We start from the raw sequence: 72,089 nt of genomic DNA, 5'->3' as shown, positions 1-72,089 counted from the left end.
CTTTTGTCGAGAACGAAGATTGGGACACTTTTGTTGGCAACAATGAAGAGGGCATAGAACAAATGTTGCGCGATGGGGAGGGGGACTTCACCATTGAAAGACAACATCAAAAGTACCAGCGCATGATAGAGGACTCTAAAACACCAGTTTACCCGAACTGTAAAGATGAGCATAGCAAGTTGCATGTGGTGCTGACACTAATGCAAATGAAGGCTAGCAATGGTTGGGCCGATAAGGGTTTCAATGAATTGTTAGAATTCTTGAGGGAATTGCTTCCAGAGGGGAACGTGTTGCCCGAAAACACGTACCATGCCAAGCAGGTTGTCTGCCCGTTGGGATTGGAAGTAGAGAAAATACAGGCATGTGGAAACGACTGCATGTTGTTCTGCGGCGAGGATGCAAACTTGGAAACGTGTCGCGTTTGCAATGCACCACGGTACAAGAGCAACGTTGATGATATCGAGAGCGATGGCGTAGGGGTGAAGAGAAAGAAGTAAAGACCCCCCGTTAAGGTGGCTTGGTATTTCCCTATAGTCCCCCGTTTGAAGCGATTGTTTGCTAACAAAGCGAATACCGAGCTGATGCGATGGCATGCTGAACAGCGCAAGAAAGATGGAATGCTTAGACACCTTGCTGATGGCATGCAATGGAGGAGATTCGATTCGAAATACAAGGAATTCAGAGATGAAGTGAGAAATATAAGGTTCGGGTTGAGCACGGATGGGATGAATCCTTTCGGCAACACGAGAAGTACTCATAGCACTTGGCCTGTGACTCTCTGTATCTACAACTTTTCACCTTGGATGTGCATGAAGCGGAAGTACCTTATGATGCCTCTACTGATTAGTGGGCCGAATCAACCAGGCAACGATATCGATGTGTACCTCAAACCATTGGTGGAAGATCTTCTTGTACTATGGAAAGATGGCATACGGGTATGGGATGAGTACAGACGCGAGAATTTCACCCTGCGCGCGATGCTGTTCGTGACGATTTCAGATTGGCCTGCTCTTGGTAACCTATCAGGGCAGACTGTAAAAGGGTACAATGGATGTGTTTAGTGCTTGGAGGAAACGGAGGGGCGGTGGCTACAAAACAGCCGAAAAATGATCTTCATGGGTCACCGTAGGTTCCTCCGTCCGGATCACCCATATCGCAAGAATAAAAGAGCTTTTGACGGGACAATGGATCTTCGTCAAGCTCCGAAGATTCGTAGTGGAGAATAGGTATTTAAGATGGTTAATACACTTAGAGTTGTACTTGGAAAGGGGCCAGGCAGTACAAAAATGCAGGCTGGGCAAAATGCTCTCATATGGAAAAAGATGTCAATATTTTGGTTGTTGCCTTATTGGAAGTATCTTATGGTCCGACACGCAATCGACGTCATGCACGTGGAGAAGAATGTGTTTGATAGCTTGATTGGTATCTTACTAGACATACCTGGCAAAACAAAAGATACACTAAATGCACGGCTGGACCTGGAAGAAATGAACCTCAAGAAGGACCTACACTACATACAATTAGACAACGGCAAAAAGAAACTTCCCACAGCTTGCCACACTATGAGCAAGGAAGAGAAGATCCGCCTGTGTGGTTGCTTGCGTGATGTCAAAGTTCCAAGAGATTACTCCTCCAATATCAGGAACTTTGTAAACATGAAAGATACGAAGTTAGTTGGCATGAAGTCTCATGATTGTCACGTGATGATGACGCAGATGCTTCCAGTTGCAATTCGAGGTATTCTGCCGGATAAGGTCCGAGACCCAATCATTAAGCTGTGTTCGTTCTTCAACGCAATTTCACAGAAGGTCATTGATCTGAACAAACTGGCAAAGCTGTAGGAAGACGTGGTCTATACTATATGTCAGTTTGAGACTATTTTCCCTCCAACATTTTTTGATATAATGCCCCATCTAATTGTTCACATTGTGGGTGAGATAAAGAGCCTTGGCCCCGTGTTTCTACATCAAATGTATCCTTTTGAAAGGTTCATGGGGGTTCTGAAGAAATATGTTTGTAACCGAGGTTGTCCGGAAGGTTGCATTGCCCAAGGGTGGAGTACGGAGGAGGTCATTGAGTTTTGCATTGACTATATGAAACTGAACGCGATTGGTATGCCTATATCTCGCTATGAGGGGAGGCTAAAGGGGAAAGGGATGATAGGTCATACTTCAATCCATATCAAAGATCATTCTTCATTCACTCAAGCACACTTCGCAGTTCTGCAACAGGCAGTTGTAGTGATCTCGTATGTCAAAATGCATGTGAGCATGCTACGCTCCACAAATCCAACGAAGTTAGATGATTGGATAGCAAAAGAGCACAGAGATAATTTCGGTAATTGGTTACGTCAACTCATGATGGGTAAGGATACCGACGATGCTCTGTTGGAATTGCTGGCAAATGGCCCGTCAACTACGATTCGCACATTCCAAGCATACGAGATTAACGGCTATACATTTTATACGCGAGCACAAGACAACAAGAGCACTAACCAAAATAGCGGTGTCTGTACTGATGCCTGTGACCGCGCTGGCAACAGGGAGACCTACTATGGATTCATAGAGGAGATTTGGGAACTTGAATATAGCGAGTTGATGGTCCCTCTGTTTCGGTGCCAATGGGTCAGACTCACAGGGGGAGTCAAGGTCGACAAGTACGGTATGACTACCGTGGACCTCAAACTCGTCGGATATAGAGAATAACAATTCGTGCTTACCAACGATGTTGCACAAGTCTTCTATATAAAGGACCCGGGCCCAGCTAACAAGGAGGAGCATCACATGGTTCTTCAAGGAAAAAGAAAAATCATCGGTGTTGAGAATGTTGTCGACGACGAAGACTTCGAAGATCTACCTCCTTTTGGAGAGAATGTCGAACTGCCTCTCATTGATGACACTGCGGAAGCTACCTACATACGCCGCGACCATAACGAAGCATTAATCGTTCAGTGAAAGCAGCTTTCATGTATTTGGTGAAATTTGTATAATATTTAGGTTAAGCTTTATTTTGTATCAAGGACATGTATGGGTGATGTAATAATATGCTTTAATTTATATTGAGTGCATATTGAATTTTTCTAGAATTATTTTTCAACATAAAACAAATTAAAAGATTTTATAAAATTATTTGCAATTTTCTAGAATTAAAACTAATTTTATATGCAACAAAGCACATTAAAGCATTTATTTTGTCAAACAAAGCACATTATAAGAATTAATTTGCTGGGACAACTTGTATCTGTGCTGGTTATACATAAAACCGGCACTGATACTTCAACTATCAGTGCCGGTTGTAAATATAACCGGCACTGATACTAGTATCAGTGCTGGTTAGAAAATAGAACCGGCACTGATGCGTCTCCTATATTTATCTCCAACACTTAGCCGCATCCTCATTCCTCTATTCACCCTAGCGCTGCCTTCCTCATTCGCTTCAGTCACTCGAGCCCCGACGCGCCGCCACCTCCTCCCGACGCCGATGTGTCCCTGAGCCCTCGCCGCCGTCACCCCCCACGGAGGAGGAGCCACCGCCGCCCTTGACGCCGACGCCGAGGACCACCTCTTTTGCTCGGTTTCGGTTTCGGTTAGCAACCCACCCATTGTCAGTGGATGCACCTTTATTCTTATCAATCCCATGTGTGCTGTTTAATTTTGTTAGTTAATTACCGTGTTTGCTTGACTACTATGATCGTTATCTCTTGATAATGCGCATGATCGAGATCCACTACTACACTAGATATGCAACAATTATCATCATCGTTGACAAATTACTTTAATTATTTCCGGATGACAAAGAGCATTTGTAAAATGGGGATATTTAATAACAAATAATAAATAAAGAAGTAGGGATTAATAGTATGTGATAGGAAGTTTTCTTTGAGAGTTGGGTATGACAAATCATATTTGTGGTGTGATTGTAATATGATCATAAGTTGTATACACGGATAATGGGTAAAATCTAAATGCCATCCCCTCAACCCCATATAAAATGTTCAACTGTGAATTTCTAGAAATATGTTTTGCTGGACATTTAATTTATTGGCTGATGACATAAAATAGAGTTCCTAGTAGAGAAGGCGGCATCAATAAATATTTAATGGATCGGTGCACCGATATATCAGCTGCATATCCTAAGAGGATATTCTATGTCCTATTTTTCTCTCTGTTTATTAGTATAGGAAAAAGTTTCTATTACTAGTTTTCAGAGTGGAGGGACAGGTTTTATCTGGCATATGTGAGTGATAAAAAATAAACTATGAGAAGAGTTGAGGGATCAACTATAGAATTTTTCCATTAGTATACTTATTATGCGCCTCTATAGGTAACCAAATGATACTATTGATGAGTTCGCACAAACAGTTGAATGTGTAGAGTTACCATACTTGCTTGAATCTGGATTCTCTCTTCTTCTTTTTTCGAGATGTTTAGAACGAAACATATATAGATGTCATCCTTGCATAAGGAAAAAACCTAGGCCTTAAAGTGAATGTACTAAAGCACATCAAAGTAGGTATAATGTTCAATGCATCACTCTGGAAGCTACTCGATCCGATATATGTCATGATGCTTATAGGTGAAAAATGCATAGTTCCAGCCTATCTAACCAAATCACGATCTCATATTTAATGAAGCAGTTACAACGGCTGATCTTTCTTCAGGAGGAATCTTTCCTAAAAAGAAATATTTCTTTTGAACCTATAGAAGCGTAGCAGTAGATAGGTTTGCAAAAACCATGATATGCTGTTGGTACTATTGAAAGCTCATGGACAACAGCTTTAGCAACTAGAATTAGATAAAAATCTATTTTTGCTGGAAGACCGCCTTTCAGATTTTTTATAAAATTGCAACTTTAATTTCTGTTGGGTAAAATTTAGGTTACTAATATGGTGTAACTTTGCAGTAGTTCAAAGTATTTTGTGGTTGATACTTACAAGTTAGATTCTGGGTGGAGCAGCTTCTCTCAGTGATGAGCTTTCTTGGTTCAAGAAGGAAGCTACCTCGGTTTTCTCTCTTTACGTCTGTATATATCTGAGGCAACAGTCTTTGGACTAATTTCTCAAAGAGGCAGTAATTAAGAACTATGCTTGTTGTGTTCTTACTACTATATTACCTTGATTTGTTTTTAGTAAAATGTGTTTCTCTAATAGTATATGTATTACTTACTATTTATACTTAATTCTATCTGTTGCATTCTTTATCCTCAAGGTTATATTGTCAAATTTGCTATTTACACTGAATATTTTGATAAAGATCAGATCAATGGAAATATTATCTGCATTTTTTTTATCTCAAACCATGCAATTTTCCAATAATTGGACTAGCTTTGTATATATAGTTTTGTCATTGATTCTAATATGTGCCTTTCATTTGTATATATAGCTTTGAATATAACTTTGTATATATAGTTTTGTCATAAATTATTGGACCTAAGGAAGTTGTCCATTCAATCGGCCAAGGTGCTGGACCGTTAAGATGTTGGTCACCTTGAGAGCGATGATGTGGATTCTAGCGTGGACCCGAACGACGTGGTTCCTTATAACTACGTTGAGGGCGATGATGTTGGCCACATTGAGGGCGATGAGTACTGGTGGTTGCCGAGTGCTGATAGCGATGAGTAGTTTGAATGTATAATGCTTGTGTGGACCTGATTATTATGTGTTTTGTACTCAGGCTATGAATACTTGCATAACTGAAACTGATGTATGTTGTACTTATAGACCTGATCAATATGTTGTACTTTTGCATTTCTGTGTGCCTTATGCCCTTGCATTTTACGTCCCTTTCTCCTCATTTCTTCTATATTCCAGTATAGCATTCGGTTTTAGATTATCTCTAAATAAAGTGCTTCTTGTGTCTAAAATGTTGATGTAGGAATGACACGTACGAAATCCAACCGCCGTGCATGGCCCCGTCCCGTCCCCCCTCCTATACAAGGTCCCTCAAGTCCGGCTCCAGCCTCAATACATGATGAGCCTGCAAAAATGGAGCCTAACCAGACATGGGGCGGTAGCCCGAGGTTGTACTTGAACATGGAACAGTTTGAGTTAGAGACAGCCGCTGAGGCTGCGTAGGGCACGGCCGTAGGTGATGCACCGGAGGGTCAGATCGACCCTGATGCTGATGCTCCGGGTGGTGACGAGATGATTGGAGAAGAGAGGAGTGGACCCCAGCAGGATGCCTAAGGGACGTTTCATCATCGCGGAGGTCAATGCAGTCGGGGAGCCCACGAGACCAAAAGTTATTCTGGGCCCGTACAAGACAGCAATCAGGTGTCTAGTGAGGGACCATGTCGCAGTCACATACAGAACTTGGAGAGGCAGACGGGATGACGTGTGGGTGGTTCCTGAAAACATCAAGGATCTTATGTGGGGCAAGTTGTTGGCAAAGTTTGAGTTCCCTGAAGGATGCAGCATGGCCAAAGCGAAGAGTCGTGCCCTATCAACAATGTCCATCGCGTTCAAGAATTTCAAGGGTAAGCTGTGGAGAAATTATGGTTTGGTGGGCCGGACACCAAAATAGGACCATTATCCGACGGTTCAACCATTCTAGAACGATTTCATAGAGCACAAGCGTTCAGAGGAAGCACAACGACTAAGTGAGATCAACAAAGCCAACTCCCAGAAGAACGTGTACCCCCACAGAACTGGCTCGCGTGGGTACGTGAGGAAATACGACGAGTGGGATGAGATGGAAGAACAGGTAACCCGCAGTGGTGCCACACCTCAGACGGCCCCCCTGGATTGAACGAGCGAAGCACTATCTGTACGCGAGAGGGGTGACCTTGGCGGCAGATGGCAGTCTAAACTTCAAAAGCGACAGAGAACAGGAAGTGATGCAAAGAATTGCAGATGCCCACACCCAGTCTTCCCAAGGCTCTTTCAGGCCGGATAGGGAGAACGACCAGCTAACCTTGTCACTGGGAACCAAGGAGCACCCAGGTCGCACCAGAGGCAAGGGTGTGGTGCCATGGAAAGAGGGATTCCCAGAATCCGTCGAAAGTTATAGGAGTCGGAAGAGAAGGAGAGAAGAGCTGGAAGACCTGCTCGCTGTAGTGGACAAGAACTTGTGCAAGAGCGTCAGATGACAGACGCCAAAATCAGAGAAATCAAAGAATCATTTCAGCAAGGAATCAGGCAGCAGCAAGGCGAAGAAAATGTTGTGAGCCCTGGTGGTCGTCGGAGCAGCTGCGCGTCTACGGGGTTTGGATAAGAAGAATTAGCCCGTTTCCCTATGGACGACATCACAGAAAGCAAGGTGTGCAAGCTTGTCGTGCCCACTATGAACATTACCATCACGGTAGCTATGGGGCAGGTCGACCAATGCGTCGAAGGGGCTCTCTTGAACGATCTCCCGCTACCACGGGGATACGCTAAGGTCCACGTGGACTCCGTGCGAAAGCTGTACCGTAAGCTTGACATGGATTACCCCGGAGAGACGGGTTCCAAGAGGCACGGATCAAACGTGGGTGGCTTCATTTTATGGCACAAGCGCTACATATTGTTTGAAGATGAGACAGACGAGTCGTCTAATGCGGAGTCGGACCCAGCACACAGAAGAGATCCAACTCCTCCACAGTCGGCGCCAGTACCACCATCACCAGGAAGAGATACAACTCCTACACTGTCGCTGCCACTGCCACCGTCATCGAGAAGAGGGCTGACTCCTTCCTCACGCAAGTCGCCAACAAGAGAGTCAACTCCTCCCCCTCCAAAGTCAGCAATAGTGCCACCAAGGGAGCCAACACCTCCCCCTTCGAAGTCAGCACCAGTTCCTCCAAGAGAGCCGACTCCTCCGAAGTCAGCAACAGTGCCACCAAAATTGCCAACTCCTCCGAAGTTGACAACACGCTCTCAGTCTAAGAAGGTGGCAGCACCTGAGAAGTTGCCTTATGAAATAACTGCAGAGGAAAACAGAGCGATAGTGAACGCTGAAGTCGAGAAATTTTTTAAAAAGCGAGAGCCTGAGAAGAAAAAACCACTCACTGAAGAAACAAAAAAGTTTCTCTTGACGCTGAGCAAACCTGTTGTGGCTAAGCGTCAATCAGACTACGAGCGTATCAAAGGAAAGAAATCCTTGAGGCAAGCTTCTATCGATCAGGTACGGGAAGAACAACAACTAGAAAGATTCCTTAAGGATGCCAATATGACAAGAGAGCATTTTTTTAACGAGTCCGTGGCACCCAAAGTAGCCGGGAGATGGCAATTTAAGCTGGGCGAACTATTGGTCGCACCGGACGAGTGGGCCAAACTAACATATCAACGTCGGAAATTTCATGCGTGGTACACGAATGAGTCAAAGGAGGGTAAGGAAAGTTTCGAGGCCAGAGTCAAGGAACAAGATCTCCTCCACAGGGACGGCAATATTTTTATATTCTTCGACGAAATATATCGACTGTACCAGCATGATGCCCTCGACGTGTCTATCTTGAGTTGTTGGACTCTGTAAGTGTTGTATACGTATAATTCACAATATACATTTCTGTACCATTGTATTGAATCTCTTAACTTATTTCTTGTGTAGAATGGAGGTACAAAGATGCAGGAAGGAGTGCATCATGCATGGGGGATTCATCGACCCATATCTTGTTAACCCGACAATGATGAAATCTACCGACCTAAAGAAAATCGAGGACTATGTATTGAAGTGTCTTCTGGAGCTACAATTAAAGAAATACATACTTTTACCCTACCACTGGGGGTACGTGTTTCTACTCTTTTTGAGCAATACATCGTTAGAAATTAGGACCAACTAACCTATAGTGACCTATGTACAGTTTTCACTAAATCCTTCTTGTCATCCAGTCAGATATTAGCAAGATCTTTATTTTCGACTCACAAAATAATCCGAAAGAAACCTACCAACCCGTCATTGACTTGCTACAAAGGTAAAAACCGACCATTTCGTTACTGCTCTTGTAATATTTGATTTAATTGAATCTAAGTCTACTTACGGTAATAATCACACACATACAAAGTGTACCCGTGATACACTAAGAAGAGCATTAGATACAGGCCATACATGAAAGAATGGACAGTCCGACATGGCTTTCCTTGTAGGAAGCAGGGTCCGGGCAATAATTTATATGGTTTTTATGTAATGGAATTCATGCACAGCTTCAACACAGAGGATTCGATCCTGCCGGAAGATCCTGAGGTAGGTGGTATACACATTGATGACTAATTTTTAGGTTCGATACGCCAAAATCATATGTATTGATTTATTCAATTCTTGAAATTGCAGATCCTCGAGCTGTCCAAAGAATGTCTCATGCCTCATAAAATCAACGCACTTCAAGAACAACTTGTTGGGTTTATCAATGACGAAATCATCAATCCAACCGGCGAGTTCCATGAAATTGGATCATCTTTCTCGTTACCTTCAACCCATAAGAAAGGGCAGAGTTCAGACCCATCGGTTCACAAGAAATCTTAAACTCTATAAGATTATTGTAATGAAACTTGATAAGTATGCGGTGTATATATATTGTGACGAGACTTGATGTTTTATAAATAAAATTTATATGTGGTTGTGTATATATGCTGTGATGAAACTTGATATGTATGCGTGTCTATTTCCGGCAACATCCAAAATTTGAAAATGGCACTGTACTGGCAGCAACCGCTACGTTTTTTTTTAAAAGGCGGGAAACACCTATCAATGCCGGTTGGTAACAAACAACCGGCACTGATAGTATATCAGTGCCGGTTGGTAATACTAACCGGCACTGATAGGTGCACTATCAGTGCTAGTTCTAATCTAGAACCGACACTGATAGTGATTAATCAGTGCCGGTTCATAAACCGAAACTGATCACATTTTTGAACGGGTACTGATCACCTATTCTGCAGTAGTGCTGTATCATTTCTCCAAGTAGATCATTTGTCCAATGAAGCCCAAGACAGCTTATTATCCAATCCTGCGAGCTTCAGAAACCACGAAACCACATTAGTGAAAAAGTAAATGGTGCAAAATCTGCATGTGTTGTTTCTTATACTTCTGAAACTATAATTAACTCACTCAAGAATCTGTATAAGAAACCACGCAAGAATGAAGAAATTACATTGTTTCTCATGTACGCATTGATCTATAAGCAAGGTAGGGGAGAGGAGCTGGTAGCTAAAACAAGAGCACTTTTCTTTTTGTGCAAGAGAAGTGGAATGATAAACGGCTGGTTTTCATATTCAAATCTATGCTAGGAAAAGGTCATATTTTTAAGTCAGGATGGTTCAACTGCATAAAATCAGCACTGTACAATTGGCAGTTGATTGCCAGACCTAACAAGAGCAGGAGGTACGTCACAAACTCAGCAAAGCATTGCGGGCTTAATACAATTTACTTTTAATACAATACATATATTGTGGAGGAACCGCCCAAATTGTATCATAATTAATTATTAGGATGATCATTTGCACAATCACGACCACAATGATTAACCAGAATCCAATCCCAGTAGTCCTGCCAAGTGTTTTATACTCAAGATCGAAACACAAGCCTTTACAATATGCTTCATCAAATTAAGATATAACAAAGAGCGAGTAATGAAATTATATTAGTCTTTAAGTTATTATAGATTTTTCATCCATTTACAGAAACGTATGCTAGGAGGACAAAAGCACCACTTCCCCTCCTAGCCGCTTAGAGATACTACGCAGTGGAACATAAAGTCTATTAACAAGTAACAAAATATAGGTGGAGCCTTTTGCCCTAAGGCACCACCCCAAAACGACATCACTAACTCTAACACATCGCCAACGTTGGTAGGTGTGAAGTAACCAAAAACTACCTCTGCTCACCTGCAAAACTCATCAAAGCAACGTAAGTACGAAGGTACTCGCACCATATAATCCATAATTGGTACATATAATAACCCGACTCCAAGGATAACACATCTGGTTGAATTAGCAGGGAATTGGCCACAAGGTTAAGTGAAATTGTATGCAAAGGCAAAATTCGACTCAAGTGTGTGAGCAGCTCACCTAACCACTTATACTCTTCTCTCCTGAGATCAACAACATAAACATATATGTCACTTGAAACATATCAACTCATCACAACCATCACAACTACTTCCCAACATACCATAACATCATTTCACATCGGACTCTATGATTGATGCAAATGGACAGAAGCATGCTCATAACCGAGAGCGTGGTAATTTGAATTGTTCTTACACTCTGTAGGGGGTACTTCTTTACCCACACAGCACGAGACCACCCTCCGTACAACCTGTCATTTGCAAGAGATGATTCATGTGACAACCTTTCATAAATAAGCCTTAAACATTTGACCATACGTCTATAGGTGTGGAGGTCATCAAGAACTACTCCCCGAGCAAACTAGATACCTCTACAAGCCAGCAACCCACAATATCATAGACTCACACGCCAAAAGGCTATAGTAACATAAGGTATTTGGCTCATCCGTCCCATATACGAATATGTGGTAGTACAGATAAGTGCTAAAGCCAACTGCAACAACGGTTGGTGCTTAATCGATGCAAGTGGTGTATAGCATTCGGGTTCCTCTCCCAACCTACCCTTAGAACCACCCACATCTCGTCTCATTCTCACAAACTCTTCATCCCAACATCATTATCATCATAAAAGTAATTAAATCTAATAGCTCACGAATGATGGAACGTTCCACCGCTCGATTTCTACCGATGACCTATGCATTTCTAAGCATCTCGGATAACTTTTAATTTGGACAACGACATGTTATACCAGGGTTACAAGGATAGGAAACATCAATAATCCAAGGTAGGAAAAAGCATCAACATAGGTTTTACCCATATAATTTGACTTTGACTCGCTAAATATGCATATCATACATAAGTGATAACTTATCAATTTAGACATCACACAATCCAAAGTATAAGGTATAATATGATTAGATACTTGCCTTGGTGCTCAGCTTCACAATCAACGGCAAAAAAACTCCGGATCACCCCCGATCACGCCCGCGTCATGCTTCGGTCCTTCATTCTCTAAAGAAGAGCGCATGTAATGCGATGAGCATTAATGAGGTGCAAAGATGTATGCTACAAGATGCATAAGGAGTGAGGATGCAGTACAACAAGGTAAGAATACAAAGGCACGTGAAAGAACAAAGAAGCATCTGATCCAAGCAACATCTGAACTCCTGACTGGAACCCGGAACTTCCGGATTAAGGCCGGAACTTCTGGGTGGTCGGAACTTCTAGGTGTTTCTCCAAATATGGGTTTTCAGGTTGGCTTAACTCGGATTATCCGGAACTTCTGGGTTGAAGGCCTGAACTTCGGACAGGGGTTCTCGGGTGGTTCAACTCAGATTAACCCGGAACTTCCGGTCAAAGGTCGAAAGTTCCGGATAGGGGTTGTCAGGTAGCTTTAACTCGGATTATCTAGAATTTCCAGCTAGAATCTAGAACTTCTAGCTAGAATCCAGAACTTCCCAGTGAACTGGCAAGAGCAAGTTTGCAACGATTTCCCTGCGGTTCTAGGCTCCATCTACCCACAAAAACAAGCATGAGTCACGGGTTGTGAGGACCTGACCAAACAGTATTCGAACTAATCATCAGGCAGATCATTAACATAATCACAACCTCGACGATTAATCAAAATACCGCTCTGGCAATCCCGGCACGTGTTTTGTGCCCAAGGATCGAAACACGTGCCTTCCAACATATTCATCACAACATAGTTTAATAAAGAGCAAGTAATTAAATATTTATATTACAAGTCTTTAGACATGCAATTTTTTCCATAATTTACATCAAAAGGAAACAATAACTATGCAGCGGAAGATAAACCTATACAACAAAAGCCGACGGCGCCATATGCCCTTAGGCACCGTCCCAAAAGTACCGAGTTCGGAGTAGAGTGTGCTACTCCTGCATGCCACCCTGATCGGCAGGCACAAAGTAGCCGAACACCGCCTCTTCCTCACTGACCTATGAACCTACAACAACTTAAAGGCAGCACCCTGAGTACGAAGGTACTAGCAAGTCTTACACAGTATGGGTATATATATTCACAACTCCAAAGATCATGCATTAAGCTGGTAGCAAGAATTAAACATGGTTAAGTTAATTAAGTGGTAAGCATCCTAGACATAGGTGTGAGCAACTAACTTAACCAACTTATATGAAACTGCCATAATCAACAACTGAGCATATATAAATGTAACAGCAAGTATATCAATGTGAACAAGTGCCAACTCCAACCACCATACCTAGACCATAATCACATGCCCAACCATCAACCTCATGCCATCATCCACAAACTACAATGAGAACTCTACGACCGGGTGCAGATAAGCGATAGACATGCTCATAACCGAGAGCACGACAATTCGAACTGTTTATACACCCTGCAGGGGAATGCTCCTGGACCCACACGACACGAGGATCATACGGCTTGTGCCACCCGCTAAAGTGCGCACAAGGGGTACCCATGACAACCTTTCCCAACCAGCCCCAACAGTGTAAGACATGCATCGCTCGGCGCGGCGATACTAAAACTACTTCCGGAGTAAACTAGTACCGCTTACAAGCCCGCCCACTCACACCGTTGATGTTCACGCCCACAAAGCCACAGCTGCGAAGGTATTCAGCTCGCCTTACCATTAGATCGGTATGTGGTGAGTAAGGTAAGTGCTAAAGCCGACTACCCCGACAATCGGCCTTAAACGATGCAAGCGATCTATGGTGCTCGGGTTTCCTCTCCCGACCTGCCCCCTAGACTTTCCATCCAGGCACACAACACCCCTAACACCGCCCACATCTCATCTCATACTCACCACTCACCAACCATACCATCACCAACAACATGTAATTGTAAACAGTAGTAGATCCTATCCTCACGAACAACGGAGAACGCGTAGTTCGACTTCTACCGAAATACCCAAGCATTGCTAAGCATAGCGAAGACCTTTAGACATCGCCATCGCTTCAAGGAACATACATGAACTCGTGACCAAGGTAGAAGAATGCAACGGCATAGGTTCTACCTAAAGGTACCCGACACATGCATACATACATAAGTATAGATAACACTTTAGACTTTCAAGTTAACACAGCGCAATATGATAGATGCTTGCCTTGCTGCTCTAGATTAGAAATATACGGCACGACAGGATCACCTTCAACCTCCGGAATCGATCAATCGGCGGCCACTATAAGACATACACGCGTGCAATGCCATGAGTATGAATAAAGTGCAACAATGCATGCCTCAATATGCACAAGATGAAATGCGATAAAAATATGATTTACAATGCATGAAAACATTTTTCCTAGCTAGAAAAAGTCATAAGAAAACTACCAAAATTGGATTCACCCACTTTGGACTTGTGAAGAATTATCGGTGAATTAATGAAGCTTTAACCTAATTAATTAATCTCAGAAATGTAATTCAACATTTAATGGCTGGGGATATTTTTAATAGATAGAATAGTTTATTATGAAACCAATAAAATTACTTTCATAAGTTTTAGAGTTACAGAGAATTTATTATGAATTTTATAAGTTTCAGCCAACAGAAAACTATGCATATGGGCGGTCAGACCGCCAAGAGTCACGATTAGACCACCAGAAATGCGGTCAGACCGCCTGCGTACAGAGAGTTTTGGCCTCTGATGGTCTGACCGGCCTGAGCTAGCGGTCAGACCACTGTATACAGTCGAGGAAACTTGGTGAGCTCACCGGCAATGATTCCGGCAAAAACTTCGAAAACGGTTTGGACTAAAATAACTCTAGGACGTATGTGAACGTTTCACGCGGATGTTTGGACGACATCTGTGGCCCAAATGTGTAGAACCCATAAAGTAGATCTATAACTGGAAAAATGGGGTTCCGCGGTGAAAAACTAGATGCCGACCGATTCGATCGACGAAAATATGGAAAGAGGGTATTGGGATGTTCACCTTGTCGTTGGCGAACTTTCTAACGGATCACTTCTCCGCCGGAAAGCTCCAAACTCTAGATCCGGCTTCCGAAAGGTGGGCGTGCCTAGGGGAAGAAAACGGTGAATACCGGCTCGAATCATTCGAAACGGCGAAAACCAAATGGATGGATCAGTAGCTCTCGAGCGTGTGGTCACGTGGGTACCACACGTACATCGGCTTCGCTTGCAGTGGCAGGAACCAAGGGGGAAAGGGAGATCTTGAGAGAGAGAGTGAGAGGGAGAGAGTGGGGGCTCCCTGAGGTGTGGCCGGTTGGGAGAGGAGAGAGGAGCACATGGGGGAGTGAGGGAGGAGAGAGAGAGGGTGGGCTGCTGCCCATTTGAGAGAGTGAGTGAGGATATTTCCCTCATGTGGGCCCCACAAGTTAGAGAAAAAGTCTGATTTTGCTTCTAATTCAATTCTCTCTCCATTTTTCTTTTCTCCCATCTCATTAATCCAAATCGAGATGCGGTAGAGCTCCAAAAACTTGTGAAATTTTTATGTCGTGATTTAAATCCCTAGGAGATCTTAATCGTGAATTCGCAATTCAAATTTCAATCTGGCGATCGAAAGCGATCCAGATTCAAATATGAAGCTAATGTTGCATGTTTAATACTAAACATGCAATTACAGATTTTGGGGCATCACACGGGTTCTTTCTCATCAAGAATAAAGTGGTGCTTCACAACTACAAGAACGCAGCTACAAAACCTATCCAATGCCAAACTAATTCATGCATTCCCACCATGAGGATCCTAGGAGACTTACCCCAAGTCCTTGTCGAGGTGGGTGACTGTCGGGTGGGGAAGAAAATGGAGGAAAAAGCTTGGGGAAGAGGGACCAAGCGACTGCTCCTAGTGGCTTCACCAAACAAACTGAGAGAGATTAAGAACAACTTGAATCTTTCATGCATGCGCAAATAGATTGGATGAATGGGAAGTTAAAATGCTAGGGAACGCAATGGTACCACATACATATATACCTTGATTTTAGCTTCTTAAGGGAGGATTTGGGGGAGAAATGGAGGCGGTTTGAGAGGAAGATGCTGCTACCCTTGGCTGTCTCGGTTGGGAGGGAGGGAGAGCGTGGGAGGGAGAGAGAGCGTGAGAGTGAGAGTGAGAGAGAGTGAGGGGGAAGGCTGCTGCTGCTGCTGCTGAAATTTCTCTCTTGCAATTTCTTTTTCTTCTCTCCTCATTTTTCTTCTCTTTTTTTGTTAACCCAAACCATGGTGCTCTAGTACTCCAAAATTTCTACGAACTTTTTGTGCAGCGATTACCAAACGAGATGAACCTATTTTAATTGGACTCACCCACAACACCTATGCAGAACTTAAACTAAAAGAAAACTCCAAGGTCGGGTATTTTCATAGCTCTTAACAAATGTTAAGCCACCATTGGAATTAACAAGCACTCAACAATTAAACAAGATGCTCATGATGCATGATTATGCTTAATGACATCTCTACGAGATTTGGGATGTGACAAACCTCCCTCCTTTACAAGAATCCCGTCCCGAGATTCGGGTGAACTTAGGGGAGAGTATGGTGAATCTAGGAGCTTCATGCCTTGCGCGGTAACGGAAATACATGGATGACATCAGGTGATGTAAGGAATGGAAACTAAGGCAATACTCACATGTTAGAGAATAACTCAGGATAATCGGCACGAAGTCAATCTCCATGTTCCCATGTCGCTTCATCTTTGGAGTGATTACTCTATTGAACCTTGAGAAATTTAAATGAACTACACCATGTCTTCCGTTCGGCTTCATCAAGAATGCAACTAGGATGCTCCCAATAAGAAAGGTTGGGTTGAAGGTCTTGATCACCCATTGTCACAACTTTGGTTGGAACGCGGAGACACTTTTTCAATTATGAGACATGGAAGACATTATACATGGTAGAGAGGGATGGAGGTAGCTCCAGTTGATAAGCCACCTCGCCCCACCGTGCAATAATTCGGAAAGGGCCAACATAATGTGGCGCCAACTTTCCTTTTATTTGAACATGATGCGTTCCTTTGAGAGGAGAGACCTTGAGATAGATGAAGTTTCCAATTTTGAACACAAGCTCACACCGACGATGATCGACATAGCTCTTCTAACAAGATTGAGCTATGAGAAGACACTTGCGAATGGTCAAGACATGTTCCTCTGCCTCTCTAACCAAATTTGGGTCTAGAAAAGCTCTTTCATTAGACTTGGACCAATTCAATGGTGTTCGGCATCTCCTTCCATAGAGAGTTTCAAAAGGTGAGAACTTAATACTGGATTGGTAGCTGTTGTTGTATGAGAACTCTACAAAAGGCAAGCAAATCTCCCATTTCTTTCTATAGGTGAGAGCACAAGTTCGCAACATGTCTTTAAGTATTTGATTTACCCTCTATGTTCGACCATCGGTTTAGGGATGGTAGGCAGTGCTATGGAAGAGCTCAGTTCTTGTCACATCCCAAAAATGATAAGCCATAATTAAGCATCGCTTAACTATTATTACCTGTGTTGTTACATAATTGTCTGACAAGTTTAGTTCGAAGGTGTTTCAAACACCTAGAGATGGTTTAGAGCTCCTTAGAAAAGTCCTAGATCCTTTGGAGAAGAAAGGGAAGGGAAAGTGCGGATACTTAGAAAGATTCAGCACAAAACCCCTCTAATGGTCTGACCGGGATCACTCGTTGTCTGACTGCCAGGTGGTAGCCACGTGGGCCTTCCATGTGTGCTTGGTACGGTCTGACCGGCACCCTACGCGGTCCGACCACCAGCACACAAAGGCTCGACTTAAGGTGGTTGATTGCCTCTCTCACTCTTTCATTCGCTCTCTCTCTCTCTCTCTCTCTCTCTCTCCACCCAACACTAGAAGGGAGAGGGATTTCTTTGTCATCGCGTTCAAGGGCTGGAGATCAGAGGAGGGAGTCTCACGAGCTCTTTCTCCCATGCCAGAGACACGTCATTCACCTCAAGCTCCACCACCACCCCGGGAGCCGATCCGCAAATCAAAGCCTTTCCAAAGCAAACTCATCCGCTAGAAAGCTTCAGTGCACTAAGGTGAGGCTTCCCCTACCATTTTTCCATTGTTTCTGAGCTCAATTCGACCCCTCCCTAGTGTCGTTTAGGCTCAAAACTCAACCTCCCTAGGTCCAATCCATGAGGCATTTTGAGTTTAGCTTAGTGAAGGTAGTCCAAGTCACTTTAGAAACATTCCACTAGTCACATAGAGCATTTAGGTACCCTCCATGGTCGAGAGTCTCATCGGAGCTCTCGCTGGCAACCCCACAAGGGTGCTGCCGGCAAGGCCTAGCGGTCTGACTGCCAGTTGGGAATGAAAGGTCCGAAGTGAGGGCTCTATACAGGGGTCAGATCGCTGTTAGGGCTGGTTTGACCGCCAGATCAACGTCGGTTTGACCGCCAGCCCCCAAAACTCTCTGCTGGCCACTGGTTTGACCGCCACCCCAGGGCCGGTCTGGCTGCCAGCCACTGAAGGCTTAGTGCACTTTAAGTTGGCTTATCCGAGGTTTCACGCTTTGAAGCCCTAGTCCCTTAGCGGTCATTTTGCGAATGTTTTCGGTTCTCGGCGCTCCACTATTACTTGAGCATGTACTTTATACATTCTTTTTGTATTGTTCATTTATTTATGCATTGCACCTATGTTTCTTTTAGAGAGCGTCAATCCAACAGTTCAAGCGAGTGAGGGCGACACCGAGGCACCCCACTCCTGTAAATTCTGTGCGGGTAGCATCAGGCAACCGGTAGAGCAGCAAGGCGAGCATCTAAGCATATTGAACCCTTGTGTTGAATTGAATGAAGAAAAAATTTGATAAATTATACTTATGTATGTTTGCATGAGTAGCAAGTCAATATCGGGCAAAAATGGGTAGAACCTATGTTGTATTGCATATCCTCTACCTTAAATTATTGATTATCCTCATCCTTGTCACCTCAATAATATTGTTGATGTCTACCCTAAGAGTTGTTCGACATGCTTAGCAATGCATAGGTCCTCCATAGAAGCGATGGTGATGCCATTATTTACGAGCTTAGGGCTTACTTGATGTTTCACACTATTGATTATGTTGTTGAGATGGTTGAGATGTGAGAATGAGACGAGTGTGGACGGTGTTAGGGGTATCATCTGCCCTAGAGGAGGTTCTCGGGGTAGTTCGGGGAGGAATCTTGGATACCGTAGACTGTCTTGCATCGATTAAGCACCGACCGTTAGCCGCCCTTGGCTTTAGCACTTATCATACTCACCACATGCTGATCTAATAGTAAGGTAAGCCAAATACCTCTGTAGCTGTGATTATTTGGGCCTGAACATCGACAGTGTGAGCAGACGGACTTGTAGAGGTATCTAGTTTGCTTCGGAAGTAGTTCCGGATACTTCCGCGTCGAGTGATGCATGTATCAAATGGTTCAGGCTTATTGGGAAAGGTTATCATAAGTACCCCCTTGTATGGACCTGTGTGGTCATGCAAGCCGAATGGTTCTCGTATCGTGTAGGTAAAGGAGTATCCCCTACAAGATATAAAAATAGTTCAAATTGTCGCGTTCTCGGTCATGAGCATGTCTTATGTCCATGTGCACCATTGTAGAGTCATGAGTTGTGGTTTGGGGTTGGATATGTTGGTCATGGGGAAGATGGTTCGTGTTACATATATGTTCATGATGGTTTCAGTTACATTTATGTACAGTTGGTCATTGCAGATAATGGTATTGTTGTTAGTTAAGTTTAGATGCTCACACCTATGTCTAGGTTGCTTAAGCATATTAATGTACTTAATCTTGAGGTCTTTTTCTTGCTAACAGCTCAATGCATAATTTTTGGAGTCAAGCTATTTATATGTGCTCTATATGGATTAAGTCTTGCGAGTATCTTCGTACTTAGCTACTCTACTAGTTTTGCAGGTGAGGAGGAAGCGGTGTTTGGCTACTTCACGCTTGCTGAGGGTGGTGGCGAGCATGAGTAGTGCATCCTACTCATTTGGCATGCTTTTGTGATGGAGCCGAAGGGCATATGGCCCATCCTCCTTTTGTCGTTTATAGCTTTAGTTTTCACTGCGTAGTTTCTTTTATTGGTTAGGAGTTGAGCAGATTTTAGTCTTCTCCTATCTCTCTTTTGCTATAAATTATAATAACTTGGTAGTGCTTAAAAACTTGTAATATAATGTTAATTACTTGCTCTTTCTTAAACTGTGTTGTGATGCTATATGTTGTAAAAGCATGTGTTCCGATCTTGGGCACAAAATACGTGCCTGGACTACCGGGATGATATTCTGGTTCATCGTCAAGGTTGTGATTATGAATAATGATCCTCCTGGTGATTAATTAGAATATTATTTGGACGGTTTCCCCACACCTTATCTTGCTCTTTCAACCAAAGGAGCAGCAACCAGAGCATAGTATATGCAGCACGCCATCTCTCTCTCTCTCCCCCCCCCCCTCAGCCGAGCACAACATAGAGAGCAACAGCAGCTTAGCAGCAACAGCCATAGCTCTCTTGTTCTCTCTTTCTCTCAGCAAAACGACGAGCAGCTCCTCCCTCCCGCTCTCTCGGCCACGCGTAGCTAAGGCTGGCACCTTCTTTCCTGAGCTGGCGTTGCAACAAGGCTCCACCGCCGCCGAGCGGGTCCATCATGGCCCAACCACTCCAGACATGTAGGAGCTTGGAGCAACCCCACCGAACCGAGCTTCTTCCCAAGTCTGGCACCCTCCCAGCCAACCGAGGCCTCAGTGAGCTTCTTCTCACCTCGGACGAACCTTGGCGCTTGCAGGGTGGTCTTCAGCCCGATGCCAGTGTGGCCCACCGCGAGCATCCAAGCGCTGCCACGTTGTGTGCATGTCACCGACCACTCTCCGTTCATGCTCGCCAGCCAATATCCATGCGGACGAGTTACTCATGTCGTTACCTCTCCATTGACGTCCTTGCTTCGCCAGATTTCCAATGAGTCCTGGCTGAATTCGGTGTGCCCAGCCGTTCTTCATCAACTCTGGCGCCAAGCTCTGAAATTTAATCGCCAACCCTCTGCTCCGAACCACCTCCGTCCAAACCGAACCACTAGTGAGCTTCCCTGTCCCTCGTCCATCTGTGGCACGTGCCTTTTTGTGCTAACCCCGTTGCTGGCGTAGCCCGCCTCGAGGGCCGAGCGCCGCTGCCCATGGCCGCACGCCGCCGGCTGGGCCCAGGGGACGATGAGCACACCGTTGGATCCACATGCTTGCGTAGATGGTGTAGGAGCGTTCAGCCGGGTGGGTTTCGCCGTTGGCGTGCTTGACCGAGCACCTTTCGGTCATTGCCGTCAACCACGTGTGTCTCAGTAGGGTCCGCCGTGTCTCACTGGTGCTTCGGCTGCCTTCCATGGTCCACACCGTTGCGCCGTTTGCCGCCGGCAATCCCGGGCAGAGCCACCGGCCATGCCAAGTGCCGTGGCTCTGGCCTCTTGACCGGAGTCAACTGGATCAGGCCCACGGTCATGGCAGTGGCTATATAGGCCCTTGGTACAAAAGATTTTGGGCCTTTTTAATTCGGAAGTCTTGAGAAAAAGCGAAATGATTTCATTCTTGCATTGATAAATTGGATGAAACACTTAAAAATGCATAGGAAAATGTGTATAGCTCCAAAAATCATGAAACCAATTTTGTTCGGTTTGTATGATCATTATACACATGTTAAAAATACTGGGAGCTATGAAATATGTATTCGAATTTCATGGGTTAATAAAATAGGTTTGAGCTTCATTAATCCATAATTAAATATTGGTAACTCCAAAATTGATGAAATCAATTTTGTTAATCTTATTTTATTATACCTTGTTCATTAAAAATACTCACACTCACATTAAACATAGTTAACTTTCTAATTTGATTTGAGCTTGGTTTAAGCTTAAGTTAATCCATAACTTATTAAATGCTTAAACATAAACCAAATTAAGGAAACGTTTGATGTTATAGTCTCATGCCATGATGCATTGCATCTCCACGGTTGTCATACACTGTAAAGTATTTTTCTCTGCACAACATTCATGCTCATCATTGCATGTGTTCTTTTAGTGAATGAAGAACCGAAATGTAACGACGGAGTGATCGAGGGTGACACCGAGGTGCACCACTTCCGCGAATGCTGTGTAGGTAGCGTCAGACAGACCTCAGAGCAGCAAGTCAACCATCTAAGCATATTGCACCCTTTGCTCAATTGAATAAAGTCTAAAATTGATAAATTATGCTTGTGTATGTCGCATGTTTAGCGAGTCAAGTGTCAGGCAAAAATGAGTAGAGCCTATGTTGACCGCATGATCTCTACATTGAATTGTTGTTCATCCATATCTCTGTAACCTTGAGCACATGATTGATCTCTAATTACAAGTTTATTCGATATGCTTAGCAACGCTTAGGTCTTTGATAAAAGTCGAGCGATGGTACCGCCGTTGTTCGCAAGCATATGGCTTACTTATAGTTTTGAATACGTTTATGATGTTGAGATGGTTCGATGAGTGGTGAGTATGAGACGAGATGTGGACGGTGTTTAGGGGTGTTTTCTGCTCAGGAGGAGTCCTCGGGGCAGTTCGGGAGAGAAACCCGGACACCGTAGACCGCCTGCATCGTTTAAGAACGTCTGTTGGTGCAGTTTTCTGTAGCACTTATCTTACTCATCATATGTCGATCTAATGATAAGGTGAGCTGAATACTTCTATACCTGTGGTCATTTGGGCCTAAACATTGACGGTGTGAGTGGGTGGGCTTATAAAGGTATCTAGTTTGCTCCGGGAATAGTTCTAGATACCTCCGCGCCGAGCGATGTATGATCCAAATGGTTGGGGTTTATTGAGAAAGGTTGACACAAGTACTCCTTGTGTGGGCTTGTGTGGACACGTGAGCCGTATGATCCTCGAGTTGTGTGGGTCTAGTAATATCCCCTGCAGGGTGTAAAAATATTTTGAAATGTCGCACGCTTGGTCATGAGTATACTTCTATTTATTTTCATCGATCGTAAAGTTTCCGATTTTGGTTTGGTGGCTATGGTATGTTGGTATGAGGATGAAATGGTTCTTTGCAGTTATTTTTATGATGGTTTCATTTACATTTATGTTCATATAGAGGTTTGCAGGGTAGTTTTGTCCATGGTTAAGTATAGATGCTCACACATATATATCTAGGTTGCTTGTGTGCGTTAATTTACTTACTTGTGATCTTTCTCCTTGCTAATGGCTCAACGCATTATCCTTAGAGTCGGGCTATTTATATGTGCTATATATGGATTAAGTCTTACGAGAGTACCTTCGTACTCATGTTGCTCTTTCAGATTCTTCTGGTGAGGAAGAGACGGTGTTTGGCTACTTCACGTCTGCTGATGTTGGCGGTGGGTATGAGTAGTGCATTATACTCTAAATGATGTGCTTTGGGGTAGAGCCTACAGGCATATGACTTCACCTAGCTTTTGTTATTAGCTTTACTTTTCACTGTGTAGTATCTCTGTAAACTGTTGTAAATAATGCTTCCCTAAAGGCTTGTAAGATAACTTTAATTACTCGCTCTTTCTTAAATTTTGTTGTGATGACTTATGTTGGAAAGGAATGTGTTCCGATCTTGGTACAAAACACGTGCCGAAACTACCGGGATGGTATTCTAGTTAATTATGGAGGTTATGATTATGAATAATGATCATCCTAATGATTAATTAGAATACTGTTTGGACAATTTCTCATACACACCAACAATTCTTCCCTCATTTTCCTTCTTTCTTTCACCTTGCAAACAAACCGCCAACACCCGCGTCAGATAATCCCAAAGGATTATAATCACAGCAACTGGCAAGGAATGCTCACCCAAGATGTGGCTTCTTCCCCATCTTTGGTGCCCTCACCCGTCGCCATTGGTTCGTTGGGTTCAGACTATGTACTAGGGTGAAAACGGGCTAGATTTTTTTCACCCGCTCAATTGCCTGATCTGTTTTATATGCTAATAGGATCTTGAATATCAGATATCAAAAAAAATCTCAGATATCAGATTATCTCACATAGTTGTATCGAATATAGGGATCTAGGTATCCATCGAATATCGGATATCTGGAAATAAAATTAGATATATAAAAAAACTATCCAATAACTATCCGAACATATCTTCTGAAATTTGTAACTTTTTTCATACAGAATCGGATGGAGATGTTCTTTATATGAAAATTATAGTTCTCGATGAGATTTATAAGTTTGTAGTTGATACTTTTTTTTTCATTTGAAGTAATTAATATGTTCAAATAATTAATAAAAGCTTCATTCAGCATATTAGGGACCCGAAGCTTCTTCGATTTTCCATGTAAGTATATTGTTGATTTGCTTATTGAATGTCTAATGTGGTTGAATTAAATACGTGCAATAGTTGAACAATCATAACGTATGCGATATTTATGGTTATTGATTTTACTCAATATCTGAATAGATATTCATGACCAACATTATCTGCATCTGACTCATCATATATTCGATTCATATTGATCTGTATTCATGAATGAGACTATTCACATCCGTATATGTATCCGGTACCATCCGATTCCGATAAAAATATGAGACAGAATATAGTATTTGCCATACCCGTCCGTATCCAATCTGATTGCACCCCTACTGTGTACAATGAAATTTGTCTTCTTTATTTTCTATTGTAAAAGTATTTGTTTGAGTCAAAAAAAAATTGTAGAGATAGAGCACAATATTTTCTACAATATACTTTCTTTTTCAGAATTTTTTATAACTATTAATTTTAAAGCAATGAAACGTAATGTTTTTTATTTTCTAACCTGTCGTCCGTCCGTTAGACGTGATCTTGTTGTGTCTTTCTAACAAGCGACGATAATCTATTTTTAAATTTTTTCAAACGGGCAACCTAGGTCACCCTTACAACAGGCAAAGATAGCTTATTTTTATAATTTTTTTAAATAGGCGTTCAGTTTTACAATTTTTTTTCGAAATATAAAAAACCCAATTCAAACCGTCTCCGGTCCTCATGGCACACCGTTGGGGTAGCCGGAAGCGGTCTAGCCAACCAGACTGCCCCCGACTCGGCCCGACCGGCTACATGCCCTGCCATGACGCATCTCCTCCACTCCTTTCCCCGCTTCCGCCATCTCTAAACCCTAGAACGCCGGAGCGCGCCAAATCAATCGCGCCCCTGCTCAGAATCTGTACCAAATCGAACGAGAAAGAACGAAAGCGAAGGAAACAACTCTCGAATCTGGCAATGGATCGCTCCCGCTCGAAGCGCGGCTACCACTACGACCAGGACTCGACGCCGCCCCGCTCCAAGCCGCGCTTCGACCGCCGAAGCGGCGGCGGCCAGAATCCTAACTCCAGCTACCACCGCCGCGGGCCCCCCGGTGGGGGCGTAGACTCCGACCGCCGCGGCTTCCTCCCCCCTGACGCCGCGCCGCTCCCGCCGCCTCGTCCCCCTTCTTCGTCAGCCGTGGCAGGGGCGCCGGGCTGTGGCCCCGCCGCAACCACCACCACCTCCTTCCGCATCCTGTGCCCGGAGTCCAAGGCCTACGGCTTCCCGCCCGGCTTCGTCGCCAAGGTCCGGGAGGACAGCGGCGCGCTCGTCAACGTCCACCCGACCTTCGCGGGTGACTATGTCCGGGTCATCGAGACGGTCGACGGCGCGCGGCGCGAGGCGGACGGCCGCCAGCCCATGTTCTCCCCGGCCCAGGAGGCGCTCCTCACGGTGCACCGCCGGATCCTTGAGACGGACGCCGATGACGGGGACGAGGACGGCGAGTACGGGCCCAGGGGAAAGGACCCCCGGGACAGGGGGAAGACCACCACGCAGCTCATCGTGCCAAGGCTGCACGTTGGCTGCCTGCTTGGCAAGGGTGGGAAGATCATCGAGCAGATGAGGATGGAGACCAAGACGCACATCAGGATCCTGCCGCGCGACCAGAACACCCCGCGGAGTGTGTCCTTGTCGGAGGAGGTTGTGCAGGTATGCTACTTGCTAGAATGCACTAAGGATTTCAAATTGGAGTTATAGAAGAGGATGTTAAGATTGCAAGTTTCTTTCAAGTGGAGTGTAAGAACACACATGAATATTCCAAGATGCAAACAGTAATAAGCGTAAGAACAAATATTAATCAAGCAGAAATATCAATGAAATTTAGGATTAGAAGTCAAATCCCAAACACGTACACGAAGATAGTTTCCCTACTCTTTAAGCCCCATGAATGCATCATCTCATGAATGGATAATCTGGCAAAGTAGGTAATGCTGCAAGTTACACTACTTTTTAGCTCTGTGGATCGGTCGTCTGGCAAGGTAGGTAATGCTGCAAGTTTGACTACTCCTTTAGGTCAGTGAATGCAGTATCTCTACCTCTGAGATTGGGTGCTTGAGATGATTTCTTTCTACTGGAACCGTCATTATGTATCAATCACCTTGATTTCCAAGATATACTGAACAAGAACTGCTGGGTAGCTGTGCCTTATACTGGATCCTTTTCTGGTTGTTGGTTTGTTTAGTGTTTCCTAGCATTTGGATATCGATTTTGTTTTTGACTTTGAGCTTTGGCACTAAATGACTTTACATGATTGTAATCTAACTTGATCAATTGGAAGTTTTCTGTTGAATATAATATCTAACACCTTCTAAAGTAATATTGGACGTTTTATGTGGAACATACGTTTTCCAAAGTATTACCTGAACAAATTAGAGGGATTCAATGAATGAATGAACAGAAATCAGAAGTGACCTAACTGATTATCCTTAGCTTGATGACCAAACGATGACATAGGCCCAAAGGCGACTTGGCAAACAGGGGACTACTAATGGTGAGCTTAGCCCAGTGGCATCGACAAGCTGATAACCACAAGTAACCTCATCAATGATCTTTCCATGCTGTCATGGAATAAAAATTCTGTTGCAGCCACTTCTGTCATGAAGCAGCAGATCTCTGCGGTGTTGTCCTTGTCCCACACCTTCACCACCATTGACAAAGACATTAGCTTGAAGAAATCTTCTCTATCTAGGTGCCCCACGAGAACCTTCTCGTGCATTGATGCGTGTAGCAATTAGCCAACTACAAATCAATCTAGCACCAAAATAACTCCTTGAACATGAATTGTCCCAGGCTGCTGGCTGGTCATGGCACCTCTTGGCCTCAAGCCATTGGGAATCGAGTAGAGGAAGGTCGGTGACATAGTTGTCGTCTTAGGCTTAGCTGTCACTGTTGCCTGTTGGGTTCACTAGCAGCTCTGTGATGTGATGAGTATCACGCTGAAACTGGTTGGGTGTAGGATCGATTTGATGATTCTGAGCAAAGTTAGGTGTCCCTAAAGATCATAGTTCTCATGGCGTCGGTATAGTGATACCATATCATCGCCATATCGGCGTGGTGGTTTTCTCTCTCACCATGCTGCGAGCCACCACGCCTGCACCGCCCGCCATTGCCCCTGCACTGTCCGCCCGCCGCCCAACGAGATTTCGCCCGTCGCCCCTGCGGCCTGCACCTCCCATCCAGATCTCCTCCGCCTCGCTGTCTCCCGTTCGGCCCTACTGCTGATCCGGCCGCCCGCCCACCTGTCGCCTTTGCCGTCTGCCCCACCGCTCCACTCATCGATGGAATCGGGAGGTGGAGATAGATGTGACTGGGGATGGAATCGGGAGGAGTAGGAGGAGGTGACGGCGGTGGAAAGAGGGAAGGAGACAATGCAGCGGCGTGGGGGAGGAGGTAGCGGCGCTGCTGCGGGGGCTGCGGCGATCCGAGGAGCTCCTCCTTCAAAGTCTTGCAAAGCTTGCGAGGGGGTGACAGCTCGTGCGTAGGTGATGGGATGGTCCAGAGTTCAAGATTGCATGATCCGACGATTTGATGGGCTCTGGGCTGGATGGGCTAGGGTTATAAACAGTACAAGGGTTTGATGATTAAGTTGTTTTGTGGGCCGGCTTAGTGGGCTGAACAGGCTAACGACCCATTTAACTAGCTAGTGCCTTCACCTTTTCTTTGTTTCCCATTTCTTTTCTTTTACTTATAATATACTATTGCATATCTATCCTATACTATGATGTGTGTATTCGCTACACCGATATATGTATGGTGTCACCACGCCACGCGCCATAAGTGCTATAAATGTGTGAAGGTGGTGGGTCGCCACGCCTCGCCACATCGCCGTAACTACTATGCTAAAGGTGAACTGATGGAGGACTCACTGTTGTTGCATTGGAACGTGTGATGTGACCAGAGAGCACCTGAATGCGACCGCTTGCACTCATTATTACTGAAGAGAGTAAGAGACGAGGCGAGCCTGAAGGCTCTGCCCACTGCTGCCTCTTGCTTGATATGCTAGGATGTATCACATCTGTCGCATGGACATGACATGATTGAGAGAAATAGATATCTTCTAGTGTGTTTCTTTGTTTGCTAAGCCAGTAGCACGGTTACGTGTCAGCAACAAGCCTGGTGTCTTTTCACATCCATGGTGGGAAGACCACCTCTGAGACCATGTTTGGAAGTAATCTGCTCCGGTGTTAGAAATTAAGGGGTAGAATGGCCAGCTTTATATTTCATGCAGTTAAGTGGCTTCACAACCATAGTTTGGGGGGTAGGGCTTTTTACTTTTAATTTATTCATGCACAAGTGTATTATTGAATAAAAGGGTTATGCTGCAAGGTGCTTTGTAGTTGCCAGTGCTATATGATATATCCTTATGTCTCGTAACATTACATCATTTCGATTATAGATGCATCAAATGATAAATAGCATTCTTCATTTGGGCATCTCTTTCAATGTAACTCTTCTCGCTCTAAGGTGTATTCTAATGTTGTGATATTTCAGGTTGTTGGAGATGGGAATAATGTTAAGAAGGCTGTAGTAATAATCTCTGATCGCCTAAAGGAAAGCTTACACCGTGATCGTGGTCCCTTCCGTGGGCGGATGAATTCACCAGAGCACCGCATTTCTCAGGAAGATGAATATTTGGGTGGTACTCAGCAGATGCCTGCATATGAAGAACCTTATGGGCGAACCGATCAGATTAGGAACAATAGTGGCATGGAGCCACCAGGATATGAGTTTGATTCAAATGGTAGCAAGGTCATTGAACATCCAGAGTTTCAGTATGATGATATTGTATTCCGAATTCTTTGCCCAAATGACAAGGCTAACAGTTTAGTTGGAACACGTGATGGAATAATAGAGGTGCTACAGGCAGATGTTGGCATTGATGTTAGACTTACTGATATTGTTGCTGGTTCTGACGAAAGGGTAGTACTCGTCACATCCAGAGAGGTAAACCAGGCGTGCATTGCATAATTCTGTACCTCTTTGCTTTCAATATTATAACATGAGTGCCTAGTGAAGATTTTTCTTTTCTATTACCCAAGGTACTTCAAATATTGGGTGTAGCAGCTGATATATCATTTCATATACTGTGATGGTGGTATTGCCACCTGAACCGTACCTAGGTGATGTGGTTGAGAATATAAACTGGGAAGATTCTCGCTCAACATTCCTCAGTATTATTTATACCGCTCCTATGTAGGCTATAGTTCCTGGCATGGAAAATACAATAATTTTTGGTAAAAATGAGGTCAAGGTAAAAATTTAGTACAAAAATGATGTTACTACGTATTGATATCATATTCCAGCCATGGAAAATGCTAAAAAATGGTATTGTTTTTAACACTGACAAAATTGACTTTGAATGCATTTTAGTTGTGTATTGATATCATGCTAATAATATATCTCCAAAACTATTATTATACATTGCATTAAGCCTTCAATGGTCCAAATGAACTAAAATGAAAATCTTGATTCAATCTGCTAGTGGAATGTACCATCTGATACATTCCATATCCCGAAGCAAAATGATCCGTGCATCTATTATTTATTGTGATGTAACCCCCTCCCTCTTTTGCCTTCTCTTTCCACCTGTACATACCCACAGTTTTTATTTTGTAAAACTTAAAATATGCTGTGGGAGACTACCCCACAGTCTTGCTTAAAAAAATCTATTGTTTATGAAGAATCGCAAGATTATGGCGGAACAGACCAATTTAGCTGCTACAAATGGACAAGACAAATTGTTGAAGGAACTGTTTGTACATGCTTGCTACATTTCTAGGTACTGTTCTAGATGCAGAAAGCCACAGCAGGTAATAATATAATCCTAGTCTATTAGAATTACAAGATCTAATCCAAGATACCAAGATAGCGTAGTTTCCTATAAATTAACATACCATTTCTGTTATGGATTAGACATCCACTGTGACAAGTGTCGAATATCTAACTAAGGGGTATATGCGTATAATGAGTACATCATACACAGACAGGGTATGTACAACACATATTCGGTAGCTCTAGATTCAGGGAACTGAAGCATCAGTACTTGATACACCCAGAATCAAGAAAATATACTAGGAAGGTTTAGATTGGTTACCCAACCCAATACGATCAGTATTCAAAACAAATCTATATACTTGGACGTCAAGGAAGACAACTCCCTATCGACTACGGCTGGATAGGAGTCGATACCTCACTTCTATATAAGACGGAAAGGCTGGGGGGAGAGGACACGGAACACACGAAAGACGAAAGACACAACAAAAAGAGGCAAGCATCAAGACCCCAACAGAGGAACTACTAGACAACTTTAGCCCTAGGATAGATTAGATCTAACCAACTCCTTGTAATAGTCTTAGCCACACTGCTTGTACTCGAGATCATCAATATACGACAGTAACACCCCCACAGGACGTAGGGTATTACTCCAATCGGAGACCCGAACCTGTATACATCGTTTGTCTCGTCTCGTGATTAATCCCTACACTCGAAGGTACCCTAGTCAATTTACGGACATATTGTTGGGAACTAATCTTCGACAGTTGGCGCGCCAGGTAGGGGCTTTCTTCTGTTTTGGCGGATTAATCATGCCTCAGACTCACTCTTGTGTTGGATTCTCCGACATCGGCTTCTATGACCATTTCAAGTCGACGGCGGACATCTTCGAGTCCCCTCCCGTTGACTCGGAAATCACCTTCGGAACTATGATTTTTTGTTGGGACGATCAAGGTGGATTGATCTACACCGGTACCCTCGATTCTAGACCATTGGATGTGTGCCGTGAGGTGGGACATCTCTAGTGGGATCCCGCGGAGCCTAATGTTCTCCACTGCATGACACCGACAGCGACGAGGGTGGCGACGATGACTCTAACGCTAGCCAGAGCAACCGAACAGATTGATTTGTGTTTATGGCTAGAGGCGACGATCCCCCACCGGCTGATTCAATGGCGATAGATCCAAACGCCGTGGTTGACAACGGCGTGAAAATTCTTAGAGATCCAGCGACATCTGTTGCTGCCGACGGTACTGGCGCCAAGTTACCACTCGAAACATCCGCATCTGGAGCCTTACGTGCACCCGACACGGCCCTCCACCGGCGGACCACAGGGAGGCAGATGCCCCCTGGTCTTTCCCGACGACTTCCGGTGGGTGTACCTACACCCGTGACAGCCCACGGCTTAAGGGACAAGCTCCTTCTGAATAGTCATCATGAGGCTTCATCGGCTCGACCACAACCGAGCCTCGGTAGCGATATATTCAGTACTCCGGATGCTAACGTGCAAGTAGCTCATCTGATTCTCAGATCCCTTCCAGAATTGGATCCAACGAATCCACTAACTCCTATGGTCAATCAAGTCAAGATCCTACTCGATGCGGCTCAGATCCAAGTCGCTTGAACAAACAATCCCCGCAACTCCTGGCCTCCCAATCTGAACTGTCCTGGCTCAAGGAGCCATGGGTGGGAACGCTCTCGAGTAGAGGAATCTCATACGGGAAGCTCAGGTGGTCGAGCCCGAATACGATACTGTAGGCCAAACTGTAACTGCCCTATCCATAGGCGCAAAAATCAGGAAGATCCGAGGAATCGTATTCCTCACAACCGGCATGATCTACGTATGGTGATCGAAAACCGTCGTGAGGAACGCCGTGAAGACAATCGCCGCTACTACGACCGCAGATCTACAAGACGAGATGGTCGACATGACTCCCCTGCTCGAAGAGACAGGCATGACAGTCCTCCACCATCTCCTCCTGAAGAGTTCGATGGGGGCTGCGAGGCTTTCGTACGCGAACTCCTGTCAATTCGGTGGCTCGGGAAGTTCAAAGCGGGCCCGATCCAGAAGTACGACGGGAAGATCAATCCCAACGAGTGGTTGCAGATCTACACCACTGTCATTTGAGCAACAGATGGTGACAACTGAGTAATGGCCAATTACATGTTAACCCCTCTTGATGGACCTGCAAGGTCCTGGTTGCTAAACTTGTCGTCCAACGCGATTCGTTCATGGGCAGAACTTAAGGCTCAGTTAATAGCCAATTTTCAAGATACGAGTGCCCAAGAACGGAGAACGACCTCCACCAGCTGCATCAAGGCGACGACGAATCCCTTCGAGATTTCATCCGCCGGTTCAGCGACAAGTGTAACACGATCCCGGACATCTCCGATGAGTCGTTAATCATCGCCTTCAAACGAGGTGTTTAGGACACGTATTTGCGTGGAAAGATGGCTACTCGGAAGATCCGCACGGTCAAAGAGCTTTTTGAGTTGGTTGACAAGTGCGCAAAACGAGCGGAAGCGCAGGTGTGCACTAAAAACTTTCAATCTGGCAAGGACAAACCCGAGTCCTCGAAGAGCGAAGGAAAGAACAAACCCGGTGACAAGCGCAAGGGTACCGATACAGCTAGCTGCAGTTGACGTGAGCAAATCGCGCAACACTGGGGACAACAAAGGCCTCAGTCGATGTGGCGGAAAGTGGTGTCCTATCCATCGGAGTAACTAGCACAACTTCGACGAGTGCTTTGTGTTCAAGAAGAAACTTGATGAAAAAATCAAGACAAATGCTGAGTGTAGTAATAAGCAGGTTAAATCAAACGTTGAGGGTGACGAGCCCAGTTCCACGAGGCTGACTATAGCTTGGCGCACATCTTCGGAGGATCCGTCACGTATGAGTCCAAAAGGCAGTACAAGACGATCGAGTGAGAAGTCAACCTGGCCTTAACTGTGCCCACTCGATATCTCAAGTGGTCGAAACAGCCGATCACCTTTGATCAAACTGACCATCCGGCCGCGGTACCACATCCTGGTCGATACCCAGTCATGGTTCAGCCGACCATACTCAACATCAAAGTTTCTGGGTGGTAGTTCACTCAACCTCATTTTCTCCAAAACCTTGAACAAGATGGGAATTCAGAGATCAGAGCTTATGACAAAAGTCAAGCCTTTTCATGGCATAACTCCCAACTCAGCCAGATCGAGCTGTCGGTAACATTTGGCACGCCTGACAACTTCTGTACAGAAAAGCTAGCCTTTGATGTCGCGAACTTCGAGATGGCGTACAATGTGATCCTAGGTCGTCCAATGTTGGGCAAGTTCATGGCGGTAGTTTACTATACCTACCAAACACTTAAGATCCCAGGTCCCAATGGAGCCATTATCGTTGAAGGAGATCAGCGCACAGCGGTCAAATGCGACAAGCAAAGTCTGGATATGGTCGAACACTTCAGTCGAGCGGCCATCGCTCCTAAGGATACAAATTCTAAGTGTCAAAGGCACCAAGGTGTTGTCGAGGTTAAAGATTTCAGACTCGTAAGTCTTGCTGGCACTTCTAAATTCGACGTCGCCAAAGGCAAGACCAACGATGGCTTCAACAATAAAAAGACCGATGGTTGCGTCAAGGCAGTGCCTCTCGACCCGTCTGAACCATCCAAGACGGTTAAGGTTGGGGCCAATCTTTACCCCAAATAAGAACTCGAGCTTATCACCTTCCTCCAGGCAAACCAAGACGTGTTCATATGGCAACCGTCCGATATGTCTAGGGTTCCTAGGGAGGTGATCGAGCATCGACTAGCTGTTAAACCCAACGCCAAACCTATGGTGCAGAAGCAGTGAAGATTTCCGGAAGATAGGAAGCGGGCCATTCAGGATGAGGTCGATAAGCTCCTAAAGGCGGGCTTCATTTGAGAAGTGCGTCATCCTACATGGTTCGCAAATCTCGTTCTCGTTAAGAAGGCTAATAGCAGATGGAGAATGTTCGTCGACTTCACCAACCTTAATAAGGCTTGTGCCAAGGATCTTTTTCCTCTTCCACGTATCGACCAGATCGTCGACTCAACGGCAGGCTGCGAGTTGCTATATTTTCTAGATCCCTATTCAGGGTATCACCAAATTAGCATGGGATTAGAGGATGAGGAGAAAATAGCTTTTACTATTCCTTTCGGTGTATTTTATTATGTAAAGATGCCTTTTGGTTTAAAAAACGCTGGTGTTACGTACCAAAGGTGCATTCAAAACTATCTACAACCCCAAAAAGGGCGTAATGTAGAAGCATACGTCGATGATGTTATAGTCAACCTGTGAAGCTTAACAGACAAAGAAAACGATAGACTTCCGGGTATAGGGTGACGCCATTGGTTCATATAGAATGCATGTCCTAGGTCTATCAAAAAAATCAAAAACCGGAAACACATTGGTTGACGATCTCAAAGAAACGTTCGACAACCTCAGGAAGTATCGCATGATGCTTAACCTCGAAAAATGCATGTTTGGTGTGCTGTTTGGTAAGCTTCTCGGCTTCCTGGTGTCAAGTCGAGGCATTGAAGCCAACCCGCGCAAAATTGAGGCTCTCAACCAGATGTTGTTACCTCGAACACTGAAAGAGGTCTAGAAACTGATAGGTTGCATTGCTGCTCTTAGTCGATTCATTTCCAAGATGGGTGAGCAAGGGATGCTTTTCTTCAAGCTGTTGAAGAAACAAGATCGGTTCGTGTGGACGGAAGAAGCAGAGCGTGCATTCCAGGACTTAAAAGTTACTTATCGTCTCTATTAATCCTTACACCGCCTAACGAAAAAGAGGAACTCTTTTTGTATATTGCAGCTACCCTACAATTTGTAAGCACAGTACTGGTGGTCGAACAGGAATATCCTGAGAAAAAGACCAAGGTCCAGAAACTTGTTTACTACGTAAGCGAAGTTCTACACCATGCTAAACTACGATACCCGCAAGTACAGAAGCTGATATATGCAGTCTTGATGTCTTTCCGGAAATTACGGCACTACTTTCAAGTGCACAGGATCACCGTCATGACGACGTACCCGTTGAAGGATGTAATGCGCAATCGGGAAGCTACTGGATGAATTACGCAATGGGTGGTAGAGCTAAATTAGTTCGACGTAAGCTACGCACCACGCATAAGCATGAAATCCAGAGTGTTAACGAACTTCATCGCCGAATGGACAAGCGTTGAAAAAACAATACCAAACATGGTCGAAGATCATTGGACGCCCTTCTTTGATGGACCGCTCACGCTCCAGTGCGCGGGGGCTGGCATTGTACTCAATCTTCAATAGGCGACGAACTCAGGTACGTTGTTCAATTAGACTTTAAAGCTTCTGACAATGTTGCAGAATATGAAGAACTGGTAAACGGGTTCTGTCGGAGGATTAACTCCTGTCGCAGGGATCCTGAGAGACCCCTTTTTAGAGATTCGGCCGGGGGATGATCCTGAATAAGTTCGTCGGAGAAATAAATGGGAATGAATGCAACGGCCGGTGGTGGGGGTGTCGACCTAGTGCAAGGAGAAGTAAATGCACCGGAATTTAGACAGGTTCGGGCCGCACGGGGGCGTAATACCCTACTCCTGTATGGATGCTATATCTATCCTGAGGAAGTCCCTCAAGGATGTTGCTGGTTACAAGAATGTTGGCCTAACTAAGAGCTTGAGGCTCCTTGTTCTTCGGCTGAAACTGTGCTCAGCCTTGCTCACAGTCTCTCTTCGTTGGTCTGGTTCGTTGTGTGGTTGGTGTTCTTCCGCCGTTGTTGGTCTTCTCCGAGAGAGTTCGTGTTCTTTTTGCTTCTGTGTTGTCGGCTATTTTAAGTACCCGCCGGCCGAGACATGCCCCGAATGGGAAGGAGGGGGCACAAGTTCCAAGACGCCATGACTGAAAAATGTGTCATCATTTCTTCCGGGTGAAGTGACCGGGGGTGGAAAATGCGTCGCACGCCCGGTCACCTGTCACCATAAACGCTTTGGCAACAGGCGCCGTGGAGAGGGCCCACCGGGCAGCCGCAGAGCAACCCGGCGTGCCCGCCCTGTCTTGTTCTTCTGCCACAGCAGTGCGGCAGACGAAACGCCTTGATCCTCGCGATGTTATCCCAAGACAAACCGGATGACACGGGACGGGACCCGTCCAATTAATAACCTCACGCCTCTCTGCCAAAACATGGCAGGAACTGACGCTGCGGCGGGAGCAGTTGGAGGTGTCAGGCCACACACGCTCATTAAATGCGGCCTCGGACCTCTGACTGATTGACACCTCATCGGCGGGCCCCTCGGGGGCCTTTCTGGGTCGTCAGGGCACCGAGTGCTCGGGGGTACTGTTCGTCCCCGAGCACTCTCTCCCGAGAATGCCTATCCTTGTCCTCGGGGTATCGGTCGCCCGGGGGTACTGTTCGCCTCCCCGAGCACTCTTGCACGAACCTTCGGGGAACCGAGTGCTCGGGGGCTGCCACATGTAGCCCTGAGCACTCTCTCCCGAGCACTCTTGTACGGATCTTCGGGGAACCGAGCGCTTGGGAGCTGCTGCACCCAGCCCGAGCACTCTCTCCCGGAATTTGGCTCTTTTGATCGTCGGGAGACTAGGGTGCTCGGGGGTGAGCGGACACCTCCTCGAGCACTTTCTTCCCGGTACTTAGACTCGGTGGATCATCGGGGAACTGGGATGCTCGGGGACCACTAACTGTGGCCCCGAGCACCTTCTCCCGGGACTTGATCTTTTCTCATCCTACAGGAGAGACCTCGCGGGATGGCGCCATGTGGCGGATGGCTGGCCTGGCCTCGGGATTCAGGGACCCCCGGTTCCTGATACACCGACAGGTTCCGCATAGCTTCATCGCGAATTAAACGACTTTTTGTGAAAGGGGACTCACAGCTAGTCGTGAACCAAGTTCAAAAGGAGTACCAGTACTCGAGTGGGCGCTTATGGAAACCTCTCCTCCGGGGTAGAGTTAGGGGGCTACTGTCGAATATCTATCTAAGGGGTATATGCGTATAAGAAGTACATCATACACAGACAGGGTATGTACAACATATATTCGGCAGCTCCAGATATTACAGAACCGAATCAACGGTACCTGATACACCTGGAATCAAGGAAGTACATACCAGGAATGTTTAGATTGGTTACCCAATCCGATACAATCAGTATTCAAAATAGATCTATCTACTTGGACGTCAAGAAAGACAATTTTCTATCGATTACGGTTGGATAGGAGTCGGTACCTCAGTCCTATATAAGGCGGAAAGGCTAGGGGGAGAGGACACGAAACACACGAAAGATGAAAGACACGACGAAAAGAGAGAGAGGCAAGCATCAAGATCCCAACAAAAGACCTACTCGACAACTTTAGCCTTAGGATAGATTAGATCCAATCAACTCTTTGTAATAGTCTTAGCCACATTGCTTGTACTCGATATCATCAATATACGGCAGCAACACCCTCACAGGACGTAGGGTATTACTCCAATCGGAGGTCCGAACCTATATACATTGTTTGTTTTGTCTCGTGATTAATCTCTACACTTAAAAGTACCCAGTCAATTTACAGACATATTATCGGGAATGTAAAGCTTCTTTTTAAGATGGCTATTCCTATTCTTTCTTCAATATGCTAACTGATTGTTTCACTAATCTTAGTAGGATTCCTGGGTTGCTAACTAAGATTTACGCTGGATTGTTAACAAAGATTTACCCTGTTCGAGCAATTTTGGAAGTATTGATAGATGAGAGTCAGCTAATTTGATTGTGCTTTGTTCTTGATAAGGAAGTAATCAGTTTTTTATGTTATTTATTATTCAAGGAAGTTGTCTAACTTATCTAACTCAACTGTGAGGTACCAACTTGTTGTCTTGTTTGAGTTATAGTTTTATACGTGAGTCAACCTTCCCTAAGATTTGTGGAGCTAACCCCTAGTTGAGAAAAGTTACATCACAGCAGTGTCAGCATGTAACCTTAGTTTGGCCTTTTGTAATGATGCATGTCTACGTTGGTATGTGTTCATTTCGAATATCTAGTATATTTTGATTGAAATATCCTGTTAAGTGTCTGTCTACTTGTAATTTGTTTCAACTATCATCTTAACTGAATTTTGATAATGCTTTTCACATCCTAAAGGACTTATTTTATGTAGTTAACATGTACATAATTTTGATGTAGGGCCCAGACCATGAGCTTTTCCCAGCTCAGGAAGCACTGCTGCACATCCAAACTCATATTGTAGACCTTGGCCCTGACAAGGATAACATTATCACAACAAGACTACTTGTACCTTCAACTGAAATTGCTTTCTTTGAGGGAAGGGATGGATCACTATCTGATATACAGAGACAGACTAGTGCAAACATACAGATATTACCAAGAGAAGATCTTCCATCTGGCGCTCTAGAGTCTGATGAACTCATACAGGTTCGTCTTGATTCCTGGAAAAGATTCATTTTTTCCATTTTGAATGTTTAGCAAGATAAGTACATGGTAATTCAGATGCAAACACCTATATGATTGATTGATTATACATATTTTTTTGGGAGTTTGTTCCTGTGGGTTGGGACTTGGGAGGGTTGTAAATTGGGGTTTATTTGTGAACAAGCTATAACATATTGGAGGTCTAGTGGCTATTTTTCCTTTCCAAGCCAACCCGCAGTTGATTTATATACCTCATGCTTGCACATGAGCTCGGACCAGTAGCTGGTTTGCCAGGAACTTTTGATTACACATGTTATCACAAATTTCATTCTGACATTCTTGTTCACATGCATGACTATATATATTTTTTATATTGTTTTGAGTTTCAAGTTCATTTTTCTGATGGTTTAGCCCATAACGTTCTTGCAGATTGTCGGAGAGATTAGAGCTGCTCGGAATGCTCTTATGCAAGTAACTACGAAATTAAGGAGTTACCTATACCGTGAGATGTCTGGTCCTATTCAAGTTAGCAACAGTAATGTACATGGATCCATTTCTCCAGCAATAGGCTCGCCTCGAGGACCATACCAGGGAAATGATCTTCCAATGGCTGCTTACCACGAAGCACCACAACTGTCAACTTCATGGCATTCAAAGGTAATCTGATGCAAAAATAATTCCTTGGTGCCATTAGGAAAAGATGTTCATACATCACACTGTTGTTCAAAAGATGCTTATACATCCTGAGAGTAATTTTTACAACTGGTCTCTCTTCTTTGCTGCACATTCCATGTGGACCTCTCGTCTTCAATTTAGGCCACCAAGTTTTCGTCTCTCCAAATGTGTTCAGTTGTTGTGCCCCATCTATCGGTTGACTGTTGGTTGACTATCATTACCAACCTTGCATTCTGCATTTCTGCCTGACAAATAAGGCTACAAATAATTAATGAACATGGGAATTTTTTGTAACATCGTGCATAATTTTCGTAGTATACAATAGTCTGTTGCAATTCATGTTACCCTTCTAGCTTGCGCTATGTCCAGCGACTGTGTTTGGACTGTGCAGTTTGCCATTTTGAATTGCAGGATAGTGGAGGCAGTGCAAGTGGATCATTTGAGCAAGGTAGCAACATTAATGATGATATCAGTCGAAGTACTACAAAACGGTAAGGTTGGGTCCTTGCAGTTATTTCTTATGTTTGGTTGTTCCATGATCGCTTTTTTTTGTCCTCCATCAGATTTGCCGTTCCTCTAGTGACTAGAAGCACATTAGAAGTTGTCATACCAAGGAGTGCTGCTGCAAGCCTCACCATGACGGCTGGTAGTAAGCTCGTCCAAATAAGTGAGGTGCTATATAGCCTGGATTTTCTTTAATAACAAAGGGAAGACAATTCTACCTCTAGTATTACCTTCTAACTGTTTGTTTGTAACAGATGTCTGGTGCTACTGTCATGCTTGCTGAAGATAGACCTGAAGTCATGGAGAAAGTAATTCGAATATCTGGTACCCCTGAGCAGGCTGACAAAGCTCAGAGTTTGCTGCAGGGATTTATTCTTAGCAGTGAGTATATCTCTCTCACAGACACAAGGTTTTTGTTCATTTATCAGCAATATATAACTCTTTGCCCCCTTTTCTATTTTCAGTCCAAGATGACATTCCTTCAGTCTAGTTGAAAACATTACATGACATAATTTTTTTTAAAAAAATTCCTGTGTACTTTGAGGTGAAATGCATCTGAGTCCATGTGTTATTTATATTTGTTTGATTGAGCATTGTGTTTTTAGGTGCAAAGTGTTCATGTATGATATGCTTTGTCAATTATTTATTCTAGTTGTAGTGCTAAGTAGCCAAAATGTGCTTTGTTTCTAGTTTATCTTACTGTCTTGTGCAGTGCTCAAATGGTGGATGGGGATGTAAGATAGTAGATGATCATTTTTAAATACTAATTCAATTTCAAATTCATAACTGACTGCTGAATAGTTGGTCAGAGTTGTCTTAGAACTTGCTGGCTTGCTGCTGTGTTTGCTGCGCTGGTGTTGCTCTGTTAGTTCTCCATTTTCATTACAGTCCTTGCACAGTCATGCTTGAGGAAAATAATTTCACACGTACGCATCATGCCAAAAAGAAAGAAAAAAAACCGAAGCGACGGCAATGAACGGAATGGTATAAAACTGAATTAAATTTTGCTTAGCTAGTTTTCCCAGTATGTGGTGCTTGGAAGGATAGCTGACAGAAAAAAGCACCAAGTCTGAGCGCTCACAGCTTGTGTGAATGCTTGCCTTTCGAGATAATGTTTCAGATGTGTGACAAAATGTGTTCATGAATAACAATATTGCGATATAACCTTATTGACTTAACTTTTGTGAATACTTGCATTATGACATGATTTGCCGATTGCCTGACAAACTATGTTCTCGAACAACATGCACTGACTGGAAATATATCAAGGTAACGCCTGCATATAAATGAAGATATCAGCGAATGAACATTTGAGCAATGTATGCAACTATGTCTGTGCAGCACGCACTATACTGTCAAGTTCGTTTGCTGCAAACAAGTGACGGTCCGCTAGGGTACACGCGGCCATATATATACCCCCTTTTGAACATAGGATATTTAGAGAAGTTCCGTAGGATTTGGATCCTATAAAATTCTCCTATATGGCCTTTTGGAACAAAAAGAATGAGCATGTTAGTCCTATGTAATTTCTACCGAATGCCTCGTAGGATTTTTGAGGAAATTTAACACAAGCTCAAACCTCATGAAAAAGTTTCTTTGTTTCCTTCTCTTCAAATTCCTAGTTTTCCCAACGTATCATCCAAATGGTCATTTTGCAATTTTCATGTGTTATGTAATCCTACAAATTCATGTGTTTCTCCTATTTATTATGCACAAAGATGATTAATCGTCGGCAGGCAACTGCCAAAGGTGGTTAGTTGCTCATGCCCCTTCGGGGAGTTGCTCGTACGAAAGGTACCCCTTTAGAAGGCATGAACTCGCCAATTCAATATGGTTTCCACATCAAATCCATTTCACATGTTGCTTTTAAGATAAATTTTTTAAAATCTTGATAAATTTAAGATTTGTCATGATCGACTTTTCATCTTGGTACAAGGATGATGGGAAATTATTAGCAATTCTGTTGGTCGCAATATAAATGATGCAAAATTCTTATAAGCCTCATACTTCATATGCACAGTTTGTGTTATAGGAAAATTAATTTTAAGATCATCTTACCTTAAAATAAAAAATGAATAACTAATTTTTCTTAACACATTCAAGGCGATATATGTGGTCATATTCAAACATTATATGGATCATTCAGGTACTTTTTGGTACTCATAAATACATGTACAAGATAGACACATGTGTCTATTATCAACAAGGAACCATACGTTCACCATAATTATTGCTCAAATCATCAAATTCAGAGCACATTATACTGATAACATGATAAAATCTATTAGAATAGATAATACTGTTGAATTTACTTCATAGGTCATCAATTATTATTGTATGGTCTTAGTTATTAATTTAGAGCACTTAAGGACCTTATGTGCACACTTAACATGGTTAAGTTAAATCTCTTATCAAAAGAATAAAATTAATTACAAGATTTATTATAGAATTATAATTTACTAACCACATGTTGGGGTTATGTGGTCTTACATACCGCCGGCTTGATTCAAATAAGACTAACTAGGTCGGAGAACATACGGGAATGGTCAGGAGAACCTCTAACTGTTTTCACCTTCACATCTTCTCTTAAAAACAGAATCAAAAACAGAAAAGCCGGAAATGGTACGAACTTGGTAATGTTGGGATATCGAAAACAAACCAATCTGAATAAGAACATGCTGGTATCGATTGGCAACAAATAATTCAATCCAGAAACACTAACCATATGCTATAATTGCTAACAGCCCCCTTTATGATCGGATTTTGCAATTTGCTATATATTTACATCATTCATTACAGGCCCAGCTATATTCACCATTGCTTACACAGTTACACTGTATGAAATGGAACATACAAATTTCCTTCACCATAGGCTAAACTTATACTTACCTAGTCACTAGCCTTAACATACATAGCATGTCAAGCTCGCAAAAAGAATGCAAAAGAACATCTTCTACTAGCTAATTTATATGCATTTTTTTACAGTTCTTTACACTATATTGACAGGGACAAGTAGTTCCAAACTGAACTGAGATGAGCTCCAAGAATTGCAGCCAGCAATGCCGTCCTGGTTCGTTCTCTGGTCACAAGTTACGATTTGGAGGACACGGCGGCGACGGCGTTGAGCCCCTGCGTGAGGCCGTGGATGGCCTCGTAGCTACGGGAATCGAGGCCAATACAGCATGTCGAGGGTTGCTCCTAACAATGGTATCGGGGTATACCTGATGACGGGAGTGTGATCTGCGACCTAGGGCTGAATGTCCTAGCTACGTGCGTGTGATGAACTCAAGAACATAGGGAGTTATCCAGGTTCAGATCTCTCTTTAGATAATAACCCTACATCCTGTGTATTTTTTAATATAGGTCTAAATGAACTGGATCCGCTCTCCTCCTTCTCTCTATCTCCCTCTCTTTATATATCCAAGGGAGAGAGTATTTATATAGGGACCCAAACTAGACCCAGGCCTAGCTAATCCTTCTAATATATGCCCATCATTATGACGAGTGGCTGCATTCCACTTGCCCTGTCAGTCTGCAGGGTTTGTACCATCGGTCCCACACCCACATCATCATTATCGCATGGCCTACTAGGTCTCGTCTCCACGCCTCGTCTGCACTCCTGAAAATCTACTACAATGCTTTATCAGACTGTCCTGTAGTGTTTAATGTTACAAGATGAGACATGACAAGCCTGTGCTGGTCACGTCTAGGTCTACCCGGAAGGACGACCTAGGTAAGAGATGACACTTGACTGGAAAAGTATGTAATAAAATTTGACTGATTAGGCACATACCTGCATTGCGACCAAAGAAAATTAGTCATGGGGTTTTCCTCCGAGACCTGGAGACTGGTCGAAGAAACTGGTCGTGTGGTCACTGGCTGGACGCGTCGGGGGACCATGCTCTTGCCCAATCATGACGTGTAGAAAAGGTTGATATTTGATCATCGTGGAACCGATAACTCAATCTAGAAACACTAACCATACTCTATAATTGTCAACAACCCCCCTTTACATCATTCATTGCAGGCCCAACCATATTCACCATCTCTTACACATTTACACTAATAAGCTCTGTATGAAATGGAACATACAAATTCTACTTCGCTAGTCACTAGCCTTAACATACACAACATGTCAAGCTCGCAAAAAAAATTGCAAAAGAACATCTTCTACTAGCTAATTTCTATGCATTTTTTTGCATTTCTTTACACTATATTGACAGTGACAAGTAGTTCCAAACTGAACTGAGATGAGCTCCAAGAATAGCAGCCAACAATGTCGTCGTGGTCTGTGCTCTAGTCAGAGTTACGACTTGGAGGACACGGCGGAGGAGGTGGTGTTAAGCCCCCGCGCGAGGCCATGGATGGCCCCGTAGCTACGGGAATCGAGGCCGATGAAGTCGAAGATTACAAGGCCTTGCTGGTTTGGAAGGTACGTTCGCCACCACATCTCCTCTACCTCACCCGCCTCGCCTCGTACAACCATTCATGCATTGATATCCACCTTCTGTGATGACCTAGCGTTGCGCCTCTCGCTCTCCCCGGTGTTGGTGATGGTGATGGGCTCCCCTTCGGCACAATAGCGGGAGATGGCGGAGCTGGAGCGGTAGAATGGTAAGTGTGCTGGTGGTGGTTCTTGCCGCTGTAGGACTTGCTCCATTGTAGGATGGCGGGAGCACAAGCTCAGGCAGTCGGCTAAAAATGGTAATCCTTGGGAATTTCCCGAATAAAATTGGGATTTCTAAAAAATGGTTGGGAGAATAGCTAAACCATTTTTGGCTCCGTTTTCGCATTCAATTTTCTATTTTCATCCCGTTCCTGTGTAAATCCTGTAAATACAAAAGTGGTTAGGAGAAATGTAGGAAACGGGACGGAATTTCTCTCGCCTGATTTCATCTTTAAGACTAACTGCATATCAGACGGCTTTCTCGTTGCAATTAGTATATAGAAATCAATCAAATATTTCCCATCTGCAAAAATTTGATTGCGCTGTATACGTACTGATATCACAATTGTAATATATATCAATAGGCCCTCATAGAAAATTAGGGATCTATATAGGGTATAATTCTCGGTGGATCATTAAATACCTTGAGCCCCAAACATGAGACTAATTCATAGCATGGCATGTTGATTATATTTTGATGAAGACAATTTCTTGGTATTAGGGAGAGATCAAAAGTACCATAAAGAATACTAGAAAATAGATTGGAATGTCATAAGTATTCAGTCCTTATATCCATGTACTAAAGAATATAAACTTGAAATTCATATGATTATAAATTTGCAATAAATTACAAATAATTTGCTAGATACATTTACTGACTATAAAGATATCACTATATCTCATATTTTCATTGTAAATGTGCCAGAAAGCGTGAAGATATCTAAATTCACTCATTTTCCAAATACAAATAAGAGAGGAGAAGTATGGTCAGAAGGGATAATGCTTCTCAAAAGCTTCCGCGTAAACAAAGAAAGTTAACTTCTAAAATTGTAAATGTGAATCAACTTGAAGTTGATAGACACCTTATGGATACTCAATATGTAAGACCTACGTATGTTAAACATCCAAGACCCAGGATAAATGTATGCACTAATTTAGGTGCTGAGATATCAGAACACCCTAACTTTATTGCTATAAAAAATCATGAGGACTTGGAGGGGGTAAATGAAATGTTCGCACAAATTATATTGATTCAAGTGAATCATATAATAGAAATACTATAATTGTTGATATTTATTTCTCCTATAAAATAGCCAAAAATCTCGAGTAGATTTAGAACCAAAGATCATGGTAGAGTGTCTAAAGTGCTCAAACTGGATCAAATAGAAGGAGACAATTTATACAAAATTACGCTCGCTTAAGAAAAGAGAGGTATTGACATCGGTAATACTTACTCTTCAAAATATCTTCCTATTGGGATAAAAAATGGGTTTTCACCCACAAAAAAGGATGAAAATAGTGAGGTGGTGAGATACAAAGTGAGGCTTATAGCACAAGGGTTCACACAGATACCTGGTATCAATTTTGACGAAACTTATTCTCTGGTGATTAGTGGAATAATGTTCTGATATTTAATATCTTTGACAATTCAAAAGAATTTATCTATACAGTTGATGGATGTAGTGACCGTATACTTATATGGGTCACTCGATTTGAATATTTACATGAAAGTCCATGAATGACTTCAAATTCTGAATCCAAATATAAATCTCAACATGTACTGTGTTAAACTGAAAAGGTCATTATATGACTTGAAACAGTCAGATAGAATGTGGTACAAGCAACTGAATGATTTCCTTCTACAGAAGGGTTACTCCAGCAGTGATGATTGCCTATGTATATATTTTTTAAAATCCTCAACAGGATTTTGTATCATCTCAATTTATGTCGACGATCTCAATATCATCGAAAACACACAAGATATAAATGAAGCATGCAGTCATCTAACAATAGAATTTGAGATGAATAATTTGGGTAAAACCAAATTCTGCTTAGGTCTTCAACTTGAGCATCTTCCATTAGGAATACTTATGCACCAATCTGCTTATATCCAGATGATATTTTAAAAATTCAATATGGATAAGATATATCCATCAAAGACACCTATGGTCATTAAAACTTTTGACATGGGTAAAGATCCATTCAGACCTAGCAATGATGATGAAGAAATATTGGGGGCTGAAATCCCATATCTCAGGGTCATTGTAATGTTGATGTATCATGCAAATTGTATGAGACCTAATATTATATTTACAATAAATTTACTAGCTAGATATAGTGTAACTCTAACAAAATGCCATTTGGTAGGAGTTAAAGATATCCTCAAATATCTCAATGGTACTAAAGATCTTAGTTTATTCTATCAGAAAAATCAAGATATGATTATGATTGGATACACAGATGCTGGTTATCTATGAGATCCCCCATAACCCCCATAATATCATATCTCAAACATGATTCGTATTCCTAAATGGTGGAATAGCTTTTTTTGGAAGTCATCTAAACAGACCCTCGTGATAAATTTCACTAATCATTATGAAATTATTGCATTATACGAAACATCATGTGAATGTTTGTGACTTTGTAAAATGATTAACCACATACAACAATCATGTGGTATTGATGCATTAGAATCACCAACTTATTATCTATGAAGATACTCTCTCCGGTCTAAAATAAGTGCTATTTTAGACATCGACACGATCTCTAACGTACAACTTTAATTACTACATTTTATTGTAATATATTGATAAAATATAGTAAAAGTATAATATTATGAAAGTACTTTTTGAGATAAATCTATCAGTGTTATTTTTAAGTATCCAAATTTAATACATAAAATGTAATTTATAGTCAAAGTTTGAAATAGTTGACTACACATAACTCAAAACGATACTTATTTTGAACTGGAGGGAGTAATATAGATTATATTGTACAAATGCAACATGTTACATAAAAAGCAATATTACAAAACATATTGTTCGAAAGTTATTTTATCCTTATTACAGAAAATGGAGAGATAGGTCTCTACCAAAGTCTACATTCCAAAAATATATTCATCAAATTGGTATGAGAAGACTTTCAAGATTTGCAAAGTTTAGAGGAGCAAACTCCTGATATGTAATATGTTCATGATCTTCAAATCATATATACATTGCACTCTTTTCTTTTATAATTTTTTCAAATTTAGTTTCTCATATAAGGTTTTTAATGATGCAATACTAATACAAGCATATATATAATATGCCATATCATTTTCTTCTAATTTTTTTCACTGAGTTTTTAAGAGTTTTCAATGGCATATTACAATTATATTTTTTTCCTCATATTTTTTCAATGGCATATTACAATTATATTTTTCTCATATTTTTTCTATGCAATACTAATACAAGCATATTTTTTCAATTTGATCTATACAAATAATGTGATTGATCAATGAGGAGTGTTACGCACAAAGATGATCAACCGCCGGCAAGTAATTGCCAAAAGAGTTACCCAATCGGAAGGCATCCCTTTGAACGGATAATGGTAATAACCTTATTTATGATAAGTTTTAAATTGGTAAAGTATATCCCTAGGATAAATAAGAAGAAGAACGGGCTAAGGAAACTCGCCCATTCAACATATATGAGATCAATCAATAAAATCAATACTGAGTTTCATTCTCATTCTACTATATATATTCCATACTATAATACTATTCATATGTTTTTCTATGAGTTATCTTGTTCAGTACCATCGTAAGCATGTGGAGCAGCAAACTACCATCACATACATCAAGGACTGCCAAATACCATCACAAAGGGTATGTTAGTAGGGAAATGAATTCCACCGCCGTGACTATGACCAGCACTTTATGCTGTTTCCATCTAGAAGTGAGATATTAGTCAAAAGTGAAAACGACACATTTTGCCATGTAACTGTGTAACGTAGGGACGAGCCGGAATATGGCGTAGGTTACACGGGCGGCACTTTCCGGGCTAGTACAAGCTTGTCGCCGACGACGCGCACCCATTTCTTGTCGCAGCCAGCGCCCTCCTCGCCACGGACCGAGTTTGCCGGCCACGCCACGCACCGATTTTGCCACCGGTGTAAGAAGGCCGACGTCCTCGTCTTGGACACCGGCCACTGCCTCTAGTGGACGCACAGCAGGACGACGAGGTTGTGTATTCATAAGCTGCCGCAGAAACCTGCCGTTTGATTGTTCTCCAGCTTTTTATATGGAGAAGCTGAAAAGGCTAAAGCCGAGATTTTTTTTAGTCTATTTAATACTAATATGTTAATAAAAGCACGTGGGATCTAAAATTTCAGAAAGTAGCTCTTTTTATCACGCCAAGAGTTTTGGCGTGACTCCCGACTTAGTCACGCCAAGCAGCCTAGCGTGACCGAGGTGCCACGCTGGCGGTCGCCTGTCGTCGTGCCACGCGGCATGCTGATGTGGCAGACCTATGTTGCGTCAAGAGGGCTGGCGCGACTCCGGTTACGCCACTCGATTTGGCGTGACACAGCGCCATACAAGGGGGCGCCCGGACCCTTCTCTCCCCACCGGCCCTTCTTCCTCCTCACCCGAGCGCGACCAGCACAAACGCCAAACGCGCCGCCAACACCCCCTCCCTCCAATCTCTGTCGATTTCAGGCCCAATTCGAAAGGGATTTGAGGGGAAGTGTCCTAGGAAGGTAGCTCCTCTAATCCCTCTAAGTATTTTTGTTGTTTTTTTATTTACATTGTTAGTTCTTGGGTAGTTAGGGTTTAGACTATGATTTTGTTGATGTATGAAATTTGTACGTTTCGGTCTAGATCGGAGCTCATATATCGTGCTATGTATGTATAGTAACGTATATGTATCGTGTGAAATTTGTTGCATACAATTGTTTGAGCGTAGGAAATTGAAATACATATAGCTACGCTTAATGTATATGAGCAATGCATGTTCTTGTGTGTATACAAGTATTTTTGAATTGTTGAGATGAATTTGAATCATATTGAAATGTATAATGTGTAGGATTTGTATTCGTGCGGTATGACTTCCAATTTATGACGTAAGCAAAAGTGGGCACATATCGGTAAGAAGTATTCCGATGTCAGTTGCAAAGATGCCCCCGTTCCTCCCGCCCTCCCCGTCTCGACGTGTGACTATGGTAAGCCTGCCGTGATTCTTCAGTCGCTACACGAAGATACTGCCGGTCATGCTTACTACCTGTGCACGGACTATCGTGTGAGTGTATATTTGTTATGGGTTAGGGTAGAAGCATATGGTATTACTTTTGCTGACTTGACGTTTTAATAATTTGCAGGAGTAGGAGATGTGCTACTTCTTCCAATAGATTGATGGGCCCGAGATGTATGACCTGAGGATTCTGAAGGTGAAACGGTTTAGTCAGTATCCAAAGTCATATGACAAGTTTATCCATTGGGTTCCTCCTCCACCAAATCCGCCAAAACTGACAGATAAAGAGATGTGGGAATTGAGGAATACACGTGTTGCAGATCCTCCGTTGTACAACTGCGGAAAGCGAAGCGTACTTTGTGAACCTTCTGGGGGATCCCCTTACTTCCGCTGTGAAGGGATGACGAGGGTAAAAACTGGGCATAGTTGCTTGTTTACAATTTGAATGAGGAAGAGCTATATGTCATGTAACATGTATCATGGATTTTAATGCAGCGCCATTGTGTTACTTGTGGCTTTCAGGATCCATTGTATGGTCCTAATGGTCAACGGATAGATGAGGAAAAGGATCAAGTGAAGGGGAAAAGGGTGATAGAACTATATCCTCTAAGGAAGTGCCCTTGTGGTGTGAATGCTCAACATGGGATAGTGCCATCCGAACTTGGTGTGGGGTACTACTGCGGACATGTGGTTGGCAAGGATATTGTTAGTTTTATGCGTATTATCTATATTTTCTGTTTCGCTATCATATTGTTAATTGGTGTGCATATGAAATTTGTTTTAATAGAGTACGCGGAGATGTTCATAGGAGGAGTACCTTGATAAAGGTGTGGTGGGTCATGAGATTGCATGGCGGAGTAAGCATCATCCAAAGGTGCTGTCAAGCTATCTGGAGCATCGTAAGAAGGAAACTCGTGATTTCTACTGTGCTTTGTATCCCCAACTCAAAAGGAGAACCATTGAGAGTCAAGATGCTGCGGCTACGATGGTGCAAATAGAGACAATGAAGGCTCTTGTTGCTAATTTGCCTGTGGTTATCCTGGACGATGACGACGATGAGGTGCTCTATGATGGGCCTGACGATTAGTACGAGGGGGCATATAGGTAGATGAATAAATTGTACTATGTGAACTATTTGTGAACGTGATATGTAATCATCGTCGATTGTACTATGTATGGCATTGGCACACCCTAATTTCCATTCTATTGTGAAGCATGGAATATTTGGTGTTTCGACCAAATTGGAATATGCCAACAAATTTTCTCCTCTTGGGGTCATATCTTTCAATGGATTTTGTAGCATAATTATTAAAGATTTATTTAGGTAGTAAAACAGACAAGGTTTGTCTATTCATGCTACAAAAGCAGACAAGGTTTCGACGTTGTTGTCGGAAGAATAAGAACCCACCACATTATTGTAGTGGTTATTTGTGAGGTTCTTTATCTTTTCACCCTGCCTGAAATATGCCATAATGTTGCGAGAGATGATGCTTTGCAGCTTTAAAAAACTAAGCAAATATGAGTCAACCCCACTAGTTTGAATGTTTGTATGGCGGCTATTTGAGTCAACCCCACCAGTTTCATGTTAGAAAGGATAAGCACAAGAAGCAATAAAATTTGTAGACATACCAAGGTAAATCAAAAACCAAGGGAAAAATACACATAAGGAGTATCCTAGTTGACTACCAATTGCCTTGGAATTAAGAGTTCAAAACAACTAGCTACTGTTCTTCTCTCTTCCTCAAAATTCAAAAACGATGGGAGTATAGATATTGTCTAATGTTGCTTTATAGCACGCCTTTTCCATTGATGCATGCATTGGCCCTTAACAAGCATATACTAACGCCTGAGCTCAAGATCCTTATCCAGCATCAATTAAATAATTGAAAGGTTAGACAAACACATTGTGAAATTAGAAATTTGTCAGCAAGTAGAGGGTGCTGAAATCTTCCCTCTCTGCGTGAGCTACTGTTAGTCACGCCAACGTCCCTGGCGTGACTACCAGTGGTGCCACATCAAAGAGCTTGGCGTGACTAACGTTGCCGTCGCGCCAGGCCTTCTCAATTTCCAGCACCCCCCCCCCCGGATTGTGGTGGGGGGGAGGTCGTCGTCGTGACTAACTGTTGTGTAACGCCAAGGTGCATGGCGTGAATAACAGTTTAGTCACGCCAGGCCTTTGCAATTTCCAGCACACCACCGAGATCGAGGTGGAGGGGAAGTTAGCCGGCATGACTAATAGTTGTGTCACGTCAAAGTCCCTGGCATGACTAATAGTTGTGTCATGCCAACTTCCCTAGCGTGACTAACTGAACAGAGCAGTTTTGCATGACTACTCACCTCTGTGTCCAAACCACAGCACATATACAACATTCAGTCTCATAAGTTTTTCAAAAATTTGAACACGGTCTGATAATATATCATCTTCCCCTTTTTTCCTTCATTAGTTATCAAATGCGCACAACTAAATTTGAAGCTTAACATTATGCAACGTAGGCAATAGTCATTACATGACAATTCGACACGTAGTTTATGCAACGCAACAAAGAATCCATAGGCCACTCGCAATGTTGGAATAGTACATATTAGCCATGCATCACACGCAACTCGACGAGACTAAAGTGTCGTCATTCACACCCCTGGTGTGTATGGCTTCTTCTTCCTCCTTTCACGGCCCGGATTGGTCGGAAGGACATTGCCACTCACAATGTCGGTCCTGTCACGGCGACGTCGCAGCGACTGTGAATGCTACGTCGCTGGAGGGGCGCCTGCGAGCTGTGAGCTCCCCATCACATCGGGGCCGTACGATGGGTCGCCACCATCTGAGCTGTATTCCTCTCTCTCGGAGGGTTCCTCGCGTGGGGCCTTGCCTCGTGTAGTTGTGCCAACTGAAGTAGAGGCGGCTCCTGACCTAGTGCGCGACGGCGTGTGCGCAACACTGCTACTACACATGCGGGTCCGAGTACCATAGTGCACCGGCGTCTGCTGGGTCGAAGCAGTCGTGTGGCCGGCAGATGGCTCCGAAGAAGGAACACCTTGTGCAAGCTCCACATCCGGCGTTGTCATGCAGCTCATCTTGTACGCAAGGCGGCGACAGCTCCTATGAACCCTCTGCAAAGAAGTTGGTGAAATTTTCAGAGTGTACAAAAAAAGGGAAAACTTTTCACAATGGTCTATTTGTCAACTATTACCTCTACAAAAGCGCAAAGATGGTCGACCTCCTCTGCAGAACCCGGAGGGACAAGCAAAGCTTGTCCAGCCTCATTTGCAAGGCATCCGAGCTGCTGTCCCTGCAAACACGACGCAATGCGTTAAGTACGGTACAAACCATGAGTCAATACGATGTATCTATCACGAATTACAAATACCATGTAGTTGCGAAGAGGGGCATGCTCAGGCTGGCGACCGCGTCGAGTGATCTGATCATACTCATCTACCAGGTCATCCTCGTCATCGGAGTCCAGCAAATCTTCCGCTCCAATTGCAACTCGAGGTGGCTTGATTGTCAACCTGAAGTTGTTGTGCAGCCACCTCAAGTACTCACGATAGGGATCCGAGCGGTGTGCGGCACCACCGTGCACGATAGTCTGTGCCCGGTTGGTCCACTGCACCAAGCAGCTATGGTGGACGTCCCGCCAATCTCTAGCACCCCTTTGCTTCCTCCTGTCAATCCTGCAAGATGGCAAAATCAGAAACAAATGTAACCTCGCATAAACGATACCTGGAATCACGTGACAAGTATTTTTACTCACTTGTGCAAAGCCACGGATGTGGGGGTCGTGTCTGGAGGCGTACGCTGTAACTTCCCAAACTGCCTCATCACACGGTTCGGACAGTGCATTTCAACAATATAGACGCAAATAAGCGGCAGAACAGACCGCCAATACTCACTTTCTCATGTGCACAATGTGCTAAGATCCATGACAACAATCTCATGCCGGTCATATGGCTCCCACGTCACCTGAAAATGACCGACAATGCCAACTGACATATGCAAGTGTGTGAAAGAAATAATGCATAACCAATTGCACTCACGTGGTTTTGCATGATGCAGTTGAGCTCGTTGGTGTAGAAGAGGTACCGCCTGCCTGCGTTTCCAGTCACGGCCCTGACGTTCCTCCAAAAAAAAGCAATGGTCGGCAACGAGCCCTCATCCTCGAACTGCCAAACCTACAGTTCAAATGCATCATATCACATTTGGAAATAACGACAAACAATATCAATTTAAGCAGAAATAAAAATACGTACCACGGGAGAGAATCGATCGGGTCTACCTACCGGCAGCCGCTCCCACATCCACACCTGCAGCAGGTACGCGCATCCCCTAAGGTTGGCATGGTCCCCATTGCGTCTACATGCATCACATAGCTGCCGGTACAGCCATGCGAGCGTGGCCGATCCCCAACTATATAGTCCGACATTCTCCCATTGCTCGCCAAGTATCGGCAAGTACATCCACGAGACTGTGTTCCCACTCCCGTCCGGAAACAAGTACCCGCCCACAAGATGCCACAACCACGTGCGAGCGTACCTCTCGATGACCTGCTTCGTTGTATCGCCAGGGCACTCCGTGAAGTTCTGAGCCAACCAGGCAGAGCTGACACCAGAAGGTTTCTTGTCCTTCGCATCCTGCGCTGGCTCTGGTGGCCTACTACCAACAAACTGCTCCACCATGTCTCTCCATCCAGTAGGCTGTATATTCCCGCACACAGGCTACCCGTCCACTGGAAGCCCAAGAATCATGGCCACATCCTACAGAGTGACCGTGAGCTCGCCGCAAGGGAGGTGGAAGGTGTGTGTCTCTGGCCTCCAGCGGTCGACTAGCGCAGTTAGAGCTGCGTTGTCGAACATCGGCAACCCCACCGTGACCAACCTGGCCAACTGTAGAAAGCCTGTGCGACAAACGTATTGGGCGTACCTCTCATCCCACCTGAGAGGACTGTGAGTGCGAATCCGAAGGGGTGATAGCACTTGAAAGGAACAATGTAATTTGAAAATGTTACTTACACCTGCATTTTACCTAGCACTTAGATGTAACCAGTATGGATAAATCTTACCTCGCCATCATCGACCATGAGGTGGGCTCGGTGCTCCCTGCCGTAAAACGTCTCAAGGAGCGGGTAGTCGGGGTGCGTCATCACCCTGCAATGTAAATAGTGACAGAGTCATTAGATAACGAACAAAAACAATATAATTGACGGCACATATAAAAATTTAAACATGGAACAAATAAACGATATTGAAAAGTTCACCTCTACCAAACTGCGATTTACTTCCCCCTACCAGGATTCCCCTTTTTCCTACGAATTGGCTTATTCTTCGGGCCCTCCTTGTGTTGTTCCATCCTGTGGCTGAATCGGTGGCATATAGAGCAACGAATTTTAATAGGCGTCTCATCAAAGTCGCCAGCTCCATACATGTCTTCACTGTAACCATTACTGCTATCATCCTTCTCATTCCAGAGATGTTTTCTCTTCCTCCTCCCTACCTTTTGTTTCAGTGGACCACAATCTGGCACATATTCGCCGTCATTGTAATCAGGACATTGTGAAGCATCAAATAAAGGCTCGAAGGTGGACTCCCAAGTCTTTAGAGCCATCCTTTTAGAGTACACTGGGGTCAAGTAGTCGGGATATGTGTGGTCCACTCTTCTCATCCGGCATGCTGTGATAACATGAGAGCATGGGATATGCAGCAATTGCAGGGTCCTGCACGCAAGGTTAAGGTTACCGACTGGAGCTCGGTTACCGAACTCCGGCTGTAACCAAAAATTCGCGATAATCGCGGTTACCGGTCAAAAATTTAAAAAAAATCAGAGAAAATTCATTTGGCAAAATTTAAAATTTGGAAAAAAAATCGCGATTTTAGCCGTTCGGTAACCGGTTGGTTTGGACCGGTTACCGAGCGGTTTTTACGATTTATCGAGCAGTTTTCTCGAATTTTCCGCATTGTCGGTAACCGCTCGGTTTTCTCGATTTATCGAGAGCGGTTTTCTCGATTTTCAGTGAAGTTCAACAAAAGACCCAAAAATTATCTCAATCTTGTAAAATCAATAACTAATTCATCTGAGCTTCAAATCAAGTGAAACAAATTTTTTTGTGTCCTTGTAACATGATCTACATGATAAAAGTATTTTTACTCATAAAAATATTTAAAATTTTCTGTGAGAAATTGTATTTGTTAAACCAAGTTAAATGCATAGTTCACTCTTTGCTAATCAAAAAATCATGAAACTAATTTTGTTAGTCTTCTTACATGATCCTATGTCTTTTAAAAATACATGAACTCATGAATTAGTTATTGTAACATGCATGATTATGTAAATGTGTTGCGACTAGATTAATTCATAACTGACCAATCACACCTCAAAAATTAGTGAAACAACTTTCATTAGCTTATTTATACTATGATTTACGTAGAAAAAATAATAGTAGACATGAAAAAGTTAATTACAATGCTATTTCTTAACATATTCACTTTATACTTGTGAACTTTGTAAAAATCATAGAGAAATTAATAAAACTCTAAATAAAGTGAAATCAATTTTAAAGATTCTCTTAAAATACGTTTTACACAAGAAAAATATGTGTTTGCATGTTAAACTTTTCCTTAACATGAGTTAATAACTGAGCCGCACGCTTCAATTTTTTTCATTTTTTTCAAACTTCCTCCCTATAGAATATGATGTAAACGACATTATTTTTGAAAAACAAATTTCACATAAGGTCTTAGAATTGTGTCTAGTTTTTTAAGATATTTTTTGATTTTTTTATTTTTTCGAATTTTTTGAATTCAAATTCGGTTACAGTTCGTTTCTGAAACTGGACCGGACCGAGAAGGTCGGTTATCGCGGTTTTTGAGCGGTTACCGTCAGTTTTTTGAACCGTGCTTGCACGTGCATTGAGCTGTAGTTAAGTCTACTCTATAGATTCTGCCGCCGGAGCCCTCACCCGCCACGCAGGTCCGAAATGCGGATCTAACGCTGTAAACATAGCTCCTTGATCAAAGAGCTGAGCCTCCTGTGTAGCAGATATTTCCCCCTGCCTCGTGAGGTGCTTAGCGATAGCTTTTCCCCACATCTCACCAGCATCAAGTCCTGAGCGTGCTTTCTTCCACCAATCGACAAAATAGTAGTTGCATTTGTGAAAGGTGTACTCCACGATGGTAGATACCGGCATTGCACGGATACCTTTAAGGATGTTGTTGAATACCTCTGAGATATTTGTGGTCATGGTTCCATACCTACAGCCACCCGCATCATACGCTAGCGCCCATTTGGACTTATTAGGCATTTCGCTCTTCAATCACTCTGTCGCAGGCTCGTTCAATATCTTCTCCAATTCTACAAGCTTCTTGTCGAACTATCTCTCCTCTTTAACTTTGCAAAGTATCTTCAGTTTTTTTAGTACCTCCTTGCTCTTCTGTCTTCTCCAAATATTTACAGCAAAATGACGCATGCACCACCGGTGCACGAGAGGAGGGTAACCATCCATTTGTTCTCTAGTTGCATTAAGGAGACCCTGGTGCCGATCCGATATCATACAGACTTGGCGCCCCACGCCAATTACGTGACGACGAATCAGGAACAAGAACCAAGACCAATTACTGTTCCTCTCTCCCTCTGTCAGCGCAAATGCTAGGGGGATCAACTGATCCTCTGCATCGATGCCAATAGCAATCATTAGTGCACCCTTACACTTTCCTATTAAGAAAGTGGCGTCGACACTAACCACGGGCCGACAATGCTTGAAGGCCTCCATGCATTGAGGAAAGCACCAAAACACACGCTGCATGACCGGCTTAATGACACCACCATCGCTATCCATCATGCCACTAGTTGAAATGAACCACTTCGTCCCGAGGTTGAAATGTGAAATTGCATCCAAGATCTGAGGGACCCTCGCGTCTGCCTCCTTCTAATCTCCCCATAGTAATGCCATAGCATGTTGCTTTGCTCTCCATTCCTTGACATACAACATGCGGTAATTTGTAAACCCAACTATAGACTCAATTGGAGCCACAGTCGTACCCGGGTTCGCCCAAACGATGGGGGCGATGCGCCGACCAAGGTACCTCACCGTGCACTGGGAGTGCACTTGTTCCAGCCTCGCAGACCCGCAAGTGCGAGGTTGTTTCACATTTGTGACCTTCCATCGTCGGCCGTCACTTGGGATACGACGGACCCATACACCCAATCCACAACCTTTCTGGCATTTCAAAGAGTACCTCTCATTCACATAAGAATGAACCACGTCGTACGGCCTGTGGTGCCGAACTGAGTAGTCCCTAAACCAGAACTTCACTTCATCAAGACTATCAAATAGCATCCCCTTCTTAATCAACTCCTTCTCACTGTCTCGTTCCTCCTCCGTCGACATTAAGCCATTATCACAAAGAGCATTCTTGGTCAATGAAATGTCCTCGTAACCCGGCACCTCGGGCACATCCACATGTACAGCCTTGAGTGTCCGTATCTCCTGCTCCGTGTAAATTCCATCCCACCAAGCTGCCTCCTCATCCTCTCCCGCTTCTCCTCCCACCTCAACACCCCTGTGTTGTTGCTCAACACCAGACACATGTTCCACTTCTTCTGCCTCATCATCTTCATCTTCATCCTCATTGTTCGATGAAAATACTACTATTTCCTCAACATTTCTCTAAGCCTCCTCATCCTCAAAATAACCATCATCGAAGTCATTGCATACAACAGCTAGATCAAAGTTATTGGAACCACCGGTATGTACCTCTTAAACAGATGCACGAGTTACCTCTGGAACTGTAACATCCGCGAGTTTGGAGGCACCGGCAACCTCTGCGACAAGACAGGGAGTTTCCTGGGTCAAATGCTCAACATGCTCCACTTCCTGGCTACTACTGCCCGGCACATCCTGAACCGATGGCATCGAGCTTCCTCTGACACCCACATCAACTACCAACTCCGTACAACATACTTGATAATCATTCACACATTCCTTGTACAACTTCTAATCAATTTCTGACGTCAAGTCCATAACAACATAGTGAGCCCTACCACCCCTGCCAGCACCAAACCTTTCCCGTACGGTTACATTACTTACATCCGCATCACCATTCATAACTGCCCTAACCCGAGCAACAATTTTGTCGAAACAAGGAGGGTTCCCAAATTTCAACACTTCCTCCCTCATCTTATCAAATTCCCCATTTGTATTAACCGTGCCACCACAAAACATACGAACAATCCGTTTCATCTACAAAAACCATCCAAACATTACACGTGTATACAAATAGCATCGCTATAACACATGCAAATCCTACATATTATACATTTCAATATGATTCAAATTCATCTCAACAATTCAAAAATAATGTATACACACAAGAACATGCATTGCTCATATACATTAAGTGTAGCTATATGTATTTCAATTTCCTACGCTCAAACAATTGCATGCAAAAAATTTCACACGATACATATGTGTTACTATACATACATAGTACGATATATGAGCTCCGATCTAGACTGAAACGTACAAATTTCATAAATCAACAAAATCATAGTCTAAACCCTAACTACCCAAGAACTAACAATGTAAACCAAAAACAACACAAATACTTGGTGAGATTAGAGGAGCTACCTTCCTAGGACACTCCCCCCTCAAATCCCCTTCGAATCGGACCCGAAATCAGTGGAGAATAGAGGGAGGAGGGCGTCGGCGGTGCGTGGCGTCTCTGCTGCTCGCGGATGGGTGAGGAAGAAGAAGCCTGGTGGGGAGAGAAGGGCCAGGACGCGGCCTGTATGCAGCTGTGTCACGCCAAAGGGGGTGGCATGACAGGAGCCGTGCCAGCCCCCATGGCGCGACATAGGTGAGGAGAGAAGGGCCAGGGCGCCCTCCTGTATGGCACTGTGTCACGCCAAAGCGGGTGGCGCGACCGGAGTCGCGTCAGCCCGCCTGGCGCGACACAGGTCTGCCACGTCGGAACGCCGCATGGTATGGCGCCAGACGACCGCCAGCGTGGCACCTCAGTCACACTAGGCTGCTTGGCATGACTAAGTCGGGAGCCACGCCAAAACTCTTGGCGTGATAAAAGGGGTTACTTCCTGAAATTTTAGATCCCCACATGCTTTTATTAAAATATTAGTATTAAATAGGCTAAAAAAAATTCTAAAGCCGAAGCTGTACCAGCAACAGTTTCGTCCCTGCGTGCCGTCCATGGCTTCGCCGCTTCTGCATTTGTTAGTTTATTGTAAGATGACATCCGTTCGCTAATCATCTGCTCTATGGACCATTACACATCAAATAGCTAATATGGACAATTACAAACGAAGGTGCAAGCAAGCATATTGCTCGCCCAGTCCGAAACTAATCCTTCTCCATCCAATCAGTAGTTCCATGCTGATATAAGAACGATGCCGAAAACCGTATTTTGCATTACAGATGAGTGGAGCACAAAAGAGTAATCTCGTCAAATCCCAGAGAATGACGCCTGCTATTATCCTCAGATTGGCTTGGAGGATCTTAGCAGCTAGAGAACTTTTGATAAAGAGGGGAAAGACACAGCAACAAACATATTGAACAACATACATCAGCATAAAAGATTATTAGACATAACGGAGGATAGTGTAGCTAAAATAAACCAGTAGAACATACATTCGGTGATCTTTACTTCGCTCCAACCAGAAAGGGCTGTAACGAAAAGAAGACGTCCAAACATAATGCTGCATGAAACATTCAAGCCCAAGATTCAAGATGCATCCCAAACCACAACCATCTACCAATCTTACTTGATAACCAATCTGAAAACAAGCAATAAACCTTAAAAGAAAAATGATGACTACCTGTTTGCAGTAATATGAGATCAAAACTAAATCAAGATATGGGGCATAGATAAAAAAAAGGCAACATCAGAGAAACAAAAACACAGAGCAACACATCAGCATACAATCGAAAATATATTCCTACAAACAGAATGATAAGATTATATAAGATCATCCACAGCCACAAAACAGAGATCTTGAGAAGTATCTGGACTCTGAAAAATGATGAAATACCTTGAAAAGAAAAACAAAACACATGATTAACAATTCTCAGCGCTGATACCCACAGAAGTCCCAAACCCATGTCAGAGAGCTATAAACTGTAACAACGAAGTGACGGAGGTAAGCACAAACTCCAAATCATTATTCCCTTTTTTAAGCACCACTCCAGTTACTCCAGATCACAACCACTCTCGATCTAATTGGACCAACGAATCGTTCTATCGGCCATGAACCTATTTCTTTTTTCAATGAAAGACAACTTAGGTAAACTAGTTTAAATCCGGCCAGCAAAAGTCCTAACGTCGCAAAATAGATCCAAACCTAGTGCCAACTTGAATAAGCAGAGAAGGAAAACAAGCCACACCAATAACAAAACCGAAGTCCATACAAATATATAGAAAAGTGACAATCCAACAACTCCTGATGCACAAAAGTCAAAAATTCCAAACCTTCCATCTTAAGGGTTCTGATTATCAACAAAGTAATGCAAGTAGGCATCACAACACAAATCATTAGCCCTCTAACTATTAACTGGAGCCACCCCTGCAATCTCAATCATATAGAGGCAAAGAATTCTTCAGCAAGTGAAGCATACGATCAATTGGAATTACCATTGGAATTTAGCTTTCAGATTCCTCAAGAGCCCCCACATCCCAAATTACATACCACAACCTAAATCGCAGACAATCAAGAGGTAAAGTTAACCAAGCATAGAACACAATCGACGACAATAATAACATTACCAGAATAGAACGTTCTAACAGCATGTACTAGATTGAAACGAAATTAATCCGGGATTATTTAACAATCTCTGACCTACAAACCATATCTCATCGCATCACAGGATTGTGCTGGCAGTAGTACCAATCCATCACAGCCAGCCCACCACAGCACCATAATACTAGAGTTGAACAAGATAGAAGTCATATTAAGTAATTGGGAAAAGCAAGAAAGCTTAGATCTTGTCGATGTCCTCGTCCTCGAACTGGATGTAGTCGTTGTCGCCGTCCTCTCCCTCGGGCCCGTCGACGTCAACGCCCTCGTTGAGCCTGAGCGTCTCGGGGAGCTCCCCGTAGGCCTTGAGCAGCCTGGCCTCGTCGTTCATGTACTTGAGGATGACGTCGGCCTTGTCATCCTGGTAGTCGCGGAGGCCGACGAGGACAATGTCCCCGGCCGCGATCCAGACCTTCTTGTGCATCTTGCCCCGGATGTGGCAGAGGCGGCGCGTGCCGTCGACGCAGATGGCCTCGCACCGCCCGTTGCCGAGCATCCGGGTGACCTGCGCGTACTCCTGCCCGTCCTCCTTGAACACCAGCTCGCGCTTGTCGTCGTCGGCCTCGTTCTTGCCCCGCTTCCGGTTCTTGCCTCCCTTACCTTTGTTCTTCGGCATCTTCGGACGCGGAGACGGAACCGCGAGATCGAGATGGGGGGCGGTGGTGCTACGGGTTTGCGGTTTGTGGGGTTGGTTTGGGCTTGCGGCTGTGCGTTTATGTGGGAAGGCGGGGGAAGAGAGAGGGGTGAAAATGGATGGATGGATATTGCTGATTTTATATTTTATTTTTAGTTTGGAGTCGAATACGGATAATGTTAAATACATGTATAGATATATATAATATTAGTCACGGATATAGATGAATATGGATTGAATATATGATAAGTCCGATACAGATAATATCAGTCACGAATATTTATTTAGATATTGAGTAAAAGAAATAACCATATATATTATATATATTATGATTATTTGACTATTATACATATCTAAAACTCAACTATATTATAAGTCCAACAAACAAATCAATAATTTGCTCTCATAGAAGGAGTTATATTAGAGTAAAATTGGAGAAGTTATGAGTGCATAATACACATCGTGAAGTTTTATTAATTATTTGAACATATTAATAACTTTAAATGAAAAAGTATCAACTACAAACTTATAGATCGCATCGAGAGCTATCATTTTCATATAAAGATCGTCCTCATCCGATTCTGTATGAAAAAGTTACAAGCTCCAGAAGATATGTTTAGATAGTCTTCAGATATATCCGATTTCATTCTCGGATATCCGATATCCAATAGTATCTGGCTCCCTATATCCAAATCCGATATTCGATACAACTATTTGAGATCTGATCTGATATCCAAGATTTCTTTCGGATATCTGATATCTGAGATCAATTAGCATATAAATTGAATTAGGCGATCGGACAGGCAGAAAAAATCCAGCCTGTTTCCACCCCTAGGAAGAGGGGTGGAAGGAGAAGCCAAATTTTTTTTAATATTATTTTTATGGTAATTTCAAAAATAATACGAAAAATCATGAATTTTAAAAAATATCATATTGTTAGTTGGCACACATAAAGAAGCATATGTTATAAGTGTAGGAGATTTTTTGGACTCATAAAGCCTACAAGGGCCATCACAAAAGCACATCGATGATTTAACTTTTTAGGGGATGGAAGTCCCTCAATGTTTCTGGGGTGGATTTGGTGGAGCTGAGAAAGATATTGTAGTTGAGAGAGCTGAGAAAGAAGTAGTCTATCTATGGTTCATAGTAGGATTATTTATGGTGGCTAGAGATTGGTGCATGGTCTGAGTGTATGGGCATGACTGGGGGTTGGAGCATGAGAGTATTATGCATAAGGACAAATGAGTAGGGATTTTGTGTGAAAGTTGAAAAAGTTATGGTATTGATTTCCTGTGAAAACTATAACTTGGTGTAGTTATCTTATTTTGTAAACGTTCAGCAAAGAGTATTGACTCTGTGCGGAAGACAAGGAATACTATAAAAACATTAAGCTTAGAAAAGATGTACAGGTAGAATGATAAATCTCGGTCATTTTATTGATGAAAGTAAATTATATCATATATAATGCTCATCATGCTACTGCATTCTTCATTTAAGACTAACTGAGGAAGATCTGATTGAAGTGAACCATACTCCAAATAAAAATCATGGTTCTCTATAACTTACACTCTCATTTTATCAGGCATGTTCCATTCATCTAGGATGACAGTATTAGAGGACTCATCGTCTTTATCATCTTCATCATCACCATCATTATCTCTCATATTTACAAACTGCAATAAAGCTTGTTTCTCACACTCGATGATAGTGTCAAAAACGTCGACCAACAGAGAGATGAAAGCGTGGAGCGTCACTAGCATTGTACTATAATATTTACTGGACGGTTCAACAAAAATTATAATTTTCATGACCTGGTCCAAGGAAAATTATTTTTCTTGATCCGGTCCAACGAAAATTATTTTTCCTATAATGGTACATCAAAAATTATTTTCACGATATGGTCCTACGAAAACTTTCTATTTTTTCTATATGGTCATGCGAAAACATCTCTCGTTTTTCGCTCAACTGTAGTGCGAGAACTCTATTTTTCATGGTATGGTTTTTATATTTCCGTTTTCCGCTAAATGGTCACGTGAACCAGTGATATTTTAAATTTCATGATTTTTCATATTATTTGTGAAATTATAGTAAAAATAATAATATTAAAAAAACTTGTGAAGCATAGAGGGGACGAGTTGTTCGTACAGTTGGATCTAGGGTTTGAGAGATTGGACGGTTTGGATTGCGCTGTCTGGGTCGGTTTCTAGATAAGCGGGGGGTGGACACGAGTCGGGGGCGTGGCCCGATAGAGTTCATGTTGCGTACGGGATGCCTAGTTCTATTCTACTGTTCGACGAGGAATTCATTTTCTTTGCAAATTGGGAATCCAGGTAGGATAGGGAAAGCTGGGGCTTGGTCCTAGTTTTCACTTGAATCTTTAAATGTACTTGCAGGCTACGTTATGTTTCAAACAAAGATCGTAATTTGTGCTCCTCTTTAACACTATAATAAATAAATCATAATATAATGTGTTCTTTTGGGATAAAATATACTGTACTTCGAACAAATTCGGGGTGTTCATTCAAATTAAAGTAGGGTCAGACACTGGCGGGTTTAGTATTCTGAATTTAAGTGTATATATGATATTATATATAGCTGATTTTTTTCGGATAACCACTAAGAGTACAAGCATGCATCACAGAGAAGGAAATAAATTATGTTCTACTTCTACCGTTCTACTGATTGTTTGGAAATGAAAACAAAAAAACTGAGATGCAAATGCCACAGCTTGTGCAGCTATGAACTTGTGATTACTTGTTTCAGTTATGAGTGAATCACAGAATTCGATACCAGAGATGCAAATGCCCAAGCTGCACTGCACATCTGGAACTAGGCATGCGGAAACAAGCAAATCACAAGTAGAAAAACAGAGATGCAAATGCCCAAGCTGCACATCTGCACATCTATGTACCAGTGCAGCTCCAATGTAGCGAACATGTTTTTAAGATATGTATGTGATTTTGGTGATTAATAATAATATAGTTAATAAGATTAATATGTTTGTTAAGTCTATATTTTTAGTAGGTCTTATGGATGTAATATATGAAGAAACTACCGAAGTGTGATAAAGATTGGATTGAATTAGACAAGTTCTAATAAAATTGTACACGTCGGATGGTCTAGCGATGAAGTATTTGTACACGTCGGAGTTTTTTCCGACAATTTTGTACACGTCAGATGGTTCGACACTAAGAGGTTTGTCCACGTCAGAGCATTCTTAGAAGATATTTCAAAGGCTATACACGTCAAATGATCCGGTGATGAAGAGTTAGCTATGCTGGAGCATTTTCAAGAGTGGTGTTTCACAATGGCAGAAGGGGTTTGAATACGTTGGATGTTTTGACGTATACACCGGAGGTTTCAACAGTGTATTTTTTTAGAAGATTTTTTCTCTTGGCTCAGTAGAGAAAAGAGTTCTACACACCGGATGGTCCGGTGGATACTGAGGAGGCTTTGCTGGAGAAATTTACAGAGCTGCAATTGCTAGTTAATGGCTAGTGACAGCTGGCAACGACATACTGTGAGTGGAGGATACACACCGGATGGTCCAGTGTTTGGAAGTGGTGCACGCAGGAACATCCGGTGTTTAGAAAAAATATGAGCGTTAGAGCAACGGCTAGTACGCGAGGTTGATGCTATAAATACTTCCCATTAGGTCATCTGAGTGTGCTGAAGTTTAGAGAGGCTCATATTTACTTGAGAAGACATCCAAACCACCAAAATGCTAAAAGTGATCATTCAAGGTAATTACCACAAAATTAGAGAGAACTATTAGATCTAGAGAGAGTTGTTGCTAGGTGTTATTACCTAGAGAGGGGATCAAGAAGTGATTCTACCTTGTACCAAATGGTACGTCAGGGTCTTAGAGTCTTAGGGCGTGTTTGGATGCTTGCATCCGCCCGTGCTTGTGTCAGTCCATGCTTGCATCTGCGTATACGCTCTCGGAGATGATCGTTTGGTTTCCAGGACGGAGCGTGCAAGCGTGCTTCCGCTCGTGCAAGAATACATCACCAACCTGCATCCCACCTATGCTCGACTCGGCCTTCGCTCCCAGGCCAGGCCGAACGGATGCAGCACCGCCACAGGGGTCCACCAGTCAGAACAACGCTCGCAATACCCCCTCCCAACCGCCTGTCTCGCACACCTTCCCCTGCGCCGCCTTCCACAAGCGAATCCACCCTAATCACCTCCGGGCAGATGGACCCCCTCCCTGGCGCCGCCTTCACCGCACAGAGCGGATTGTGGTAAGTCCGGGCTCGATCCACGCGAGTGGGAGCGCGGCGCTGCTGGGGAGCGCAAGGCCACCGGGGGAGCGCGACGCCGCCGGGGGAGCACGGCGCTGGGGGAGCGCGAAGCCAGGGAGCTGGACAAGGTGCGTTCGCGATGTGCAAGTGGTTCGGGGTTAGTAGGAGGGGGATCCGAGAGAGGCAGGAAAGGGAGGCCGGGACGTTCGGGATTAGTAGGCCGAGGCGTTTGGGATCAATTTTTGTGTAGCCTACTATCTTGTGGAAAGAATGCACCTTCTTCTAATTTTGCTGCACTGCTAGCATGTTGATGCTCTGCAAATTTTTTTAGGTAATCAAGGTGGAGTAACATCTACAACAGGGAACTCTGAAGGTGCAAGAGTGGATCTTGCTGTGTGTCCCTGTGAAGAAACGAGGTAATTTGTATATGTGATTTGAAATATTGCTGTGTGAGATCAAGCTGAAAGGCTACTGCTGCTCATATGAATATTTCTAAACATAATTACAATTTGTTCTTGTTTATAATGGTTAGATGGATGATTTGGCTGTCAAGCAGCGTAAAATAATTGCTCATGTTGCAGGAGTAGTTGCTACATGTGTGTGTACACGTTGTTTTTGTATAGACGTGCAGGTCGTGAAGCACCCGTCACCTATGGTCCCTTAGCTGAAAGAGATAAAATTAGGATGGAAAACCTTAGGTTCATTTTCCACAATGATGATCGACACTATGTAGAACAGCTTCGCATGAGGAGAGCCCCCTTTTTCACTTATGCACATTACTCAGAACAAGGCGGTTGCTTAAAGATACAATTCATAGCTCCATTGAGGAACAAGTTGCCATGTTCCTGCAAGTGGTTGGCCATAATTGTAGATTTAGGTTGATAAAGCTGAATTTTAGAAGGGATTTGGAAACAATTAGTCGTTACTTCCAAGAAGTCTTGTATGCTATTGGGGAGCTACGTGGAGAGATGATTCGGCCACTGTCCAACGGTGTGCACCCAAAAATTGCAAACAGCCGCAGGTTCAACCCATATTTCAAGGTACTAGTGTTAGGTTGCGTAGTTTATGGTTCCATTTTTGCCTATCGTAGTGGTTAATTATCATTGTTTCTTACTCTTGTGTAGGATTGCATTGGTGCTATAGATGGAACTCATATGCTAGCTAGAGTCCCAACTAGCACGGCAGCTGCCTTTCAGGGTAGGAAGGGGGTGACCACACAAAATGTCATAGCTGCTGTTGATTTTGATCTTAAGTTCACCTTTGTCTTAGCTAGCTGGGAGGGATCTGCTCATGATGCCATCATTCTAGCAGATGCATTAGAGAAGGATGACGGCTTAAGGGTGCCCCCGGGTAAGTGTTGGTCATTAGGTAACAACAAAGTTTTAGTTAACGTAAAAATGTGCTTACTGGGACACAATTTCACCCTTCTCAGGTAAATTCTACTTAGTCGATGCAGGATATGATGTTCGTCCTGGGTTACTTCCACCATATCATGGCTGCCGATACCACTTAAAGGAGTATGGTGGAAGGAACAACCCTCGTGACCATAGGGAATTATTCAATTTGAGGCACTCGTTTCTTAGAGTCACAGTAGAACGGGCTTTCGGTGCACTGAAGAATCATTTCAAAATTATGTACAACAAGCCGTTTAACTCGTACAAAACCCAAGTGAAGTTAGTACTAGCTTGCTGCATTTTGCACAACTGGATCCTAACACACGACCCAGATGAGTGTGTCCCTAGGGAACAAGATTGGACTCCAAACCATGTGGAGCCCAAAGCACATAATGATGTTGCATATGACAACAACTCTTGGGCAGCAAAGAGGGACGAGTAGGCACTAGCTATGTGGAACAATAGGGGTAACATGCGTGTGAATGACACCGTGTAATAATTGGTACTTCTATTTTTGCAATGGTTTGTAGACTATTTTCATATGTAACTGACTATGTATTATTGGTAATTTAAGTGCAGTTTTTAGTACTGTTTTCAGCCCATTCTAGTGCTGATTTCAGTCCTGTTTTCAGCTCAGTAAAGTGCAGTTTGTAGTCCTGTTTTCAGCCCATTTAAGTGCAAATTTCAGTCCTGTTTTCAGCTCTTTTAAGTGCAGTTTTTAGTCCAGTTTTTAGCCGAGTTTGCAGCTCATTTAAGTGCAGTTTTCAGCTGAGTTTGCAGCTCATTTAAGTGCAATACTTACTGAGTTTTGCAGGAGATGGCTGAGCATGGGGGTGGCAGTGGGGTGAGGAATCAACTGAGGTGGAAAGCTCACATGTCCAACATGATGCTGCGTCATGTGGTTGCGCTGATTGAGGGTGGAGTGCGGACTGATAAGGGCTTCAAGGAGGCGCACCTAAACACTGTTGCAAGAAAAGTGACAGAGCAGTGCGGTGTAGAGGTAAGCGGGAGTCAAGTGTACAACCACCTCCACAAGTGGAGATCAAGGTGGGTGAAGATATGCAAGCTGCGGGACTTGTGGGATGACAACACGAACTCCATCGTACTAGAGGACGAGCACTACAAAGGCTACATCAAGGTTGATGCATCACAACTGAATTCAGTGTGAAACACTTTAATCTATTTTCTTACAAATACCACTTCTATTTGTAGGATCACCCTGCTGATGTTGACTACCTCAACGTTCCTCTCGAGAACTATGAGCAGATTGTTGCCATCTTCTCTGTTGGACATGCCACTGGGAGGTATGCTATGGGCTCCAATGAGCCATTGGGAGCTCCTCCCGATGAGGTGGAGAGCGAAGGCAAGGCTGACCCGATTTTCATTGTCACCAATGCGGGGATTATCTTTCCCGAGGTTATTGGAGAGTCCGTGGATGATGACACCAACACCAACACCCCTCCACCGAATGCCTCTGAGGAGGCTACTGTTGGATCGGTGGGGGGGGGGGGAGGGAAGAGGGAAGGACTCCTCCAGTGGGGCTGGTTCCAAGAGGAAGAGTGATGAGGACATCTCCACTATTGTTACGCCCACTACACCAACATCTGCTACCACTTTTCCAACAATACAAGGACCACTCACTAGAGCTCGTGCTCATCAACTTAATCATCAGGTGAATGCGTTCCTAGGGATGCATACGAATGTTTCAAAGAATGGGATACTATTTAATTCTTGTGATGATTTCCTTGTCCTTAGGAACCAGGGAGAGGAACCGAACATGCCCAAGTGCAGAAGTGGAGTCACCAAGCGTAAAACAAGTCATATCCACGAGTTCGATTCGGATTCGGTTGTATGACAGCATCAATTTAGTTCGGCCATACCGACTTCATCCGGACTCCGTTTGGGACGTTCTAGGACTTCATGGAAAGCTTATCAAGTCTACTTTCCAACGGATCCGGCCTCATCTCCAAATTCAGCCCGAGTCGATCTCTATCATCAATTTAAAACCGAGTCTGTTTCTGCAAACAGGTGTTGCGCCACCTTATTTAGGTCCGATGGGCCTTGTATCAAGTAGAGCCTTTGAGGGGTGCGTCCTAGGGTAGGATTACGACTCCAACACCTCCTGGTCATCCTCTACCCTTATATACCCAGGAACCGCCGCAGAAGAGACGGATTTTGTTAGATTGGTTTAGCTACGTGCAAACTTTGAGTCTTCGAGTTGTGCTGGACAGCCACCTTGTCAAGATCATCAATAGAACCCCACTTTGTTCATTTTTTTTTCAATATCATTGCAATTTCAGATTGCTTTTACTTGAGTTCTTGCTTGTTCTTCGGTTACTCGCAGGAATTGAACCTCGTGTTCAGGTTGATCGTGCTCACGGCAAGGTCAACAACCCTCCGGAGTTGGTTTAGCGATTGCTAAGGCGCATCGTCATCGTACGGTGTAGTCGGATCGTCAAAGTCACTTCCACCAAATCGAAAGAATCTCTCTCATCAAAAGATTGGGACCAATCCCCTTATCAAGTGGTATCAGATTTCTAGGTTGATCGGTGAGACGTTTCCTGTTTTTATTACTAGTTGATTGTTTCATCCCTAGAGTCCAGAAAAAGCCAAAAAAAAAAGGTTAGATCATAACATCCGAATCATTGTTTTAGCCATTAGCAATTTTATCATCTAGTTTTTGCATGGTTGAATTTGTGCTGCATCCATCTAGAAGTTGCTGGTCTTGTTCCTTTTGCATCACTTAAGCCGTTGCCTTTTGTTCCACTTTGTTTCGTTGTTTCGTTCGTGTTTTGTTATCGGAATCTAGTGTTTCTTGATCCGTTGGAAAGCTTGTGTCATCTTCTATCTAGTTGTATCCTCCAATAGCAGAAAATACCAAAAATAGTGCCACGAAAATTTTCATCCTCTTATTAGCTACTGTTTTGCGCACCCTGAATTGTATAGCAATCATCTTGTTGTTTGGTGCGAGTGGCTAGTTTTTGCTGGTTGTGCAACAAAACATCACTTATATCTACTGAGTTGCACGTTTTCTTTGTGAACCCATCTGTTCTTTGCGACAACTTTGATCCTATTTGAGACTAGCTTGTTGAATTTGCTCGAGGGACTGCTCATTGGTAGGTTGTGCGCCACAAGTTTTTTGTTGATCAAGTCGTGATCATCATCACGTGTTCAGGATCACTGCTGTTTTGCAAGTTTGTGTTGGCCAAAAAAAAAAAGAAACCAAAAAAAAAAAAGAAAGAAAGAAAAAAAATAACTGAAAAAAATATATATAGAAAAAAAAAGGAGGCCAAAAGTTTTTCTATATCAAGTATTTTTTGTTTGGGGCTGCAGTTCATGAAGTCTGTGAGCAATCTTGTGCCCTCTTATTTCGAATTTGAGCAATAGCTAGTGTCTCTCCTTGAACTGTTGCAATACGAGCTTCGACGACACTCTCAATTTTTTTTTATATATAGCTCATCCTTTGATTGCAATAGTCCCATTATCTTTGTGTGTGTGTTGCTGTCTACTCGTCACTTTTTTTTTCGCTTGATCAGCAACTAGCCTAGTGGTTGAGCATCTTTTCAGCGTGTATTACTATTTGATATATTGTGCCACTAAATTGTGAGCGTGAGAAAACTGTATCCAAGCTCCACATTCTACCCAGTACGTTCGTTCGGTCCCTTGGCAATCGCTTTATCCAAGCTTTGATGAACTGTTGACACCGCCAACAGCCGACAACACTTGCTGCACGGTAAGAACTTGTAAGAGCTTTAGTTAAAGCTTGAGAGTCGAGCGAGTTTTCACCACATCCTACGTAGTGATAGGAACATTATCTTTGTATTTTTTGTCTTTTACTAACAATGTCAGGTAATGAGAGTCCGCAGCAACACTCTCCACGCACGAAGGGTATTATTTCTCACTTTGAGAGGATGACGAGGATCACCACCGAGGGCCTTAGCGAGGATGTATGACTCACTAATGAGCGTATGTCGCTGCAAGAAGACCGCCTCCGGTCCATCGAGACCGCGCAGGGAGTTGCTAACAGTACCCTTGCCACCATTTTATCTAGACTTGATATGCTTGCAGCTGCTGCCCCGGGACCTCCCAACAGTGACAACTCTAGAAACTACACCGCTGATTCAGAGGATGACAATGTCGTCAATTACGACAATGACCGTGACCATCGTCGGCTACGCTTTAATCGGCAAGGTATGCAACGTGATCCACCGCGACACAAGGTACGCGATCGTGATGACATTTTCTCTAAGGTAAAATTCAACATGCCATCATTCGAAGGTAAATATGATCCTGATGGTTACCTTAGTTGGGAATTACTTGTTGATCAAAAATTTGCATGCCATGATGTTCCTGAGGATAGAAGAGTTAGGGCTGCCACTAGTGAATTCACTGATTTTGCTTCTGTTTGGTGGAGAGAGCATTGCCGCCTTCATCCAAATAATATACCCACCACTTGGTTAGCATTAAAGCTGATCATGAGACATCGATTTGTTCCCTCATACTATGCTAGAGATTTATTAAACAAATTGCAATGCTTACGCCAAGGTACTAGTTCAGTAGAGGAATATTATCAAGAATTGCAAGTTGGCATGTTGCGTTGTGGTTTAGTTGAGGATGAGGAAGCTTCTTTGGCTCGTTTCTTAGGTGGTTTAAATCGAGAAATCTAGGACATTCTAGATTATAAGGAGTATAATTCGATGACTCGTTTATTCCATCTTGCTTGTAAAGCTGAACGTGAGGTGCAAGGACGACAATCGAGGACAAAAACTA

General features: G+C 43.4%; 2 protein-coding genes across 9 annotated transcripts; one reads left to right on the top strand and one right to left on the bottom strand.

The window, feature by feature from the left end:
* The first annotated feature begins 24,920 nt into the window (after positions 1 to 24,920).
* LOC133883738 (RNA-binding KH domain-containing protein RCF3-like) lies at positions 24,921 to 44,532 on the top strand. Of its 8 annotated transcripts, none has more exons than XR_009902972.1 (10): positions 24,921 to 25,874; positions 28,716 to 29,168; positions 38,157 to 38,405; positions 38,832 to 39,059; positions 39,489 to 39,568; positions 39,641 to 39,744; positions 39,836 to 39,962; positions 42,588 to 42,890; positions 43,805 to 44,013; positions 44,103 to 44,532. XR_009902972.1 is itself a non-coding variant. In XM_062323155.1 (8 exons), exons 1-8 carry the CDS (start codon positions 24,978 to 24,980, stop codon positions 42,611 to 42,613), a joined length of 2,190 nt encoding a protein of 729 aa, XP_062179139.1. In that variant the 5' UTR covers positions 24,921 to 24,977; the 3' UTR covers positions 42,614 to 43,762. The 8 variants fall into 8 exon arrangements, 2 of the variants coding, with proteins under 2 accessions (XP_062179139.1, XP_062179140.1); XR_009902968.1 differs by having other exon boundaries at positions 39,641 to 39,749; positions 42,567 to 42,890; positions 44,103 to 44,531; XR_009902969.1 differs by having other exon boundaries at positions 24,922 to 25,874; positions 39,641 to 39,749; positions 44,103 to 44,531.
* A 16,454-nt stretch (positions 44,533 to 60,986) lies between these two features.
* LOC133883736 (eukaryotic translation initiation factor 1A-like) lies at positions 60,987 to 61,772 on the bottom strand. Its single transcript, XM_062323153.1, has one exon. It carries the CDS (start codon positions 61,661 to 61,663, stop codon positions 61,229 to 61,231), a length of 435 nt encoding a protein of 144 aa, XP_062179137.1. The 5' UTR covers positions 61,664 to 61,772; the 3' UTR covers positions 60,987 to 61,228.
* Between the last annotated feature and the right edge of the window lie 10,317 nt (positions 61,773 to 72,089).

The sequence above is a fragment of the Phragmites australis genome, chromosome 10 (genome assembly GCF_958298935.1).
Source record: "Phragmites australis chromosome 10, lpPhrAust1.1, whole genome shotgun sequence".
Lineage (NCBI taxonomy): Eukaryota > Viridiplantae > Streptophyta > Magnoliopsida > Poales > Poaceae > Phragmites > Phragmites australis.
This window is presented reverse-complemented; position numbering and strand designations above follow the sequence as displayed.

Coding starts and splice junctions, on each gene's coding strand:
- LOC133883738 (XM_062323155.1), top strand. CDS start 24,978: ATGCCCTGCCATGACGCATCTCCTCCACTCCTTTCCCCGCTTCCGCCA. Junction 25,875..28,715: donor TGTCGGAGGAGGTTGTGCAG/GTATGCTACTTG, acceptor GTGATATTTCAG/GTTGTTGGAGATGGGAATAA. Junction 39,963..42,566: donor GCAGGGATTTATTCTTAGCA/GTGAGTATATCT, acceptor ATTTTTTTACAG/TTCTTTACACTATATTGACA.
- LOC133883736 (XM_062323153.1), bottom strand. CDS start 61,663: ATGCCGAAGAACAAAGGTAAGGGAGGCAAGAACCGGAAGCGGGGCAAG.